Source organism: Quercus suber, unplaced genomic scaffold, assembly GCF_002906115.3.
Source record: "Quercus suber isolate HL8 unplaced genomic scaffold, Cork oak 2.0 scaffold_273, whole genome shotgun sequence".
Lineage (NCBI taxonomy): Eukaryota > Viridiplantae > Streptophyta > Magnoliopsida > Fagales > Fagaceae > Quercus > Quercus suber.
Window position 1 is genome coordinate 546,126 of NW_027069729.1, and position 72,089 is coordinate 618,214.

Here is a 72,089-nt window from a genome sequence, read left to right on the forward strand (position 1 = left end):
GGAAGCTATTTTGGCTGAAGTAAAAAAATGTGGGAAAGACTTGAGTTGGTGAAATAAAAATGTTTTTGGTAATGTGAGAAGGGATTTGGATCGATTGAAGAAGAATCTAGCCAAGGCCGAAATTGAAGCCATGACTAGTGGAAACAACTTTCGGATTAGGAAGATTAAGAAGGAGATTGAGTTGTTGTTGGAGAGAGAAACTATTATGTGGGCTCAACGGTCAAGAGTGCTTTGGGCAAGGCAATGAGATAAGAATACCAAAGATTTTTATAGTTGTGCTACAAGGAGATATACGAAAAATGTGATTGAGGGGATTAGAGATGAAGATGACATGTGGAGAGACCAACCGATTGATATATCTTCAGTTTTGGTAAATTGCTACAAGAGCCTATTTACCTCAACTGAGCATATTATGCCCTAAAATGTTTTTATCATGTGTGCCCTTTGTTATTGATGGTGAGATGAATGTCGCACTAAGCCAAGAGTTTAATGCAAAAGAAGTGGAGGATGCATTAACCAAATGGCACCACTCAAAGCTCCCAGACTAGATGGAATGCCTCCACTTTTCTACCAGCATTTCTGGGGCACAGTAAAGCAGGATGTCACCACTTCCATTTTGACATGGTTGAATTCAGGTACCTTACCTACCCTTCCAAATCACACTTTATCATTCTCATACCTAAAACAAATAAGCCCGAATATGCACACCAATTTCACCCAATTAGTCTTTGTAATGTGTTATACAAAATCTACTCCAAAGTTCAAGCCAACCGTTTGAAAAAATTACTACCCTCCATTATTACTGAACACCAATCAGCTTTTACAAAGGATAGATTAATTTCTGATAATGTCCTGGTAGCATTTGAGATCCTTCATAGTTTGCAAACTTATAAGTCTAAAACTCATGGTTTTATGGCAATAAAATTGGATATGAGTAAGGCTTATGATCGGGTAGATTGGGATTTCCCAGAAAAATTGATGAGACAAATGGGTTTTAATGAGAGATGGATCCATTTGATTATAGGGTGTGTAAAAACTCTCATATTTGGTACTAGTGAATGGAGAGCCTTGTGGTATAATTCAACCTACTCATGGGATTAGACAAGGTGACCCACTATCACCTTTTCTTTTCCTGCTTTGTACAGAAGGCTTAAATGGGTTAATCAAGAGAGTAGAAAATAATGGAGAAATACATGGTTTCTCACTTTGTAGGAAATGACCTAAACTAACCCCTCTGCTTTTTGCAGATGATAGTCTTCTCTTTTGCAGGGCAATCATAAAAGAATGTGGCAAGGTGTTGGAGATTTTGAATTTGTATGAGGAGGCATTAGGGCAAAAAGTCAATAGAAGCAAAACAACATTATTATTTAGCAAGTGCACTCCAATAGAAGCAAAGCATGCTATCAAGGTGGCTCTTGGCGTTCTGGAAATTATGCAATATGAGAGTTACTTGGGTCTCCCTTCTTTTGTTGGTAGGGGGAAAAAAGCGAGCTTCAATTATATCAAAGAGAAAATATGGAGGAAGTTACAAGGATGGGAACTTAAATTGCTTTCATAAGCAGGAAGGGAAGTGTCGTTGAAGTTAGTTATACAAGCTATCCCCACCTACTCTATGGGTTGTTTTAAATTACCCATTGGTTTGTGCAATGAAATTGAAGCCTTAATTAAAAAATTTTGGTGGGGACAATGAGGAGACTGAAGAAAGATTCATTGGGTTAAGTGGAAGAAATGACAAGGTCTAAAATGGTGGGTGGAATGGGTTTTAGAGACCTAGCAATGTTCAATGACTCTTTACTAGCAAAGCAAGCACGGCGACTTTTGCACAGCAAAACATCTCTATTTTATAAGGTGTTTAAGGTCGCCTTTTTCCCAAATACTACAATTTTGGAAGCTGCTGACTCAAGAATGGGATCCTATGCTTGGAAGAGTATTCTTAGAGGAAGGCATATTATTCAAAGAGGAGCAAGATGGAGGGTTGGGAATGGAGAGAAAATAAATATTTGGCAACACAAGTGGTTACCAAGGAAGCACCCACCACAATTCCCAATCTGCCACATAAATGACTATGCAAACTCCATGGTCTCTTGTTTAATTGATCAAACCACACGGCAATGGAGGGTAGATTTGGTGGATGGTTTATTTGTGGCTGAAGATGCAGAATTAATTAAGGCAATACCACTGAGTCAAGTAGAAGTAGAAGATGTTCTGTTTTGGCCTTACACAAACAATGGATTGTATAGCTACAAATCGGGCTACCGTTTCCTCAAAGAAGAAGCTGAAATGGAGGTCACAACTCGAGTTCCACCACTTAGAGATAAGCATGTTTGGAAAGCCATTTGGTCGATGCAAGTGCCACAGAAGGTAAAGAATTTTATATGGGGAGTGTCGGGGGAATAAGATTAAGTTTTCCTTCTGATAAATGAGATTTGTGTTGGGTTAAGGGCCTAAACCGAAACTCAACGATGGGCTCGAGGCACGGCCCAAAGGCTATCGGTGAAGATTTGAGGAATTCACTTTATTTTATTCCTTAGGCTTAGGTTAAGACCGAGAAGAATGGCCCATAAACAATTCCTACAGTAGACATGTCAGCATGATTAAAAAGCATACTATAAGAAATAGCCCAGCAATAAAATGTTTCTACAGTAAAATAGCCCAGTGGTAAAATGCCCCGAAGGTAAAGTAAGACAGAATAGAATGAACTTTTAGTTATTAGCTATTTCACAAATTAAGGAAAGTATCCACATTTTCAAACTCATCATCCATTGGCTTTGGAGAAAAGTCTTCTAATACAATAATGAGGGAAAAATTCTATAGTAATAGTTACATCATAACCTTCAATAGTAAATAAGTAAATAAATATCATGGGCTCAATTATTACAAATAATGAGGAAAACTTGGTGTGAGATGAAGGGAGAGATAGAGATTCCAGCTAGCGCAGCAAGATCATTATGGTGTCCAGGTATGCTCGTGGATATGGTATGAGTGGTGAGTAATAAGGGACATTTCAGGTAGTATGAGTAGTGAAAGAGAGTGTTTAGTAAAGCTACTGGAGCTTTCTACTGGGGATAGGTAAGTGTTTATGAGTAGAGTTGTGAGAAGTATTTGTGAGCTATTAGCTGAAGAGCTTATTTTATAAGTTTGAAACTAAGAACTCAGAGACTCAGAACTTTGCCAGAGCTTAGAGAAGGCTAAACAGAGAAGTTAAGGAAGAACTCTTTTTTATTAGTGTATCTTTTAGTGTGTATGGGTCCCCCCTTGAAGGATTAGTGGAGAATTCCTTTTATAGTTGAGTTTAAGGGGGTAATTAGCAAATAATCTTTGCTAAATCTTTCTCATTCTTCAGAAAATCCTTAGAGAATCGTTCCTAAGATTTTGGCCAAGAGTGGTAAGCTCAGCTTTTTGAATGTTCTTACTGTTTTGGGTAATAACAACTGGGATTCTGGCCTAGCATTAAATGCTGATTGGCCTTAGCTGATGGGATTAAAGCATGTATTAAGCTAATGATCTTGGTTTCTAGAATCAGAGCTCACTAGGGCAGATTGTATTACCCTAAGCTAGGTGTCAATCTTGGAGCTCTATGCTGGGAACTCTGCTGGAATCCCTTTGGTACCCTTCAAACCACATTTTCCTAAGTTTCTCCATTTGGGTTCATGTGCTTGTTCCATGAACCAAAAAGTACACATTTTTGGCATAATAATGAACTGATTTCAAGTTGTTCTAGAAGCTTTCATGGCCTGGTTATGGCTACCCTTGGTCCTTGATCGAATGGGTTAGAGAAGAAAGGAGATACAGCTGGATAAAGCTTCCCAAATTTTTGTCATGTCACCTCAACTTTATGTCATATGAGAAATGATGAAAATGAACTTGGCAAGGAAGGGTTTAACCCCTGCCGGACATGTGTCCCTCTTGTGATCTAATTGGACAAGTTGGAGTTGATGGTGATGGGCTCCAGATATCAGGTTATGCTGAGACTTGACTGGTTAGCTCACGTGAACATCAGCTGCTCGGATTTGTATATGAGCTGGGCTAGCCCAGCTAGGTTTTGTAGTTGAGCTTCTTTGGGCTTGGTCATCCCTACAAAATTGAATGGTTTTGCCATGGGTAATATACATGGGCTTTTGTAGTTAGTTGATTATGAGAAAATAGGCATAGTTCCTATAAATTTTGTAAAAGAAATATTTTTTGAGAGATGAGTAATTTATAATTCCCATGAGTTAGGGACTTTAGTATAAATTTTGCCAAGAAATAGTTTTGGGCTTTGAGCATAATGTAATTGTTTTTGCCAAAATAGTATTTTGGACTTTTATAAATAATTGCCAAAATAGATTTGGGTTTTGTAAAGCAGTGCCAAAATAGTACTTGGGTTTTGTGAAACAGGTGCCATAATAATATTCGGGCTTTATAAAATAGGTGTCAAATTAGTATTAAGGCTTTGTAAAATAGGTGCCAAATTAGTATTTGAGCTTTGTAAAATAGTGCCAAAATAATATTTGAGCTTTGTAAAATAGGTGCCAAATTAATATTTGGACTTTGTAAAATAGTGCAAAAATAATATTTGGGTCTTGTAAAATAAGTGCCAAATTAGTATTTGGGCTTATAAAATAGTGCCCAAATAATATTTGGACTTTGTAGGATTTTGTAAAAATATTGCTGTGTAGCAATGGATTTAGTCAGAATGCCATGTAGCAACGAGCTTAAAAAATGCCATGTAGGAACAAACTTTAGAGGTGCCATGTAGCAACTGGCTTTAGAGGTTTGTGTAACAATGAGCTTTATGAGAGAGTTTCGTTGGGCCTTTTGGATTTTTCTCACATGGTAAATGATTTTGGGCTTTTTATTAAAGATAGTATAATTGTGTGGCCCAATTTTGGTAACAATAAGATAAGTATTTTGTGAAAACCCATTTGGACAATATGTGGGTAATATGTGTGAGAGGGCCCAAGATAATTATGGGGCTTATATGTGGATATTTGTGGGAGTCCAATAACATGGATAATATTTGAGTAATATGTGGAGAATATTTGTGCGGGCTCAAAATAGCTTATGGGTTTGTATGAGTATTTTTTTTATGAGTGGACTAATGAAATTAGAGCCCAAAAATTTGTACCTCAACAGAGAGCATGTCAAAATGTCATGCCAACGAAGTACGCTTTGATGAAGAGAACCGTTATTGCGAACTCATTCTATGAACAATGCCGAGTTGAAGCTAAAGACCCACTCCATGCTCTGTGGTCATGCACTGAACTTAATATCATCTGGGCAGATCAGGCACTATGGAATTTCCGAAATGCCGCTGGTTTTGTGGACTTCAAAGACCTGGTCTCATGGATAGTATTAGAGGGCAAGCAACTAGATATATTTGCAGTCACGGCATGGACAGTTTGGAGTCAAAGTAACCAGGTTCGTCTACAAGCTCTTGCTATTGCTCTTTACCAAATCGCTACTGCATCAAAAACTAGCTTGAATGACTTCCACATGAAGAGGCAGAGGACAAAGACACAGGTGCGACGAATTGGGCGAATATCTCATAATCGCTGGCTGCCTCCTCCAGTGGACATGATGAAGATAAATTTCGATGGTGCTGTTTGTTCAAAAAATAAAAGAGCTGGTGTAGGCATGGTGGTCAGGGATACTAACAGCTTGGTCTTAGCTTCTTGCACAAAGCCAGTGCACCAACCATACAAGGCAGCGGAGGTTGAGCCATTGGCAGCAGCTATAGCCTTGTCCTTTGCAGTAGAGCTTGGTTTTCGACGTGTTGTTCTGAAGGGAGATTCAATGCAAGTGATACAGGCATTGAGGGAGAATGATCAATCCTTAACACCTACGGGTTTGCTACTTGAGGATGTAAGAATGTTATCCCAAAAGTTTAAACAATTGCTACATTCTCGTACCAAAAAAGATGGCAATACTGTAGTTCGTAGTCTGGTTAAATATGCATTAAGCATCCCAGATTTTTTAGTGTAGATGAAGGATGTTTCACCACACATACATTTTGTTTTACAAGCTTATCTAGCTTACTTACATTAATGAAGTTCAGTTTTTTCTGCAAAAAAAAAAAAAAAAAAAAAAAAAAAAAAAAAAAAAAAAAAAAAAAAAAAAAAAAAAAAAAAAAAAAAAAACCCCCCTAAAAAAATAAAAATACTAGAGCTATTGTTACAGTATTTTACCCTAAGCATCAAATGTTGGCTAAGTTGTACTTAATTTACAAAACTCACACTTTTGTGGGATTTAGGATAGATTATGGTAGGCAATCTTATGGATTTTACCCCCAAAATTTTTTTATTAAGATACTAAATCCTGCACTCAAACCTAAAATTTCCTGCTTTTTATGGAAGGCACTTGTCAAATGAATAATTTTTTCTTAACTATTAATAAGATATGATATAATTGGTGATAGATTCAAACAAAAGTATTTTTTTAAAATTACAATAAATCAGATTAACCATTATGAAAAATATTGTGTAACATTAATACATTACCCATTTTATCAGTTGCCAAAAATAAAATGTAGACTTTTGACTTTGATGATGGATGCCAATTACTGTGCGACTGTGTGAGGTAGTAAGCAATTTAACGTGAACAGGAGTCTTGTTAGTAGTCAACTCACCACCCTAACAATAGTGGAGCAAGGGTATATGTACAGTAAAAATGGATAACATTGAGAAATTTTCATTGGTTCTTATTTGAGTTATTATTAATATCCCTTTATTTTTTTATCTACCACTAAAATAATATAAACATTATAATAAAATAATATTTTATTCAACTACTAAAATACAACCACAATCAAAAGTAATGGTGGACAATGGGAGATACACGAAGAGGTCGTAAGTAGAGAGACAAAAGCAATGTGAACACAAAATAAAAATAAAAATTTATTTTTCAACTATAGTGCATAGTTAAAAGTAGTTGTGCACTGTAACTATAGAGCCAAAAAATATAACTTTGTCCTCTACTATTACATGGTACATTTTGATATTTAGTGGTGCTAAAAATAGCTATATAGCTATTTAGCAGTTAGCACCACTATTATTTAACACCACTATTATTAATAGCTATTTAGCACCACTATCTTATTTGAGTTATTATTAACATCACTTTAATTTTTTTTATCTGCTACTAAAATAATATAAACACTATAATAAAATAATATTTCATTCAACCACTAAGACACAACCACAATAAAAAGTAATGGTGGACATTGGGAGATACACAAAGAGGTAGTAAAGAGAGAGACAAAAGCAATGTGAAAACAAAATAAAAAACAAAATAAAAATTTACCTTTTAGCTACAGTTCACAGTTAAAAGTAGTTACACACTGTAACTATAGAACCAAAAAATATAGTTTTGCCTCCACTATTGTATGGTACATGTTGATATTTAGTGGTGCTAAAAATAGCGAATAGTTATTTAGCACTAATATTGTTAGTGCTCTAACAACCCATCGCAATAATCCAATATCAAATTCTTTTTACCAAATTTTTTTGTTTCTCTGAACTTTCTCACAATAATGCCTCGCTAGCCTGAAAGAACCAGTGCCAGTGCTTGTAAACTTGAGGAGATTGAGAACGAAGCAAGTGAAGTTCCAGACATAAAAGGCACAAGTGAAGAGTAAATAGAACGGTGCCGTTTTACCTTTAATGTTAATGTCTTAAGTCTGGCACGTATGCACGTGTGAGAAGCAGTTGAAGTTTAAGCCCAAATCTGTAACTAACTTTCCCTCTATTTACTGTGTATATATAGTGTAACCGTCTCTGTATTTGTGATGTTGAAGATCATATCAGTAAAATAGATTTTATAATTCAAGAATTCAGTTTTTCTTTTCTTTCTTTTCTCTCTGGTCTTTACTTTTCTTCAGCTATTCTCTGTAATCTTTCATAGCCCCTACCGAGTCACCGACAGTAAAGGGAGGAAGGCAACGCGGGCACACTAAATGCGATGGCACATTGGCAATGTTATGAAGCACATGCAATTGCAATGCACAGAGTCATTCATTCACCGACGCACAAAACGTCTTTTTCCTTTTCTCTCACTCAAAAAGTTGGTTTAAGGGTCAAATTGGGCAATCAAATAGGACGTGGTCACCGGACCCACATCAGCCAATTTGCATTTCTTTTTTTTTCTTTGGGTTGGCCAATTTGCATTTCTATTTTCTAGTAGAAGTGGTGGACTTGATACTCATGTATGGTAGATAATCATTCTCCGGTGACGATGATGACGATGTGAAAGAAGGCCTCAAATGAAATCTCAATGTTATTTTATGGCCAGGTAAGGTTAAAGACTACTTTACTATTTGTCGATGACATCTTTCTTTTTTTTTTTTTTTTTTGAGAAGAATTTGTCGATGACATCTGGAATCTAGATCTAGGCAACAAAGAATGATACAATTAATTACAACCTTAGATTCAAGGAATATTGTAGTATAGAACAACACAAAATAGTACAAGTAGAGTAACGTGATTGGTGCTCTTGAGAACGCCTAATTAATATGATGATTGTGATTCACTCAACGTGGATTTGACACATCAAAAAAAAAAACGTGGATTTGACCAATACAATTAGATTTTGAGTTATGCTAAATTAAAATACTAAAATCAATACATTTTTTAAAATTTTAATATAAAAAACTTATAAATTGGTGTGTTCAAAATATTATTAGTACCACTTTTTTTTTATTAGTACATATAAAATTTTATTAGTACCACTAATAATATTGCTCACAAAATATTATTAGTACCACTTAAATAATATATAATAAATGAATGTATATGTGGATTACTAGTCGTTAATCCATACTATGCATAAGAACTTATTATTTGTGAGGTGGACTAAAATAATTTTATAAAATTTTAAATTGATTAAAAAAAACTACATCATTGCATGATTTACTCTTGTATGACTTCAATTTGTGTTACAATTTGATGAAGAAGTCATTGCTTAAACGTGCAATGGCTTACAAAAAATTTGTCAGATGGTTTCAGATACTGCAAAAAAATAACTTAAAAATTCAAATATTAAAACTTTTGAAAGACCAAAAAATATTAAAAAATCAAATGATTCGCTGTTTAGAAATTATTGAAACAAAACAAAATATATTGACTAAATAATAGAGAAATATAAAAGAAAAATGGGTTACATTAAAAAAAAATAATCCATGGCTATTGTAAGGATGCGTTTGGATCCTTAGGCCCAAGGAATGATTGGATCCAAGCCCAATAAACCCAATACAATGAAATTGTAGATAATGGATTGGAAAATTAGGTTTTAATGAATGAGATAACAGTTAGAATGGATTTTAAAAGATAATCAAACAGAAAAGGACGGGAGTTATCTAAGTAAATCTATCCTCGGCACAATCCGAGGAGGTATTTTCTAGTATATATTGATTGAAAATGGTTACAAATATGGTTCAAGCTGCTACAATACTTTCTCTTACAAATTTCCGATCCTCTATTCTCCAGGGGTCCCTTACATTATATATCTCCCTTTTAATGATCTTGAACCTCCATGTGTTGATCATCCAGGCCACTACTTGAGTGCCTGACCCATCGGATACCCTCTTTGACCCTCTGTGAGTTAGAATAGTCAAGACAGCACTGTTCAGGGGTTTTCTCTACATAAATGCGGCTAGAAAGTTAGTTGCAAATCATTCAATGCGGTGGTAGCAGTTTTTCCTTAGATATTTCTGAGATTTCATCCCTCTTATACATTTATAATACACATCCCTATCAATAAAACCTCCTGGAAGGTCACTTTGAATGATATGATATACCTTGATCTGTGCTTTGTTCGTCCGAGGAGATACAACTCCTCGGACCACCTTCCCAGCTTTTCTGTTTACATCTTACGCATGGGATTCGGAGCTTAACCCCCTCACTACTGTTTATCCGTCCTCAAACCAATTAACATCATCGGCCAAGGCCCAAGACCCAATATACAATTTCTTGGGCCCTTATCCTTATAGCTATAACTATTGAAATGAATCAAAAGATTCAAAGTCTACAAATTATAGATGATATGTGTGTGTGTGTGTGTGTGTGTGTGTGTGTGTGTGTGTGTGTGTGACTACACAAATTCAAAGATATATAAATAAAGAATAAGTTATTGAAACAATTCAAAAAATATATGACCATTCAAAAGAGAAATATAAGAAAAAGAAAAAAGTACACAAACCTATAAAAAAATAAGTTTTAAATTTTAACGGGTCTAAACTTTAAACAAACCTTATCTGCATATGGCCCATGCTAAAAAATGTTGAGCAGGAGCCCACATTGAAATAATGAAAGCCACACCTCCTTTAATATATCGTATATAAGCTTTCTACTGAAGAAATTAACATACTTTCATCTCGTGAGGTGAAGTAAAGACATATGCAGTAGCAACAACCTTTAATTTCAATTATTGCAAACTTTTTTATCTTGTAAAAAACGACTAAAGAGTGTTTGGTGATTCATGTACGAAAATTACTTTTTTAAAAATACATGATTAACCATTATATATATATATATATATATATTAACAATCTAAAGGAGAAGAAAATAACAGAAGAAGAGCTCATATCTCTATTCGGCTTAAAAAAAAATTATTGGGGTTTTCACTGCTTTTATAGTGTTCATGATTAACCCCGCAAATTTGGAGATAAATTATCAACGTTTGAGTTTGAGTTTAAGTTAAACTTGTTTGAGAGATAGAGTTTCACTCCTTGTTAAGTTTAGACTAAATAAAAATAATTTTGTTTTAAAAAAAATGATAATGATGAATTTGAGTTTAAGTTGAACTTTTTTTTTTTTTTTCAAAGAAGATAAGTTAGACTTGTTAGAGAGATGGAGTTTCACTCATTGTTAAGTTTTTTTTTTTTTTTTTTCAAGAATGTTGTTAAGTTTAGACTAAACAAAATAATTTTATTTTAAAAAAAATGATAACGATGTGGCAAGCTTTGGAAAGGTCAATAAAAAGTCAAAAGCTTCGATTATATATATATATATATATTGTGGGGCTAGAAAATCAGGCAGCCTCGGCCCACCTCAAACCGGGCCCAGAGGCCCGCGCCGAGGATGCATGAGGGGTCCGAGGATGAAAGCGCGAGGTCCGGCCCCGAGGAACATATCCGAGGATGGCCCCGTCCTCGGGCATCCGAGACCTCGGAAGAACACGAGCACCACCCCACCAAAGAGGGGTCTTCTTGAATATCCGAGGAGGAGAGGTTCTAGTGCCACGTGTCAGCGACGGGAGCACGGCGAAGGAGCAAGTCTTAGGCGAGCTGTCACCTCTGCATTGAATGCCCTCAACTAACGTCCTAACCGCATTAATGAGGACATGACTCCTGAACAGTGCTGCCTTGGGTGCTGCAACCCACTGGAGGAATGGAGATGCGGCTGATGGGACAGGCTCTCAAGTGGTGGCCTGACTGATCAACAAATGGAGGGTTAGGATCAGTTTAGAGAGGTATATAACGTAAGGAGTCTCTCCTGAAAGGGGGACAGGAGATCGGCATTAAGAAATTCTGTAGTGACTTGTGTCCTCTGAACCTTTGTAATCAATCTTAAAAGAAATAATAAGAACGCCAAACTTCGGAGGACCAGTCCGAGGAGCATCATTGTGCATCCCAATTCATGTTTAAGTTGATAAATCCACATGCAACCATGCAGGGCAGTTGCACCCCTTACTAAGGCCTAGTTCTTGAGCCCACTCTCTATAAATTCATTGAAGGGCAAGCTAGATCTGGGCCTACTCTCTCAACTTGAAGAAGAGCCCAAATCTGGTCCCTACATATATATATATATATATATATTAGTACAATAGTACCACTTAAATATTAACTCAATTGATTAAAAAAAACCTTGTTTTCGAATAAAAATTTAAAATTTGAAATAAAAAAATAAATCATCATAAAACAAATATCATAAGTTTAAATTCTATCATATCTCTCTTTTATCCATCAAAGAAGTTATGTTTAAAGAAACTAAACAAACTTAACGTAGATAAATTATTTAGTCCCCCACTAGAGAGCCTTATCAGTAATGCCAAGTGATCATTCTATTCAATAATATAACGCCATGTGTTTAATTAAATTGAATAAATAATCTTTATCACAATTTTAATCACCATCCAAATAAATAATAAATTTGTAAAAAATAAAAATAAAACTTCACCATCAACTCCTCTTCCTATCTCCGATACCAATAGTCCTCTAAAAATCAAAAAAATCACAACAACATCAACATTTTACAAAATTGCCAATTTAAACTAATGAAGCAGCAATCAATAACTAATTTGATGAAATTAATAATTGACAACTTTCTTAACTTTAAAAAGGAGGTATGCAAGGTTTATCTCTACCTAAGGAGTTAGTGCTCTCTGTCTAATTTCCTTGACATTGTAGAAGTGGTGTCACTTCCGTGAAGGTGTGGATAGTTCCCTCGGAATAGTAAGACTATTCCTAGGCTTGTTGGGTTCTCTTTTAGGTGATTGGGAAACAGTTGAGGTGTAAGTACTATGGACAATTTGGCTCATTCTTGGAACCGGCTTACTCTCTCCGAGAGAGAAGGGCTGGGGTGTAGTCTTACACACAAGGAAAGTGTTACGGAGTTTTCAATTGTATCGGAATTTTTGACAAGAAGAGCTATCAATGTGGAGGTCATAGCTAGAACATTCACACCACTATGGAGAGCTAGAAATGGCGTCAAAATCAAGAAGTTTGGCGATCATAAAATTCTGTTCATGTTTGATAACAAGGGGGATGTGGATTGGATTCTCAGCAGTGAACGATGGAGCTTCGATAAGCACCTAGTAGTTATGCAGCGATACGAAGGCAATAAACCTCTACATGAAATCAGTTTTGAGAGGACGACCCTCTGGGTGCAAGTTCATGGACTTCCATTTAAGTATATGACTTTGGAGGCGAGAATCAAAATCTGTGAAGTCATAGGTAAAGTGATTAGGCCAATAGAGACAAGATTTTTTGATGCCGGTAACTTTATATGCATCCAAGTGTCCATTGATTTAGCCTTGCCATTGTGCCGTGGTTGCCTTATATCACTAAATGATGGGAAAGAAATATGGGTCCCTTTCAAATACAAAAGATTGCACAATATCTGTTATTGGTGTGGGAGGTTGACTCATGATGACAGAGATTGCGATCCTAGGATTGAGAGCAAAGGACTTTGAAAACTGAACAGAGGGAGTTTGACCCACATCTAAGAGCTCCACCATTTGTCCCACCTAAGAGGAGTGTTATCACCATTCGTGGGTATTATGCTGAGAGGAAGAAGTCAAGCCCTACCACCTCGGCAAACCAAAACTCAGACCAGCCACCACAGCAAGGTAGATAAACAAGGCTGGAGCAAACACATAGTGAAGATGAACATTATATGGACCAAGTTAATGCCCCATCAATGTGTAGCGGTATTTTAGGAATTAAGATTTCGGCTGAAACAGAAAGTAATCAATCATATCAAGCTCACCTTGTGATTGTAGTGGATTTTAAAAGTCATGATGGTGAAACAGTACTAAAAGATATTGGTGAAGAATTATGTAGGGGAAAGGAGTGTAATTCGGCAACAGAGGTGTTAAGGGACTCTTCCTCACGTGCAAACTCAAGTGATCCTAGTCTGCAACTTACAAAGTCACGTGCAGATCAGGATTTTCCTAAGGTTTCATCACCACATGAGAATGCACGCAGTCTCTCTAGCTAGACACGTAGAAACAAATTGAATTTTTCAAGTAGTTCAATTCAAATGCAGAAAATTTCGAGTCAGAAAAGAATTGCCGATGAATTTGAGTACCAACTTGAGTTTCCTTCCAAACATCTTCAAGGTTCTTATGTTGATGATCAGACAACTTTTTTATTAGTGGAGGCTAGAAGTCAACCCCACCAACAACAATGAGTTGCTTAGCAAGGAACTGTTATGGGCTTGGGAACTTACGTATAGGAAGAAAGCTTGTGGAATTGATATGGGCAAAAGATCCCGCTATAGTGTTCTTAGTTGAGACACTTACAAACAAAGCAAGGCTATAATTCATTCAGAATAGTATTAATTTTGATCATAGATGGGTGGTCCCTAAGGTGGGGCACAGTGGTGGTTTGGTTCTTTATTGGAAATCATCAACCAATTTGATTATAGAAGGGTCAAGCAAAAATTTCATTGATGCTGTTATTGACAAAGGATTAGAGAGTGAATGGCGTTTAATGGGTTTCAATGGCAAACCTAATACAGCAAGACGGAATGAAGCATGGGATAAACTCAGGAGTTTGATTTCGAGACCGGAGATGCCATGGCTATGCTGTGGTGACTTCAATGAAATTGTTAGACATGATGAGAAATTGGGAGGAGCAACTCGATCCCATAATCAGATGCAACAGTTTAGAAATGTGATTGATGAGTGTAGCTTTATGGATTTGGGCTTTGAAGGTCCAAAATATACTTGGAGTAGTCATTTCGAAAATGGTAATTCAATATGGGAACGACTTGATAGATGTTTGGCTACTAATAGTTAGTTTCTGAATTTTCCAAGAACGAAGGTGTATCACTTGAGGTGCAATTCTTCATATTATAATCCAATCCACATTGTTTTCTCGAGCATTGATCCCCTTACCCAAAAAAAATTGTTCCATTTTAAGGAGATGTGGTTGTCAAGTACAAGGTGTGAGGAAGTGGTTCAAGCAGCATGGACTAGTGGTGATGATTTCGGGTCTGAGGAAGCTATTTTAGCTGAAGTAAAAAAATGTGGGAAAGACTTGAGTTGGTGAAATAAAAATGTTTTTGGTAATGTGAGAAGGGATTTGGATCGATTGAAGAAGAATCTAGCCAAGGCCGAAATTGAAGCCATGACTAGTGGAAACAACTTTCGGATTAGGAAGATTAAGAAGGAGATTGAGGTGTTGTTGGAGAGAGAAAGTATTATGTGGGCTCAACGGTCAAGAGTGCTTTGGGCAAGGCAAGGAGATAGGAATACCAAATATTTTTATAGTTGTGCTACAAGGAGATATAGGAAAAATGTGATTGAGGGGATTAGAGATGAAGATGACACGTGGAGAGACCAACCGATTGATATATCTTCAGTTTTGGTAAATTGCTACAAGAGCCTATTTACCTCAACTGAGCATATTATGCCCCAAAATGTTTTTATCATGTGTGCCCTTTGTTATTGATGGTGAGATGAATGTCGCACTAAGCCAAGAGTTTAATGCAAAAGAAGTGGAGGATGCATTAACCAAATGGCACCACTCAAAGCTCCCAGACTAGATGGAATGCCTCAACTTTTCTACCAGCATTTCTAGGGCACAGTAAAGCAGGATGTCACCACTTCCATTTTGACATGGTTGAATTCAGGTACCTTACCTACCCTTCCAAATCACACTTTATCATTCTCATACCTAAAACAAATAAGCCCGAATATGCACACCAATTTCACCCAATTAGTCTTTGTAATATGCTATACAAAATCTACTCCAAAGTCCTAGCCAACCATTTGAAAAAATTACTACCCTCCATTATCACTGAACACCAATCAGCTTTTACAAAGGATAGATTAATTTCTGATAATGTCCTGGTAGCATTTGAGACCCTTCATAGTTTGCAAAATTATAAGTCTAAAACTCATGGTTTTATGGCAATAAAATTGGATATGAGTAAGGCTTATGATCGGGTAGATTGGGATTTCCCAGAAAAATTAATGAGACAAATGGGTTTTAATGAGAGATGGATCCATTTGATTATGGGGTGTGTAAAAACAGTCTCATATTTGGTACTAGTGAATGGAGAACCTTGTGGTATGATTCAACCTACTCGTGGGATTAGACAAGGTGACCCACTATCACCTTTTCTTTTCCTGCTTTGTACAGAAGGCTTAAATGGGTTAATCAAGAGAGTAGAAAATAATGGAGAAATACATGGTTTCTCACTTTGTAGGAGATGACCTAAACTAACCCCTCTACTTTTTGCAGATGATAGTCTTCTCTTTTGCAGGGCAATCATGGAAGAATGTGGCAAGGTGTTGGAGATTTTGAATTTGTATGAGAAGGTATCAGGGCAGAAAGTCAACAGAAGCAAAACAACATTATTATTTAGCAAGTGCACTCCAATAGAAGCAAAGCATGCTATCAAGGTGGCTCTTGGCGTTCTGGAAATTATGCAATATGAGAGGTACTTAGGTCTCCCTTCTTTTGTTGGTAGGGAGAAAAAAGCAAGCTTCAATTATATCAAAGAGAAAATATGGAGGAAGTTACAAGGATGGGAACTCAGATTGCTCTCATAAGCAGGAAGGGAAGTGTTGTTGAAGTTAGTTATACAAGCTATCCCCACCTACTCTATGGGTTGTTTTAAATTACCCATTGGTTTGTGCAATGAAATTGAAGCCTTAATTAAAAAATTTTGGTGGGGACAATGAGGAGACTGAAGAAAGATTCATTGGGTTAAGTAGGAAGAAATGACAAGGTCTAAAATGGTGGGTGGAATGGGTTTTAGAGACCTAGCAATGTTCAATGACTCTTTACTAGCAAAGCAAAATTGGCGACTTTTGCACAGCAAAACATCTCTATTTTATAAGGTGTTTAAGGCCTCCTTTTTCCCAAATACTACAATTTTGGAAGCTGCTGACTCAAGAATGGGATCCTATGCTTGGAAGAGTATTCTTAGAGGAAGGGATATTATTCAAAGAGGAGCAAGATGGAGGGTTGGGAATGGAGAGAAAATAAATATTTGGCAACACAAGTGGTTACCAAGGAAACACCCACCACAATTCCCAATCTGCCACATAAATGACTATGCAAACTCCATGGTCTCTTGTTTAATTGATCAAACCACACGGCAATGAAGGGTAGATTTGGTGGATGGTTTATTTGTGGCTGAAGATGCAGAATTAATTAAGGCAATACCACTGAGTCAAGTAGAAGCAGAAGATGTTCTGTTCTGGCCTTACACAAACAATGGATTGTATAGCTACAAATCGGGCTACCGTTTCCTCAAAGAAGAAGTTGAAATGGAGGTCACAAACCTAGTTCCACCACTTAGAGATAAGCATGTTTGGAAAGCCATTTGGTCGATGCAATTGCCACAGAAGGTAAAGAATTTTATATGGGGAGTGTCAGGGGAATAAGATTAAGTTTTCCTTCTGATAAATGAGATTTGTGTTGGGTTAGAGGCCTAAACCGAAACTCAACGATGGGCTCGAGGCACGGCCCAAAGGCTATTGGTGAAGATCTGAGGAATTCACTTTATTTTATTCCTTGGGCTTAGGTTAAGACTGAGAAGAATGGCTCATAAACAATTCCTACAGCAGACATGTCAGCATGATTAAAAACCATACTGTAAAATGTTTCTACATTAAAATAGCCCAGCGGTAAAATGCCCCAGAGGTAAAGTAAGACAGAATAGAATGAACTTTCAGTTATTAGCTACTTTACAAATTAAGGAAAGTATCCACATTTTCAAACTCATCATCCATTGGCTTTGGAGAAAAGTCTTCTAATACAATAATGAGAGAAAAATTCTATAGTAATAGTTACATCATAACCTTCAATAGTAAATGAGTAAATAAATATCATGGGCTCAATTATAACAAATAATGAGGAAAACTTGGTGTGAGATGAAGGGAGAGAGAGAGAGATTCCAGCTAGCGCAGCAAGATCATTATGGTGTCCAGGTATGCTCGTGGATATGGTATGAGTAGTGAGTAATAAGGGACATTTCAGGTAGTATGAGTAGTGAGAGAGAGTGTTTAGTAAAGCTACTGGAGCTTTCTACTGAGGATAGGTAAATGTTTATGAGTAAAGTTGTGAGGAGTATTTGTGAGCTATTAGCTGAAGAGCTTAGTTTATAAGTTTGAAACTAAGAACTCAGAGACTCAGAACTTTGCCAGAGCTTAGAGAAGGCTAAACAGAGAAGTTAAGAAAGAACTCTTTTCTATTAGTGTATCTTTTAGTGTGTATGGGTCCCCCCTTGAAGGATTAGTGGAGAATTCCCTTTATAGTTGAGTTTAAGGGGGTAATTAGCAAATAATCTTTGCTAAATCTTTCTCATTCTTCAGAAATTCCTTAGAGAATCATTTCTAAGATTTTGGCCAAGAGTGGTAAGCTCAGCTTTTTGAATGTTCTTACTGTTTTGGGTAATAACAACTAGGATTCTGGCCTAGCATTAAATGGTGATTGGCCTTAGCTGATGGGATTAAAGCATGTATTAAGCTAATGATCTTGGTTTCTAGAATCAGAGCTCACTAGGGCAGATTGTATCACCCTAAGCTAGGTGTCAATCTTGGAGCTCTATGCTGGGAACTCTGCTGGAATCCCTTTGGTACCCTTCAAACCACATTTCCCTAAGTTTCTCCATTTGGGTTCATGTGCTTGGTCCATGAACCAAAAAGTACACGTTTTTGGCATAATAATGAACTGATTTCAAGTTGTTCTAGAAGCTTTCATGGCCTGGTTATGACTACCCTTGGTCCTTGATCGAATGGGTTAGAGAAGAAAGGAGATACAGCTGGCTAAAGCTTCCCAAATTTTTGTCATGTCACCTCAACTTTATGTCATATGAGAAATGATGAAAATGAACTTGGCAAGGAAGGGTTGAACCCCTGCCTGACACGTGTCCCTCTTCTGATCTAATTGGACAAGTTGGAGTTGATGGTGATGGGCTCCAGCTATCAAGTTATGCTGAGACTTGATTGGTTAGCTCACGTGAACATCAGCTGCTCGGATTTGTATATGAGCTGGGCTAGCTCAGCTGGGTTTTGTAGTTGAGCTTCTTTGGGCTTGGTCATTCCTACAAAATTGAATGGTTTTGCCATGGGTAATATACATGGGCTTTTGTAGTTAGTTGATTATGAGAAAATAGGCATAGTTCCTATAAATTTTGTAAAAGAAATATTTTTTGAGAGATGAGTAATTTATAATTCCCATGAGTTAGGGACTTTAGTATATATTTTGCCAAGAAATAGTTTTGGGCTTTGAGCATAATGTAATTGTTTTTGCCAAAATAGTAAATAATTGCCAAAATAGATTTGGGTTTTGTAAAGTAGTGCCAAAATAGTACTTGGGTTTTGTGAAATAGGTGTCATAATAATATTTGGGCTTTATAAAATAGGTGTCAAATTAGTATTTGGGCTTTGTAAAATAGTACCAAAATAATATTTGAACTTTGTAAAATAGGTGCCAAATTAATATTTGGACTTTGTAAAATAGTGCAAAAATAATATTTGGGTTTTGTAAAATAAGTGCCAAATTAGTATTTTGGCTTATAAAATAGTGCCCAAATAATATTTGGACTTTGTAGGATTTTGTAAAAATATTGTCGTGTAGCAATGGATTTAGTAAGAATGCCATGTAGCAATGAGCTTAAAAGATGCCATGTAGCAACAGATTTTAGAGGTGTCATGTAGCAACGGGCTTTTAATAGATGCCTTGTAGCAATGGGCTTTAGAGGTGCTGTGTAATAACGGGCTTTTAAGAGGTGCCATGTAGCAACTGGCTTTAGAGGTTTGTGTAACAATGAGCTTTGTGTAACAATGAGCTTTATGAGAGAGTTTCGTTGGGCTTTTTGGATTTTTCTCACATGGTAAATGATTTTAGGCTTTTTTGTGGAGATAGTATAATTGTGTGGCCCAATTTTGGTAACAATAAGATAGGTATTTTGTGAAAACCCAAGTTAGATAATATGTGGGTAATATGTGTGAGAGGGCCCAAGATAATTATGGGGCTTATATATGGATATTTGTGAGAGCCCAATAACATGGAGAATATTTGAGTAATATGTGGGGAATATTTGTGCGGGCTCAAAATAGCTTATGGGCTTGTATGGGTATTTTTTTTGAGTGGACTAATGAAATTAGAGCCCAAAAATTTGTACCTCAATAGAGAGCATGTCGAAATGTCATGCCAACGAAGTACGCTTTGATGAAGAGAACCGTTATTGCGAACTCATTCTATGAACAATGCCGAGTTGAAGCTAAAGACCCACTCCATGCTCTGTGGTCATGCACTGAACTCAATATCATCTGGGCAGATCAAGCACTATGGAATTTCCGAAATGCCGCTGGTTTTGTGGACTTCAAAGACCTGGTCTCATGGATAGTATTAGAGGGCAAGCAACTAGATATTTTTGCAGTCACGGCATGGACAGTTTGGAGTCAAAGTAACCAGGTTCGTCTACAAGCTCTTGCTATTGCTCTTTACCAAATCGCTACTGCATCAAAAACTAGCTTGAATGACTTCCACATGAAGAGGCAGAGGACAAAGACACAGGTGCGACGAATTGGGCGAATATCTCACAATCGCTGGCTGCCTCCTCCAGTGGACATGATGAAGATAAATTTCGATGGTGCTGTTTGTTCAAAAAATAAAAGAGTTGGTGTAGGCATGGTGGTCAGGGATACTAACAGCTTGGTCTTAGCTTCTTGCACAAAGCCAGTGCACCAACCATACAAGGCAGCGGAGGTTGAGCCATTGGCAGCAGCTATAGCCTTGTCCTTTGCAGTAGAGCTTGGTTTTCGACGTGTTGTTCTGAAGGGAGATTCAATGCAAGTGATACAGGCATTGAGGGAGAATGATCAATCCTTAACACCTACGGGTTTCCTACTTGAGGATGTAAGAATGTTATCCCAAAAGTTTGAACAATTGCTATATTCTCGTACGAAAAGAGATGGCAATACTGTAGTTCGTAGTCTGGTTAAATATGCATTAAGCATCCCAGATTTTTTAGCGTAGATGAAGGATGTTCCACCACACATACATTTTGTTTTACAAGCTTATTTAGCTTACTTACATTAATGAAGTTCAGTTTTTTCTGCAAAAAAAAAAAAAAAAAAAAAAAAGCAGCAATCAATATTAAAAAAAAAAAAAAAAAAAACTGATTAAAGCTTTGCGTGCAATAATTTCAGTGTGGGAGTCATTGAAATGTCATTGCGCAGACTCAAAGAGGGAGCATACGATGCTACAACTTCCACCTCATCAGAAGCACAAGGAAATTGAACATTTTGAAAATGAAAAAATAATAATAATAATAATAATTAATGGGGAAAACAAAGTGCAAAGGGAGACCTTGAGAGCATCTCCAGCGTTTGGGCATTCGGCTCTAGTAGCTAAAATTTGAAGAATGAGGTGCACCGTAGATGCTCCAACAGCTTTGGCAAACATGAATTTTTTTAGGGCTAATGAACAGTAGCCCATCAAGTCTGATGGGCTACTGTTCATTCTTCAAATGTATATTTTCTATTATAATAATGATGTGTTGTATAAAAAAATGTTGGAAGATGTGTAGTTGTTAAAAAAATAATAAATAATGAATGAAAAAATAATATTTAAATCAGATAGAGAATAGGATAGAGAATCTGTTGGAAGTGTATTTGAAAAAATGGGTAGGCAAAAGTTAAATGTCACTGTTCATTAGCCAAACAGTTCAAAAATTTGACTACTCTGCTGGAGATGCTTTGAGAAGGAGAATTAAGGAAAAAGGCAGGCAAGAGAGTAACTTCAAGGATTTCAAAAATCTCCCACCGAGGTGATTTTGGGAATGTTGATGCTACAGTAATTTTTTATTTTAACAAGACTAGCGGTGTCGGAGATAGGAAGTGAGGGTTGATGGTGAAGATTTTTTTTTTATACTTTGTATAATTTATTTTTATTTGAACTATGATCAAGATTGTGACATAGATGATTACTCAATTAAATGCACACTTGGCATTATATTATTGAATAGGAAAATCATTAAGCATCACTAAAGTGGTCCTTTAGGAGGGTTAAATAATTTATCTCCAATGTGTGGAATTTAATTTAGGTATTTGCCTTAACCTACTTATGGATCCAATGGTTTCAAGTTGTAAGAAATAATAGTCCTTGAGTTGAACTAATATAATGTCATTGTTCACAAAGGTTTAAATTCAAAACCTATATCGTACACCAAAACACTAACTATTGGACCACACTCTAGATGGTTGAAGTTTATTGTGATTTGATTACATAATGTGTTTCTCTCTTTAATGTCTTTGATTATCATCCTTTATTTTTACTATATCTTTTTATTGGATGTAAATTTTAAAAATCTAATCATTAGATTGCATATTTTTATTATATCTACCATACTTGCAAAGTTTCACGAAGATAAAAAATCAATAATTATATTATCAATGGCATGTTGAAATTTTAAATTTTTGTGGTAAATAATTATGTATTAAAAAATAGGTTTATTGATCAAATAGTAAATTACATCCAATTTGAACGAAATTTTATATGCATGTTAAGAACATAAAAAAATATAATTTAATGGTTAGATTTTCAAAATTCACATTCATTAAAAAGATATAAAAAAAGTTTGAAAAGTTTCTCCTCAAACTAATTTGGAGAAAAAGATTTTCCTTTTAATAATTATCGAGTTTCATATTTAAACGAAAAAAATTATATTATATTTAACTTTTTCATACATAACACAGATTATGGACTAGTTTTAGTATAATGTTATTTATATATATATTTTTTGGATAGGAAGTATGATGTCAATTAGCAACAAAGAAACAGGGTATGGACTATGGATATGAGCCGATTAGACTATAGACCCAACAAAAGCCACGTAATCATCACATTATCCACAACTTATCAAAAATTGAAGCATTGGAATTGAATAACATTTAACAGTAAAGGAAATGCATAATAAATGAAATAAAATGCAAAGAACATGTTAGGGATCCTCCGATTGATGAGGTATGTTTCATTAGTTTTTCTTTTAAAACTGTGATTACAAAGCTCACTAAAAAACATGGTGCAAGGTTCAAGTGAGTTCAAAAATTACAGACTTTGATAGCCATTCAAGCTTCAAAGACTTGTAAAGTTTGAATCCGTTGAATCCGAGCGTGTAATGTAGTGGCTGTTTCTGGGATCCCGGGAACAAGTTCCTCTGTTTTCCCTTTGGTTTAACAGAGTATCTCTTATATCTTTTGAGACTTTAGGGAAAAATAGCTCTCAGTGTCCTAACGAATGATCTAAAGCCTCCCCAAAATTGCCCCCTCATCTCTTCCTTTCCCCCCCCTTTTATAGCACAGTGGCGGGCTCTTGGGGGTACTACCAATTTTCTTTTTTGCCCTTTGGAGTTGGTTCAGCGCCTGGTTGTTCCAGGGACATGTCGTTTTCTTTTTTTCTCATAGCTCTTCTCTTTTTGCTGCGACCGGATGAAAGTTTCCCAGCTTGCTTCCCATTTCCAGATTTCCCGTTGGTTGACTTGAGGGGCTTTGGCTTTTCTTGCTCCAGCTTTCCCAGTTCTTCTCAGTTGTACTTTCTTTGTCTTTTTTCTTCAAATGGTTGGGACCAAATCCCCTGCATCTTTATCTTCTGTCTTTCTTCAAATGAGAGTCTCCCAGCGTGCCTTTTTGTCTTTTTTTTTTCTTATCAAATCTGCTTTAATTTCTCCTCACGCGTCCGGGGATCCTCTGGCTCTGGTATTGCTTCTGGGCGTCCCGACCCAAGTCTTCCTTCTAGGCTTGCTTTGGCTTGCTGTTTGCTTTATCTGTTTTCTTGGGCCCTTTTTCTTCGTGGACCTCCGAATCAAGTCTTCTGGGCTCCTTTCTTCTTTTTTTCTTTCTTTTCTCCTTCCTTTCCTTTATCGTGAGAGCCCATCCTTCTCTTTCTTTTTTTTTGTGTGAAATGGGCCTAAGGTCTTTTTTCATCTCTTTTCTTTTTGGGCCTATTTGTGGCTATATTAATTATTTTTTTTTGTACCTCAACAAACTATGATCAGGATTGTGACATAGATGATTACTCAATTAAATGCACACTTGGCATTATATTATTGGATGGGAAAATCATTAAGCATCACTAAAGTGGTCCTTTAGAAGGGTTAAATAATTTATCTCCAATGTGTGGAATTTAATTTAGGTATTTGCCTTAACCTACTTATGGAGCCAATGGTTTCAAGTTGTAAGAAATAATAGTCCTTGAGTTGAACTAATATAATGTCATTGTTCACAAAGGTTTAAATTCAAAACCTATCGTACACCAAAACACTAACTATTGGACCACACTCTAGATGGTTGAAGTTTATTGTGATTTGATTACATAATGTGTCTCTCTCTTTAATGTCTTTGATTATCATCCTTTATTTTTACTATATCTTTTTATTGGATGTAAATTTTAAAAATCTAATCATTAGATTGCATATTTTTATTATATCTACCATATTTGCAAAGTTTCAAGAAGATAAAAAATCAATAATTATATCATCAATGACATGTTGAAATTTTAAATTTTTGTGGTAAATAATTATGTATTAAAAAATAGGTTTATTGATCAAATAGTAAATTACATCCAATTTGAATGAAATTTTACATGCATGTTAAGAACATAAAAAAAATATAATTTAATGGTTAGATTTTCAAAATTCACATTCATTAAAAAGATATAAGAAAAGTTTGAAAGGTTTCTCCTCAAACTAATTTGGAGAAAAACATTTTCCTTTTAATAATTATCAAGTTTCATATTTAAACGAAAAAAAGTATATTATATTTAACTTTTTCATACATAACACAGATTATGGACTAGTTTTAGTATAATGTTATTTATATATATATTTTTTGGATAGGAAGTATGATGTCAATTAGCAACAAAGAAACAGGGTATGGACTATGGATATGAGCCGATTAGACTATAGACCCAACAAAAGCCACGTAATCATCACATTATCCACAACTTATCAAAAATTGAAGCATTGGACATGACGTGTCAGAACATTTAGCTCCTCCACCGATCATCATTCTCCAAGCGTTCTTTCAATTTAAAATAAAGTAGAAAAAACAAATATGTGGATGGAACGCCTTTGACAAAGATTTTGGACTATGGTGGGGCATTCGAATCACAGTCCACAGACTCTCAACATGACCAAAGCTATGAACTCCAATTCCCCACATACCCATCAATTTCTCTTTCTCTGAGACTAACTTTGAGAGGAGAGACAATGTTGAGGTGTGAAAAATGAAGAGGAAGATTGTGTTATGCATCTTCCATGGCCTGCCATTATTGTGTTTACAATGCTTTCTCACCATCACCACAGTCACAGAGAGACTTCATCAACAAAACCATTTTAAAGCCATCAAGTAGATCCAAACCTGTTCTCATTTCTTCTATAAGCAATGCTAGAGCCTCCTACAATACTCTTGTCTTTGAGGTGCTACTCTTTTCTTCTCTCTATGTTAATATGTAATGTATATATAATGGCATTGTCATGTATAGAGATAGAGTTATAACTATGTTTCAGGAAAATACATTATGGTTGTTTTAGGTACGGCATTTTGATATTATTGTGCAGTTGTTGATTCTTATCAATTATTATAAACATTTTATCTTCCTTCAGCATGGTTAATAAGCTTCTTTCTCTGTTGTATTGAAAGAGTAAAATGCACAATCTCGTTTTTTGGTCAATTGTCTGAGTTTTGGTACTAGCTATAGTTGGTTTAACAATTAACTACCTGTGGCTGTGAAGCTACTTGGTATTGGAATTTCAAGGAGCATCAATGTAAATATTTCTAGGGGGTGTCTTAAATTCGCAATTTGAGACATGTTTGCATCAGTATTTATATATAGACCTGCAATTGTGAATTTGAAGGCATCACAGATTCACCTCAGTTAATGTTCCTAGTCAGTTTCTTTGTAAACTATGTCAAGATTTGAGTCTCTAACCAATACCCATGTGTTAAGAATGCGGTCCATGTTAAGCACAAAACTTACGTTAGTTAGTTACAGTTTCTTAGGTGTTGTATCTTAAATTTTTCAATTAAATTTAATCATACAAAGGTTAGGTTATTAGACAAACTCATATTTTGTTTGCATCAATTGTTCCGAACAATCATTGCTTATTTAAAGCAGCATCCACATTGGTTTGTTCATTGTGCTACAAATTATCATTGTTATTCTCAAAGGCATAACTGGGTGAGTTATATGTTCTTAATGCTAGGCTGTTAGGCTTTTGGGTCCTCCAGCAAGGTTTGAAGCTTCAAAGCTGAAAGTTGTTTTCTTAGGAGAAGAGTTAAACAAGTATTCAGGAATTCTTCCAAGAACCTACATCCTATCCCACTGTGACTTTACAGCTAACTTATCCTTGAACATCTCTAATGTCATAAATCTTGATCAGGTATGCATTCTTATTATTTACTAATTTGGCATTTAAGCTTTTCACCTGATGTCCAAACCTGCACAAAGGCAAACAATTGCACCTGTCCACGATATTTTGTTTCAAAATTGACCTTGTGGTAGTGAATAGGTGTCTAGAAATTTGTACATGTTGCTAAGTACAATCACTGTAGTATGAATATGTTTTTAGCGGGAGCAATATGTCATCTGCAATATTTGAAGCTTTAATTGGATTTCTGCATGATTTTACATGTCAATGGCAGTTAAGAGGCTGGTATAACAAAGATGATGTAGTTGCCGAATGGAAGAAAGTGAAAGACGATATGTGTCTACATGTCCACTGCTATGTGAGTGGTCCAAATCCCCTGCTAGACCTTGCTGCAGAGTTTCGGTACCACATATTCTCCAAGGAATTGCCTTTGGTAAGTTTCTTCTATAATATTGACTTAAATAACTCATTTTTGTGAAGGAAGGGATTCCAAATTAACTAGGAAACCATCTCTTAGGTTCTTAACATCAATGACATGCCACTATAGACAAGCATTCATGCATCGCTGTGGTGAAATTGATAAAAAGCCATGTATAGCTATCTTCTGTACAACTACTACACTTTATGTTGCAATTTCTTCATTCCATTCTCTAGAAAGAGAGATTGGCAAAGATGGGGTGTGTTGTTTGGGTCACAAGTGCCTTAGATGGTCAACTTGCATAGATTTGGTGCACTTGTTATGGTTAAAACTGTATTGGTTAAATAGACACCATCTATCATTTCTCATTTTCACCATATTATTCCTCACTTCATCATCATAGACATTGCAGAAAAAAATTTCTCCTGTTTCCTAGTCCAAGCTATAAAATTTGTTAAAATGTTTAATGGCCGATGAATTATAAATGGCTATATTTTCATATTGGTGCAAAGCCAGGTGCTTAAAGCTGTGTTACATGGGGATTCAGTACTTTTCCGAGACCATCCTGAGCTACTGGATGCTTTGGTTAGGGTATATTTCCATTCTAGTTCACAAAAGTACAATCGCACAGAATGTTGGGGTCCTCTCAAGAAAGCTGCAGAGGTAAAATCCCACATCACATGTTGCTTCTGTCAACTCAATTTCCTCATGTTAGTAGCCCTGGTTTTCCCAGCAAAGACTAATTATTAGTATTACCTTTTTAATAATACCCTTAAAAGTACTCTTGAAGATATAAATTAATTGTATCCACCGAATGGACACTTCCTTTGAAGTTTTGTAGAATTGCTTGAATCCAAAACCTCTAATATATCTCACCAAAACAATTTCTAATAGAAAATCAGAAAGAGGGTGGAATTTCCATATTTATTTATGTTAATTGATTTTTTCAGGGAAGACAAGGGGACCAGATCCAAGGTTTGATAAGTGCAAGTGAAGATAGTTTGAAGCAAAAGTGGGGAAAACCAAGATCCATTTTTCAAGCTCTTTTTGCTTTCCTTCTTTGAAGTGCACTTCAGAAGCACCTTAATCTCGAAGTGTTCTCTGTTCTTCATGCCACAAGGATTGTTATTTCAGGTGCCCGAGGCATAGCAGGGTCCATTCTTAGCAAAACCTTAACAAATGGGAAGAGACGAAAGGCCAACATCAAGTTGCATAAAAAATGTGGGGTCCTGATTCTTTTTCAATTAACACATTTGTTCAATTGGAAATATTGACTCACTATTATTGTGTGACTCAGACCTTTTTTCATCTGGTAAATCAGAAAATGGCTCATTTCTTTGTTTCAAACAATTCATGTGTATCTTAGTTGTATACTTATATATGTCATTCTGTGTGCGCCCACACACCCCCCCCCCCCCCCACCCCTTCTAATATGCCTCCCAAAAACAAAAAAAAAAAGAGAGAGAGAAGAAGACATAATAGAATTCTATTTTTTATCTCCAAGAACTTCAATGGGTATACAGCATGGAGTGTCTGTGCCTATCAGTTAGCTCAGGATCTGACAATAAGCCACGTTCAGGCTACTCAGTCCATTTATTGAATGAGCATACACAATTGTTTACGGAAAATGCTAAAACTACTGCTGATTTTACTAAAACTTATAGAGAGATGCAGCAATGTGATTTTCATTTTGAGCAAACAATGAATGTGATTAGGACAACATTAATAACATAGTATATAAATTTCAAATTTACATTCTTGTTTTGTATTTAAAAATGACATTAGTTCCCGAGTTCAACTAGTAAGTTTATAATGATTGAATAAACAATGAATGTGATTAGGACAACATTAATAACATAGTATATAAATTTCAAATTATGCTTTTGTTTTGTATTTAAAAATGACATTAGTTCCTGAGCTCAACTAGTAAAGTCTCTAATGATTGAATAAGATATTTTAAGTTAAATCCCCGCCTACACTAAGAATCAATTAATGTCTTGATCTAATGATAAAAACTATCATCAGGAACGAATACCATAAGTTAAAACTCTCTAAAAAAAATTTGACATTAGTTCTAATGTCTATGTAATAAAATTTATAGTATACTTTAACCAAAAAAAAAAAAATTATAGTATATTTAATATCACTCTTCTTTAATAGTTTTGCTTGTTTACAAGAATCACAACCCAAGATTGCTTTTAGACAAACACTTTGATGTAAAGCTCGAACGTATTCAAGGATTGCCTATAAGTTGAAACTCTCTTTAAAAAAAGGTGTTGAAATTTATTTCTTTTATTTTAGGGGAAAAAACACAAAGACTTGTTTCACCTCCTTTATAAGACATGTCCAATTGATTGAAGTGATATATTATGATTTGTGTATAATAAAACTATAAAAGTGGCATCAGTATGCGAAGATAATGTTTACAATTTGTTACCTTAACAAGTTGTGGAAAAAATTACATCCCCAACATCAATATTCATAAAATGGTTTAATTTCTATAACATATACAATAAATTCTATGGACTGACATCTACCCATGGATTGAGATCAAATGCAATTGCGCCTGATGTAGTAGCTATTAAGGATTAAGATTGAGATAGAGAGTTTACAAAAAAGTAACTTTTAATCTTAGTCCTTAAATAAATAAAAAAATGAAAAAAGAGTAAAAAAATTAGAGTTAAAAAGAGAAAATTGTAAAAATATTTGTGTGTGGGGAGGGTTGAATTGCACCTGGTGCAATACCTACCCATTCAAATCCTATACCCATTACCTGTGGTAAGACACATACACACACATACACACAAAAGAAAAAGAAAAAAAAAAGGAGTGCAAATATATAATAATAATAATAATAAATGAAAGGTGAAAGTACACTTTAGAGTTTAGATCCCTTTAGAGATTTTTAGATGAATTTAGCAAATTTAATCCTAAATCTCTACTATATAGTTTGGTACCTTAAAATAAATCGTGGAATGACACAAAATTTTAGTCAAATTTTCTGAAGTACCATGCATTTAATATATATATATATATATATTTGTGAATATTGCTTAGAATTCTATTATGTATGAATTTAAAATAAATTATATAATTAGTATTATTGTTCTAAAGAAATAACAGTTTCTTTTAAAAATATTAAACTAAAATTATAAAAAAATAAAAATAAAAAGAACATTGCATCCACGCCATTTTCACACCAGAGAGACAGTTAAGCTCTGGGAATACTAGCTTGCTATAGATCTAGAAGGTCAAAAATAAAAGAAATAAAAACTTGTCTATTAACATGTGCTGGTGGAACCAGTCAAATTAAAAAGAAACCTCATCCTGCTCAAAGCCGATGAAAACTACAATAGAGAATCAAATGAGGCAACTACGAACGGGAATCAACGAAGCTACGGAGAAAAAAACATGTCGTTATTTTTGAGAGAGAGAGAGAGACAATAGCTTGGGCATTTTGGGGTTTTTATTTTTTAAAGTTGTTAGGTAAGTTAAGAAATAACAATTATAGTCTTTTTATAAGAAGCAATTATTTTTCATTTTAAAGAATAACAATTCTTAAGGAATGATTATTCTTTCCAATAAAATCCCAACTAAACTTTTGAATATTTATTCCTGTGTAATACCTATGCCATTACAAGATATATTAAACTGTACTCTAAGTTAACCAATTATGATATTCATTGATTTTTGGTTAAAAAGCCACTACAGACAAATTAGCACACAAAATAATGCATAGTAAGGTAAATAATACTAGAGTGATTTGTTGACAAAGTGAAAACCAATAGACGAATCTAGGACGAAATGGGTAAATAGCCATAAAATTCAAATTATGTAGTTAGTTGTCATTAGTTTCAAACTATATTTTTTACTAGCATCTCGAGTCTAAGAGGCTCGATTTAGGGGCTATAAATCGAGTGTTTGAGGGTCGATTTTCATATTTTGATCGGGTCTGAGTTGGCACTTTTTTTACGTGGCGTCCACATGGAAATCGAGTCTCTTATACTCGATTTATAAGCCCATATATAAAAGAAAAGAACAGCAGCATAGCAAAAAAGAAATCAGAGCAGAAGAACAAAAAAAAAAAAAAAACCCGAAGAAGAAGGAAAGAACCCAGGCCGGCGCACCCAGGCCAGGCGAGCCCAGGCCGCGCGACCCTGGGCTTGCACGGCCTGGGTTCGCGTGAGCTCTTTCTCTCTCTCTATGATCTAACTCTTTCTCTCTCTCTGATCTCTGATCTCTGATCTGGTCTTTCTCTCTCTCTCTGATCTGATCTGATCCGGTCAGGCCTCGCGAGCCAGGCCGCTGTTTCTGGATTTTTTTTTTTCTTCACTGATGAACATATTTGAGCTTGATCTTTTTCTAGATTCTTTCCCTCTCTCTGATTGTATTTTTTTTTTTTTTTTTTGGGTATTTTGGCTTGTACACGAGAGACTTGGAGACTGGAAATTTTTTCAAATTTTTTTGAATTGTAAATCGAGTCTTTGAGACTCGATTTATAGGACAAAATCGAGTCTTTTAGACTCGAAATGCTAGTAAGTAATATAGTTTAAAAACCGGAACAACTAACTAGATAGTTAGAAAAAAAAAATTAGTTAACTATTTTTCCCGTCAAATCTAAAAGGAAAAAGACACCAAGGGTTACCACAAACCCTATTAGAATTGACGTGTTTTACATCTAAAATAGATCAAACTCGGCAGCACCATATGCATCATTCTCCTCAAGTAACTTATGCTTCTTATCAGTAATATGTGAAGTAGAAGCCTTAATCCTAGAAGACTTGCTCTGAATGTCAATGAAGGCGAGGCCGAGGGTGAGTTGACCAATTGCTAATATAAGCTTCAAATTTTACACACAATACAAATAGTAGGACAAACTACCTTTGTATTCCCTCAATTGCCCAACAAAAAGCCTTTGAAATAGCCAACTAAACCCCAATAAAATGCGTGAACATGAAACCCTGGTATTTGTGCATACAATGCATGAATTAGACATGAAATTCAAGAAAATAATGAGGATTTGAGCTTACCTTGTGATTGGAATAAAAAAAATTATGAAATTTGGCACGAGGATTTTTGGCTCTTGGGTGTTCTTGGTGTTGAGAGATAGATGATAAAAAAAAAAACTTGATCAAATAATTGGAAAAGGGTCTAGGGTCTTCAAAATTCTGAGTCCTAATTGATTGAGAGTTGATCGAGAAATTGAAACCCTAACTTTATACATCCATTGTACGGAGAAAATGGGCAAATGCCCCTTTCAAAAAAAAAAAAAAATCCAGCATTTTGCCTCATTTTCCAAACTAATTAAGAAAATACCCCTCTTTTGAAACTCGATTTTCTCAAAATCAAGTTATAAAAAAAAAAAAAAAAAAAAATCTGGAGCCCTATAGTAGCGTTTTAAGGAGTTATAGTGACGTTTTAAGAACCTATAGTGACGTTTTGTAACTTGATTTCGATGAAGTCGAGTTACATGCAATTTTTTTTTTTTTTTACCTATAACTCGATTTCATGGAATCGAGTTACAAAACGCCACTATAGGTCCTTAAAACGTCACTATATGCTCTTTAAAAATGCTACTATAGGGCTTAACTCGATTTTGAGAAAATCGATTTTCAAAAGAGGGGCATTTCCCTAATTAGTTTGAGAAAGATGGAAAAATGCTGGATTGTTTTTTTAAAAAGGGCAAAGGCCAATTTTTTCCTCCATTGTAGTTCTATTTTTTTTTTTAAAATTTTATTTATTTATTAATAATTTGAAGTATAACAAAAGTAGATGGTTTTCTAATGAGGCTACTGTTAGAATTTTCAATAAAGATAGAGTTTCTAGTTTTAGGTCCTATTATAATCTATAAGAATAGAGCAGCAATATGTGTATGAATAGAATGTGACTAAGGCAACTGCTGTCTCCTTGAGTTCGGTCAAGGCTTCCTAACCTGAGTTTAGGCTCGAGGTTTATTCTTCCTCTGTTGCCATCTGCTTTCATCATCTCTTAGTAGTTTCTCTTCATCCTTTTTATATCTTATCCCAAAATCCCCTTGGTGTTTTTCCACCTCCTACGTTGACCATCAAAGTTCCCTCGGTGATAATTCCTTTTTGAATATCTTCTGACCATAGTTATTTCCTTTACCTAATCGGCAAAACCCTTATCCATCCCTAAATTTATTTCCTTTTTTCTAGCTTAGAGACAATTGTGCTTGTGGGCAAGGGGCTCCACCCCTGAACCACTTTATTATTTCTATGGAAAACCAATCAATGCTGGTGGAAGCTTTAACATATAAAAAAAAAAAAAGAAACTCAGATGCACGGGTAAAACGGTGAAGTTAAAAGCTAGTGAAAAGGCTGTTGAAGAACTATTCAATATAGATCTGGTAGGAAAACTCCTAGCAGACAGAAACATCAACAAAAATGCAGTGAAGGCTATTATTCTAAAAGTATGGAGGACCTCCAAGGGTGTGTAGATTGTAGATCTAAAAGAAAATATTTTTCTGTTCAAGTTTGCATGTGAAGGTGATAAAAGGAGGATCCTAGAGCTGGGGCCGTGGAATATTGAAGGTTTTCCTCTTATCCTTAAATATTGGCACCAAAATATGTCAGTTGATGATTTGGATTTTTCAAATATTCCTTTATGGGTTCAAATACACAGTCTCCCCATTGAATATATGTCGAAGGAAAATGCAGAGGAAGTTGGTACTCTAGTGGGAGAAGTGTTAAACGTGGATTTTGCTAGTAGTGGGGGTGTCTGTATGAGCAAAATTTTAAGAGTGAAGGTTGAGCTAAAGGTGGAGGATCCTCTGATGAGTGGTTTTTTTCTGGATAGAAACGCACGACCAAATTTGTGGATTCGGTTTAAATATGAGAGAATTGCAGAATTTTGTTTCAAATGTGGAAGGTTGGGTCATTTAAAAGCAAGATGCCTTTGGGCAGATGCAGAGGTGCAATCAAATTCCAAGGAACCGTTTGGATTTGGGCCATGGCTAAAGGCAGAAGCAGCTAGTAATAGAACTTCACGGTGGGTGGAATTCATAGCTGGTAGTAATCAAGCTTGTGATGAGGAAGATATGGGTCGAAAGGAGTCAGTTTCCCAGGAGCAAGAAGAGAGTAGGGTTCATGCGCTATAGGATGTGGGAACCAAGGAAACTCAGGCTGTGAGGTTGAGGTACAATCTGACAGGATTTGAACATGGGGCTCATTATGTCACTTCAAAACACATCTCTCTATGTGAAGTTCCTAAATCTCCCACCCCATCCCAACCAGATACTCAACCAGATAGCTCTGAACCTACAAATCTAATTTCACTTATCCCCATGGAAACAAATTGTTTAGTTACAACAAAACCAGTCCTATCAACTCAATCAGAGTCCAGTACAAGCACGGAAGGTTCTAGAGTACAACAAGAATCATCCCCATCCAAAGAATACCAACCTTTATTGGCTGATTCAGGTCTTAGTGATCCTTCTTTGCTTATTGGGCTTTCTAAGGCCCAAAATAATGTACTATCATGGACAGCATATTACAATGAAGGTGAGCAATCAGTTCTTGAGTCATCCAAGGCCCAAAGTAACATGGAGTTAAATCAAATAGAGGTATGTAATCATGGGAAAAGGAAATTGGGGGAAGTGGAGAGCCCAGTTAATTTGAGAGCTCTTAAACTGGCCAAAGTGGGCTCCGGCCTTCTCAAATTAGAGTCACAGTCCAAGGCTCTGAATCAAATAAGCCAAAATAAAACCATGGGGAGGGCCAAAGTTCACAGAAAGAAGAAGATTAAGGAACTTGCTAGAGAACATGCTGCTCTTGTGCCCTGTAATTCTTCCCAAAAGGTAAATTCTGTTGATCCTGTTTCTATGATTGATGATGAATCCCTTAAATCCAAAATGGCTGAGGAGGCGGGCCTACACATGCCCCCAAAGCAACCATGATTACTCTATCCTGGAATTGTCGTGGCTTGGCTCGGGCCACGGCAAAAAGGACTTTCCGAGCCTTAATAAGGGATATAGGGCCTGATGTGATTTTTCTATCTGAAACAAAAATTCCCATTAGTAAGTGCAGTATTTTTTTGTTGTCTTTGGGTTACTATAATATAGATTCTGTTGATCCTAGAGGAAGGAAAGGTGGGCTTGTGGTGGGTTGGAAAAATGGTGTTGATATAGAAATTACTTACAAATGTTGCAATATGATTAATGGTTTGGTTTTCTCAGACCCTTTGAATGAGCCATGGCTTATTTCTTTTGTGTATGGCCCTCCAAATTCGAATAATAGAGGTTCCTTTTGGGAAGCAGTAGAAAAGGTTGGTGGGGCTTTTGGTGGAGGTTGGTTACGTATTGGAGATTTCAATCATGTCTTCTCCCAAGCTGATAAAAAAGGGGGCAAACCGGTGGCTAGCTCTTCTAGTGGTGGCCCAAATGAGGTAATTGAAAGGAATGGGCTCATTGATATCAATTTCTCGGGCAATCCTTATACCTGGTCTAATGGGAGAGAGGGATGTGCAAATATTAAAGAAGATTGGATAGAGCATTTGCAAATGATAAATGGAGGTTGATTTTTCCAAGAGCTGCTGTTCTTAATTTACCTTTCTCAACTTCTGATCATTCCCCTATAATCTTATTTACAAAAGGAGAGCAGCGATCGGTTAAACGGCCTTTTAAATTTGAAGAGGTGTGGACCAGGGATGAGTCTAGTTGGTTTGTAGTTGAGAAAGCTTGGAATGTTATTTTTCAAGGTTCCCCGTTGTTCAAAGTTTGCCAAAAGCTCAAAGAGGCGAAAAAAGAATTCAGAATTTGGAATAGGGAGTGGTTTGGGAATATCCATCAAAACATAAAGAAATGCTGGGAGAATCTGAGATGTATTCAAGGTGAAGATCCAACTCAAGAAAATTTAAGTAAAGAAGCAGGTATCAATATGGAGCTTCAAGAATGGCTCCAAAGGGAGGAAACTTTGTGGAGGCAAAAGGCTAGAATAAAGTAGCTGTCTGTAGCTGATTTGATTACCAAATTCTTTCATCTCACCACCATAATCAGAAGGCGCAAGAATTCAATTGATTTTATAAAAAACCAGCAAGGTTCTTGGGTCTCGGGGAGAGAAGAGATTGGAAGTTGCTTTGAAAGCTTTTTTAGTAATCTGTTTGAAATGTCTAACCCTTCAATCCCTGATAATATGGAAAATTTGATAAGTCCAAGCTTGTCTGAGGAGGAAATTCAAATGCTTACAAAAATACCGACTCCTGAGGAGATTAAAGATGTTGTTTTCAGCATGAATTCTACTAAGGCACCAGGCCCTAATGGAATGTCAGCCCACTTCTATAAGTTTTACTGGAATATAATTGGAGGTGAAGTTATTGAAGCTATTTCTACCTTTTTTCAAAGGGGGTACATGTTGAGAGAAATAAACCATTCCTTCATTGTTCTCATCCCTAAAGGGAATAATGCTGCAATGGTTTCCCAATTTAGGCCAATAAGTTTATGTAATGTTTTGTATAAGATCATATCTAAGTTGCTGGCCAACAGATTAAAGCTGGTTCTCCCTAAGCTAATTTCTCCTTGGCAAACAGCCTTTATTCTAGGAAGGAAAATTCAAGAGAATACTTTTTTGGCTCAAGAAATTATCCATGACATGAAGAAGAAAAGGGGGAAAAAAGGTTGGATGGGATTAAAAATTGATATGGAGAAAGCGTATGATCGATTGGAGTGGTGTTTCCTTGAGAAAGCTCTTTATGGTTTTGGGTTTCCAAGTATTTGGATTTAGTGGGTGATGCAGTGTGTTACTACAGCATCATTTTCAATTCTGCTTAATGGCAGCCCTTTTAGCTTCTTCAAGCCCAAGAGAGGGTTGAGACAAGGTGATCCTCTCTCTCCCTTTTTATTTATTCTTGCAGCTGAAGTTCTTGCTAAACTTATTGAGAGAGAAGCAGTAAATAACAAAATTATTGGATATAAATTAGCTCCTGATCTGATGCCAATTTCCCAATTTGTAGATGATTTGTTTATCTTTGCTCAAGCAGATGTGGAGAACATAGGGAGTATTAAAGCATGTCTAAACACTTATTCTGGGTGGTTTGGTCAAAAGGTGAATTTCATGAAGTCAAAGATAATTTTTAGCAAAAATGTGAACCAAGGAGTAAGATATCAGTTGGCAAACTATATTGGAATTTAGTGGTCCAATAGAAAAGAAAAATACTTGTGCATTCCTATGGCTTCAGGTAGAGATAAGAGAGTTGCTTTTGAGGAGATTATTGATAAAGTAAGGCAAAGGTTGCAGGGCTGGAAGATGAAGACTCTTTCTCAGGCAGGTAGAACTACTCTAATTTCTTCTGTGGTTTCTTCTATTCCATCCTATCAAGCTTCATCTCTACTCCTTCCAAAACAAGCTTGTCAGAAATTGGATGCCATGAACAGAAATTTCTAGTGGGGTTATAAAGAAGAAAATAAAAAAGGCTGCTGTCTCAAGAGTTGGGATTCCATTTGTACCCCAAAAGGTGTTGGGGGGCTTGGCATCAAGAAGACAGAAGATGTGAACAAAGCCTTAGTAGCTAAAATGACTTGGGATGTTGCAAGTAATGCTGATAAAATGTGGATCAGAGTGTTCAATAAGAAATATGTGAGAAGCAAAAAGTTTATGAGAATGTCTGTGCCAAAAGCAGCGTCATGGTCTTGTCAAAGTATTTTTGGTGGTAAAGAAGTGATTAAAAAAGGATTATGCCACAGGATAGGTAATGGTTTGAACACTTGGATATGGGAAGACCCATGGATTCCAAATGAGCCTAGCTTAATCCCTTAAGTTAGAAGTGGAGCTACCCGGGAAGCTTATTTAGTGGCTGATTTGATTGTTTAGGACTCAAGACAATGGGATAGGGGTTTACTTTCAAATCTATTTGAGCCAACAATAGTCAATAGAATCCTTAGCACTCATCTCTCTCAACAATCAGCCAATGACCAAGTTTTTTGGTGCTTGAATTCCTCAGGTGAATTTTCTATGAAATCGGCCTATAATGCTATTAGAACTCCCTCCTCTATCTCCCATCCTGTGATGCAAAGTATGGACTGGAAGGTATTGTGGAAGATGAAAATTCATGCTAGACTTAAAAACTTGTTGTGGAAATTGGCTTGGGAAATCCTCCCTACAGCTTCAATTCTAAATAGAAGGTTTACCCTCCCATCAAATGAGTGCCACTTGTGTGGAAAGTCTCCAGAAACTTTGGAGCATTTGTTTTTGCATTGTGACTGGGCAGCCCAAGTTTGGCTCCTAAGCCCATGGCCATTGAGGCTGAATACTTTGGATTCTACATCCATAGTAGATTGGGTAAAGTTGATTATTAACCCAAAATCTTTTCTGGCTCTAGATGATAAAGATTCTAAAGAGTTCCAATTATTTGCAGCCATTATGTGTGATCATGTCTAGATGTGCAGGAATAAAGCCCGGGTGGAAGGACTCAAAATGACCCCAGTTGATCTTGCAAGGCAGGTGTGTAAATCCTTTAAGGAACACAAGCAAGCTTGGAAGTTGGAGTGTAAAAATTCCTCTAAGGAGTATACTTGGTCTTTGCCTCCTCCTAGTTGGATAAAATTGAATTTTGATGCTGCAATTAGAGAAGGAAAAACTTCAATGGTAGTAGCTAGAGATCAGGAAGGTATTTGTATTGCTGCATGGGCAGAGCAGAAGATTCCAGGCAGCCCGATTTTTGGTGAGGCTAGTGCAGCCTTGTTGGCTATTAAAAGAGCAGTTGATGCAGGTTTTAAGAATGTTGTGTTAGAAGGTGATGCTTGAAATGTTATTGAGCCCCTACGAAATCAAGTGGCAGCGCCTCATTGGAGCATTAAGTCTGTGGTGGAGGATATTTTGTATTTAGCTAAAGGTTTTGATAATGTAAAATTTTCTTTCGTTTGTAGGGAAGGTAATGTAGCAGCTCATCTTTTAGCTGGATGGGCTGTCCTTTTGAATTGGAATGGGCCAGTTCCCATCTCTAATCTGTCTCCTTTGATTAGTCAAGTTATGGATCGAGATGGTCATAGGCCCATTCTGGATTGTATCTCAGTTTTTTGCCAGAAATAAAGTATTTATTCAGCCAAAAAAAGAATAGAATGTGACTTTGGAGATTGATTATATTTTCAAATTTATTAATTTTTTATTTTAACCATGTTGTTCGATAGTTGATCCACCAGTTAAACTAACGAGTAATGACCTGAATAGTAAAGAAAACATGAAGACCAGTTCTGTTGTAGACAAAGATTTTACGTGTTTTTCGATTAGATCGATGTCTATGTTTTAGGCAAGGCCAGCTGTCAACGGAGGTTTGAGTGATGCGCGTGCTAGAATTCAAAGTTCGAAGTCATTATCATTGTCTCGACTGAATCCAAATCAAATGCATCACTCTATGGAAAATTTTTTACTTATATTAATATTATTTACGCAATATGTATAGAACGTGCCTTAACTTGGAGTTTGAGATCTAATATTAATATTATATATGCAATATGTATAGAATATGCCTGAACTTGGAGTTTGAGATATGTTTTCCTAGAATTTTAAGACATATAATATAATAGGATTTTATTTAGCAAAGACTTTTTTTTGAGAGGATATTTAGGAAAGACTTAATTACAAATTCTATGACATGTTTTTATTTTATACTTTCTAGTATTGTTATGTAAAACTTTGAGTTTGAATTATATTAGATGGCTAATTTTTTAGACCTAATTTTAATTTAATCAGTAATTTAGGTAAGCCTATCTTTTCAATTTACATTTTTATTTTTTATTTCTCAAACTAATTTTCACATTTATTAAATTTTTATTTTTTATTTAATCTTGCAGTTCAACTGATGACTCACTAATTGAACAATATAACCCGGTTACTAGACCAGATTAATGTTTGGTTGAGGTTTATTAAGTCTACCCTTGCAACAAAAATAAGGCATTCCTTTTATTATTATTGTTGTTGTTGTTTTGAAGCTAAGGCATTCCCTTTAAGTTAGCAAGTCAATCTATATATGATTGACTTTATATGTATGTGTTTTAGTGTTATCTCAAATAGTATGTATAGATATTGCAAGGACACAAAAATCTGGCGGCCCAAACTCACTTAGAATAGTGAAATTTGTGCTATTTAGTTAGGCCTAAACCAATAGATATTTGTAAAGAGAGTAGGGTAAAGCAAGTTGGGTTTAGTCCGAGGATTCAGACAGAGAAGGAATGAACGAAAGCCAAAGATTTAGTATATAAATGGTTCTTTGCAATCTCGCCTGAGGACGATGTTCTTGCACAAGGATGTACACTCTTCTCTCTCTCAGAGAGAGAGAGAGAGAGAGAGAGAGAGAGAGAGAGAGAGAGACTCTCTCTCTCTCTCTCTCTCTCTCTCTCTTTTTGTTCTAATCTCTTGTTTATTTTTATTTTTTGGGGGGATCCCTTCATCTGGAAGTCCTTTTTCTTTATATACTCCTCATCTTATTGCATCCTAGCCCTCCATCTACAATTCTCCAGACTCTTCTTAGGACACTTGTCCCTTTAAACTTCTGTTGAAAGTGGTAAAAGGAGATGTTTAGTTGTAAATTTTACTGTTTAAGTCACTTCCTCATCAATGCAGCTAATAAAGCTGTTGCCAGTCATTTAATGTGGAAGCAGTAAGTGAGCTTTCACTAAAAATTTCCTTCACCTACCTTGACTTTTATTGAACACCATCCTCTCCATTTGGCCTTCCAAAAAGTATTTTGTCCCCTCTCCTATCCTCAGGTGAATCCCCTTCTTGGGCTTAAAATGCTTTTATAATGATAGTCACAATTTGTTGTACCCTTCCTCAGTCCTTGAGTCCCCACAAATATAAATGTAATGAATCCCTTCTTCAATATATATATATATATATATAGACACACACAAATAGAATGGATCTTCAAATTGAAAGGCTAGAAGTACATTCTATAAACAAATTCCTATGATTTTGGGTAGGATTGTCCAACCAAACCGTGAAATCAACCCAGTTTCCCTAATTGACTTCATTTGACCCGAAATCGGCCGACACAAAGCCTGTGATAGTAGGTGGCAGGTCTTCGCCATAAGAAACCATTCCTAGTAGGTCGTTGCGTGAAACCCGATTCCAACTGACCCAACCGATCTCCACCCCACTAGGGTCGTCGTTCTCTATTGGTATGAGCCTTCTTTAGTCATATTTCGCCATATCCACTTTGATCTTGCCGAATCCAGTGGAATTTCATTCCGGCAAGTACTTTCAATCAAATCTGCTCTTTCCCTAACTTCAATCGACAACTGACAAATACCTGAAAAGACCCGACTTGACAAAATCGGCTCTTCTTTTTAGTCGCCGGCAATTTCCATTCCTAAGAACTCAAAGTGATTGTATCAAGTTTGAGTTGGGCACAAACTTAATCCGTGGACTAGGCCATGAAAAGCTAGGGAATGTGGAAGGGACCAACTTTTAATGATAAGGAGCACATGAAATGTATAAAAGGACCAACTTAGTTATAAATGCATTAAAACAAATAAACAAAACAGAAGAAGAGAACAAAAATGTAAAGAAAACAAGAAAACCACTGGAAAAATTTAAGTTGTAGCCTTGTAGGCAAAGATTTTCCATGTTTTGCGATGATGTCTATGTTATAGGCAAGGGTTATCTGTCCATGGAGGTTGACTTCAAATTTCTAAGTCATTATCCTTGTCTTCGACTGAGTGCAAATGAAGTGCATCATTCTATTTTACTTCTGCCATCAAATATGTATGGCTTTCATATTTTAATCTTCTCCTGCCGGCCGAAATGAACAAAAAAGTTCTAAGCAATTTTCGTACTTTAAATTAAGACCTGCTAATAGTGTCTTTGACTGGACACTTAGGATATACGTGGCAAGTAAACGCGTTAGTGAAATGCCTAAAAAAATTTAAAATTTTTGTCTCAATTGTTGCCAGATAATTGGAGTGATCATCTTCATTTTTAATACAGAGAAATTGCGCAGATGATGGGAAATTTTTTATATCATTCCGTCACTTACAGTATGTGTCACCTATCAAAATTCAAAAGTCATATGCTTTGTCAATCACGAATTTGAGGCAAGGATAACTTAAGATTCTTGAGAACATGACCGTATCATCTTAATTGACTCACTCAACCCCCACCCTCTACAAGCATGGTCTACCAATATGCTACTTGTAATGTGCATATTCTGTAAACTCAGGTCAGCGAATGTTCTATCCCGTGTTCACACGGAAGGGATGATTTTGGTTTCCAATTTTTTATAATTTTTTTTATGGATCCCGTGGACAAGTGCTTGAAGATAGTGATTAAGGTTGAGTTATTTACTATAATTCATTAGGTTTTTTTTTTTTAGTGTAATTGCATATCAACCAATCAAAGATAAATATTTTTTAGCTCTGTTTGCTTAAATAAAAATATTATTTGAAGATAGTTTTCCACATTTTCCTATGGACAAGTGCTTGAAGACAGTGATTAAGGTTGAGTTATTTACTATAATTCATTAGGTTTTTTTTTTTAGTGTAATTGCATATCAACCAATCAAAGATAAATATTTTTTAGCTCTGTTTGCTTAAATAAAAATATTATTTGAAGATAGTTTTCCACATTTTCCTATGTTCAGTAGTATAAAAAAATAGTTTAAAAGAAAACTATTTCTTAACTTCCCTTATTTAACTCGACATAAGATAAAGTTTTTTTTTTGCTAAAATTGTTTAGAAAACGACTCCATCTCATGTGAAGTTAAATGAGGAAAACAATTCTATCTTAAGCAAAGCTAAAAAGTAAAGACAAGAGATGATTTTTCAATTCATTTTAAAGTCGCTACCATACATAAGAAAATGAGTTAGGTTTCTAAAAAATGTTAATGTCGGGAAAAAAAAAAAGTGTGTTAAACAAGAGTCTTTTTATATTAGTATTTTGATTAGAATAAAGTAAGAATAATCTGGGAATAATTAGAAATAACTATCGTAATTACATCATAAGGACCTTCCACTACATATAGTTTAACAAAGGTATTTATGTACAAAAACATATTTACTCTCTTCCTATATATGCTGCTTCCTTTCTTTCTATATACAGAAACAGAGTTTCACTCAAACTCCAAAACTTTAGTTTTCTTATCACCCTCCCTGTAAATTCCAGCTAAACCTGAAGATGGAGAAGAAAATGATAGAGTGCAAAGGGTTTGGATCAAAAGCGCAGGATGTGAAGCACAACAAATGCATGGCTGCTCCCGCTAGAGGAAGCATAAAGCGTAAGATTTTCAATGGAATCTTCGATCGGCTTAAGATCACAGCCCAAAGGATTGCTCGAATGCTTGTCTTCAACCATGAAGAGCCCTAACTTTCGCCACAGCAATCAGCTGATTGCTACAAATACTGTTTGTATATATCTCAATCCATTGTAATATAGTCATCCCCGGTGAGGGGTGGTTCTGTAAACATGATCAGGCATGTGTGTCCTTTTTTTATTTTGTATAATTAAAGTCTAAAGTATAGTCATACCATCTTGCAAATGGTTAGCCTTTTTTTATTATTGGAAATGGTTAACTATTGATATTATGGAATGTCATGACTATAAAGTATATTCTTCCTTATAAAAAGGAACAATTTTCTTTGTATTAATTAGAACCAAATTAATTTTAAATTTTAATTGTAAATTACTCTATATAGAGTGTAATATAATCATCCCCTGTAAGAGATGGGTGTGAAAACATGAAAATGTGTCCGTTTTTGCTTTTGTTTAATTAAAGTCTGAACTAGGCATATATACAATTTACATGCGGATGGATATTCACAGAATAAGCAAACGGTTAGTTATTGATACTATAGAATGTTATCACTACAAACTTCCATACAGAAGGAAACAAAGTTTCTGGAGTCAACTTTGCCAAGCCTAGGAAATTTAATTAGACACCACAAATACCAATTAACCAATTATATTATTACCAAGTGATTACTTATATTAATTATGGATAGTCTTTGGTCAAAGAGAAAACCATCGGAACAATTTTTCCAAAGTAAAAACCACTTGGAGAGAACCTTCCCTAAAGAAACAAATTAACTATGATAAGAGAGGTTTTACAATTAAAGAAAAATATTTTCCTAAAATCTACCAACTCATAGACACAAAGAAAGCCTTTCACTGCACAAACATGTCTAGACTCTGAAATCATATATATGAACTGCTTCCACAAATGATGCACCCATGTTCACAACTAGAACCTCCAACTAACTCTAAGAACTGCTTCAAGAAAAAAAAAAAAGTGTGTTAAACAAGAGTCTTTTTATATTAGTATTTTGATTAGAATAAAGTAAGAATAATCTGGGAATAATTAGAAATAACTATCGTAATTACATCATAAGGACCTTCCACTCCATATAGTTTAACAAAGGTATTTACGTACAAAAACATATTTACTCTCTTCCTATATATGCTGCTTCCTTTCTTTCTATATATAGAAACAAAGTTTCACTCAAACTCCAAAACTTTAGTTTTCTTATCACCCTCCCTGTAAATTCCAGCTAAACCTGAAGATGGAGAAGAAAATGATAGAGTGCAAAGGGTTTGGATCAAAAGCGCAGGATGTGAAGCACAACAAATGCATGGCTGCTCCTGCTAGAGGAAGCATAAAGCGTAAGATTTTCAATGGAATCTTCGATCGGCTTAAAATCACAGCCCAAAGGATTGCTCGTATGCTTGTCTTCAACCATGAAGAGCCCTAACTTTCGCCACAGCAATCAGCTGATTGCTACAAATACTGTTTGTATATATCTTAATCCATTGTAATATAGTCATCCCCGGTGAGGGGTGGTTGTGTAAACATGATCAGGCATGTGTGTCCTTTTTCTATTTTGTTTAATTAAAGTCTAAAGTATAGTCATACCATCTTACAAATGGTTAGCCTTTTTTTATTATTGGAAAATGGTTAGCTATTGATATTATGGAATGTCATGACTATAAAGTATATTCTTCCTTATAAAAAGGAACAATTTTCTTTGTATTAATTAGAACCAAATTAATTTTATATTTTAATTGTAAATTACTCTATATAGATTGTAATATAATCATCCCCTGTAAGAGATGGGTGTGAAAACATGAAAATGTGTCCGTTTTTGCTTTTGTTTAATTAAAGTCTGAACTAGGCATATATACAATTTACATGCGGATGGATATTCACAGAATAAGCAAACGATTAGCTATTGATGCTATGGAATGTTATCACTACAAACTTCCATACAGAAGGAAACAAAGTTTCTGGAGTCAACTTTGCCAAGCCTAGGAAATTTAATTAGACACCACAAATACCAATTAACCAATTATATTATTACCAAGTGATTACTTATATTAATTATGAATAGTCTTTGGTCAAAGAGAAAACCATCGGAACAATTTTTCCAAAGTAAAAACCACTTGGAGAGAACCTTCCCTAAAGAAACAAATTAACTATGATAAGAGAGGTTTTACAATTAAAGAAAAATATTTTCCTAAACTCTACCAACTCATAGACACAAAGAAAGCCTTTCACTGCACAAACATGTCTAGACTCTGAAATCATATATATGAACTGCTTCCACAAATGATGCACCCATGTTCACAACTAGAACCTCCAACTAACTCTAAGAACTGCTTCAAGTTTTCTCCACCGCAATAAGTATGTGGTAAGTACCATAGCTTTAGCTTCTTCACCAACTGGTCTTCAAATGTATAAGTTAAGGACTTGACAATTATATTAATCCAATTCTAGTGTGGTGAAAGGATAAATATATAAAATTGTAAGTAAAGTGACCTTGTATATAATTCTTTAATATTCAAGGGTCAATTTGTAATGTTTTGATGGACATTATTGCAATTTGTAACAGTCCAAAATATTCTTTTGATATAATTGAGAAATTTAAAGAATAATATTTGAAAGAGTTTCAAGTCAATTAAATAGTCTTTTAAAGGTATTGACGAATCCTACAATTAAAGATTAAAATCCCTAAGGATCCTACATCCAATTTCTCTCTAGTGTTTACTAAAGTCTTATAAATAATAAATATCATGTTGGTGGTTGGTCTTTAGAACTATTGTGTGATACTCAACAAAACCCTAAAACAAAAGAGGGAGGGACATGAATACCTTGAGATCGAGGCAACACACTTGGGTTGGTTTGGTAAGAGTGGTACACATTTTTATTTTATTTAGAATCCATAGTTCTACGGTATAATGATTGTTGAATCAAATAAATATTTTTATTTGATAGTGTTTCCGCGTGTTTCTAAAAGATCCGCGAAAAAGTAATTTTTATTAGATAGCCATGAATTAAACAAAACCCAATGTTTAAATGCGCACCATTTGTTATATATATTTATATATATAACCCATTTATGAAGTGTTTTAGATTTATTGTTTTCAAATAAAGTAAATACAGTTAACATCCTTGAGGTTTGGACTAATAACAATCAAGTTTAAAATTTTTCAAAATTGACAAATTTAATTCCTAAACCCAATTTGGACACTAAACTGTTAGTCATATTCTTATCTCTCTCACAGCGTGATTAAAGAGTGAGTTTTGGTTAATTATAAAAAATTTTAGACCTAACTTGCATTAGTCAAAACTATAAGATGTTATGCAAAGTATAGGAATATCTATAAAATTATCAATAAAAGAGTCCTATTTTTTTTTTCCTACGTAATAAAATAATAGTGTCCTATTCTTTTTTTGAGAAACAGTGTGTCCTATTCTAATGCCAGATGCATGTGAAATTCAGTGACCATTACATATGGAGCTGTAGTGAGAGATTGACTACATATTCCGGTTTGAGAATCACATAAGATAATGGTCTCTTGCATAAACCCTCACCTCCTCCACAAGAAGGTACGGAATTGCTTGCTCGGACATGGACATTGACGTAAAAAGTTGGCATCTTTGGCACCATTGTCAACTACTTACTTGTAGCAAAGTGCATGAAGGTGGCACGAAGGTTCCTCCTCTCTTCCCTCAACAATAATACCCATATAGCAAATAGAGATATATATCTTTCATATATATATATATATATATATATCCAGTTAACCACTACTTCTCATGCAACTCTCTCTCTCTCTCTCTCTCCCTTTCTAATGGACAGGAAGACAATAATGGAGGCTAAAAAGTTGGACTTGGTTCGACGAAGGGCTATGGCAAGAAGCAACAAGAAGAGGTGCCTGGTGGTTCTTCCTGTTAGAGGAAGAATCAAGCGCAAGATTTTCGCCCTCTTGTATAAGAAACTGAAGCTCACAAGCCTACATGCCGTTCGTTACCTGCTGAGCAACAACAACCCCAACTACAGTTAACTATCCTAGCTCCTCTTGTCATCTACAGAAATACATACTTTAGGTTGTAATTAGCCACTAAATGTTATTATGAAGCACCATCTTTTTCTGCATTTACATATTAATTAATACTCATTCATGCGCTTCATCTTTCTTTCTTTTTTTCTTTTAATTTTTTATTTCATGAAAGAATATCCTAACCTAGATTGGCCACATTAGATCATGTACAAAATGAAATGATTTAGGAATGACTTAGAAGATTTGTTCTCAAAGGGAAGGTCGTAGTCTTCATTTCCTTCTCAAAGCTTGAGGCCCATACTTTTTTTTAATACCTTTATAAGATAATTAGCTTGCATATATTCTTGATAAATAGTAAATAACCAAGTTTTGATAACGAAATATTTTTTAGTATTTTATTTTTAAATTTCTTAATTTATGTCTCTCTCTTTTTCATTGAATATTCAGACTTTTCTTAATTTAAAGGTAATTTATAAAGAAAAATATATAGTTGTTAGATGGGTAATTCTTACATGTTCCGAGAACAATGTTTCCTCTTCTCACATGAGGGGTGGGCCCTATGGTGGGATCCACGCGTGGGGCCACCCCTTATGTGAGAGAAAGGAACATTGCTCCAGAGCATCTAAATTTTTTCCTAGTTAGATGAGATCATGGGAAGAAGCAAAATATATATAAAAATATATCATATATGATTAAGCCACGACCATGAACACTGGCTTCCATTTATTTTATTTTCATGGTTATCTTTATATAAGTTAAGTATATATATGGTCATTTGCTGGTCTAAGTTATATCTTTTGCCTCAGGGGTAACGTTCTAGTTATCAGTATCATGCCTTATCAGCAGATTAACGAGAAGAAGTACTGGACCAAATCTTGAAGAAAGAGCATCAATAATTGGGAAGAACACAAATCTTACTGGCAGTGATATATCTCTATATATATATATATAGCCTATGAACAATAATGTAAGAACACTAATAAAGAAGAGATCTTATACTTCTCCCATCTTTAGGTGCTTCTTTTTCTTTTTACTTCAATAAAATTTGAACTATTGACCTACATACCCAACCCCATATCATCCTTAAAGCTTGTAGCAGCAATGCTCAAGCTAAGTCTTCTTCTTTTCGTTTCTTGGTTCAATATTTATTGCAAAAATAATTGATATACAGATGTTATTGCCTATCTTCTAACTCATAAGATATTTAATCTAAAATCGCACAATAATCTAGGGTTCTTTAATTTTCTGATGGCACACAAGAATTGTAGGAAATTAATTCTTTTTAATTCTATAGAATGGGCTAGCTATATTGGCAACTTGTGTATGTACAATTCTCCCCAAAGGGTGAAGGAATAAAAAACATAAAAACAAAAAACAAAAAAAAATTAAACATAATAGCAAATGAATATATATAACCTAAAAAAAATGAATAACCTAAAAGAGAAAATAATTAAACAAGCAGATAATATATATTTATTATCCTTGTCTCGACTCGGTGAAAATGAGATTCTTCCCTATTTGGTTGAAGGAGAAAACTCTAGTCGCAGTCCACGTTCATGTATACTGCATGGGCGCATAAGGTAAAAACTGTACATTGATTACATGCAATACAACCAAAAAAAAAATAGGGGTTGAAAAACACACGGCAGCTATTACAACAAAACAAGATGCCAGTTTATCAAATATATATCAATTCAACAAATATATGATTGATTCATACATGAGGCATGCATTAATGGCCCACGTGAATGATTCGAAGCTAGCAAGCAGTACAATCTCCAGGATAAAAATGGGAGCAAGTGCAACATATACATATACTTCCTCCAAAAACTCTTCCAATTTTCCAAATATACCATGCATACACCTCTCTCTAAAACAAAAACCATTAAAATTAAAACTTCTCTGAGGCTTTTTATGGGATTCAGTGGTTGAATGAATTTGAATACGTTTATCCTAATCAATTTGATCCCCCTGATATAGCAGAATTCTAAATACAGGGAACTTGTTATGTTCGTCTTCTGTTATTGTCAGAATCTAGATTCTAAATCTCCATTCAATAATTTGAAATAACTCGGGAACTTAATTAAGGAGTTTACATAGAATGGGAGTAAAACTAAATTCAACAAAATATAAGTATAACTAGTATTATGCCGGTGTGATGCATGGCTTAGTCAAGAATCATATGTAAACTAAAGAAAATAAGATAACATTTTCTAATTTAAGTAAAATTAAATAATAAAATAGATAGAACAATTTATCACCAACTTATATCAAGACATGCTTAATAATAAGCTAAAAATAAGATTGTTCTCTAAATCAAAATTGAGGGATGGAAGCAATATATCACCATTGGAACTCATGTCATAAACGTGTAATTCATATATGATAGAAAAAATAATATAAAATCATGTCTAACCATATTAACCATAAATGTGTAACAACATATCACTATTGGAACCCATGTCATAAATGTTTAATTCATATACCATATACAAAATAAATAAAAAAAATAATGTCTAAGCATATTTAATTATTGATTCTCAAGCCATAATAAAAATAATAATAATAATAATAATAATAATAAATCATATCTAAGCATATTTAATGATTGATTCTTAAACCATAACCATATGTGGGTTCTTATTTTGGACAGTACCCAGGCCTAAGTGGAATCATGGATCCTAGGGCCCAAAAGAGTTTTGTACTTGTTGTTTGGTGGATTGGGCCTAGTTCACCGCAACCATATTGGACCGATTATAAACCAAATTGTGCACAAAACATGAATCCTACAACACATACATATTTATACATACAAATATATACGTATTGTAAAGTAAATGGCTGAGGAACAATAAAGAGATAAAGAAAAAGCGAGTAAAAACGTCAGGGATCCTCAAAAAATAGAGTGATATTTCATTATATTGAGTTTTAGTACATTGGATCCTTCCTTCCACTAGGATGTGTCACATGATTCAAATAAGTTCAAAAGTCACAGACTTAGATAATTCTTTATAGGCTTCTAAGACTTGTGAAGTTTGAATCCCCTTGAATCTATCCCCTTGAATTCAAATGTATCCTCTAGTGCCTGTCTCAGGATCCGTCATAGTATTTTTCCCTTTTTCTATTTTTCTGAGATTTAAAGGATTTTTTTCAGATGGTCTTTGTGCTTTGATTCCTTATTGCTAAATAAATTTTGCTGATGGCTTGATCCCCCTTTATAGTACCTTCTTATGTTTTTTTTGGTGTTTCATTGATTCCCTCTATTTGTTACCCTAGGTACTAGAACCAATGTAGTGTTCGCAACATTGGTAGTTAGTCATTTCCTTATTTTCTCATTACATCCTACTTTTGAGGTTCTTCCCCCAGAAAATCCCCAACTGACCTTCCTCTTTTGGGGGGTCCTAAGAGCTGACTTTCAATTTTCTCTTCCCAAAACTTCTAGATGGACCTTTTTTTAGACCCTACCTTTTTGCTGCTTCATCTTTTGTATTTTCCTCTAAATGGATAGATTCCCCCCTTCAAGCTAAAAGATCCTCAACCACCTTCCTTCATGGTTCACTTTCTTGGATTCCTTGAGGTACCAGGTTTCTTTTTATCAAATGCTAATTCCTAAGTCATCAACTTTTTTCTAAGTCATGGGCGACTGATGGGACATGCCTACCTTTGTTCCTTGTGTTCATAGGCATGCTTTCCTTGAGCTGTCCAAATCCCAACTGGCTCTTTCCTACATTTTCTGAGGATCTCCCTGGTACTAGCAGTCCCAATGTATCTTGGTCCAGTCCCTTTTTGGGCTCCCTAGGGGACTTTCCTCACAAAGGCTGGGCTGAGCTTTCTTTTTCCTTTTTCCATTTTTTTTTTCTAAGGCCCAAAGCTTGCCCATTCATGGGTTTGGGCTTCCTCTTACTCATTTTAAGTGGGCCTTGGTTGGCGGATTGGGCCTTGCCTATCTTCGAGGGCCCCTTTAGTCTTAGACTTCAACACTTGTGATATTTTAGACCTCAACACCATATAAATTGAATAAAACTTAATAAAATTAGGTTAAACAAAAGACAAAACAATACACAAAACAATACATACCTGTAAGGTGTAGAAGAAGAGAAGAATAAAGGGGAAAAAAAAAAGAAAAAAAAAACCATATTGTGGGCATTTATTATGAATTATTTAATAAATATACACTCCACATTGAAAAAGAAAATGGTCTAATGACTAATGTGAGTCTAATTTATGGAGGTGTGAATTATAGGAGAAAAATATAAGAATAATATACTATATTTATTTTTTTGAAAGTCTAAAAAATATGAACTAACATTGTTGTTTTTGACGTTAATATAATTTATGTTTTTTTTTTTTTTTTTGAAAATCTAAAAATACTAACAGCGTTGCTTTTTTTGATGTGTAGTTATAAAATTTATTTAAAAATATTCGTTTGTTAGATACCAAGATGAAATTTTGTCTATCCATAATCCAACCAATGATCGTTTTTGTCAAAAAAAAAAAAAAAAAACCAATAACTCATTAAAACTTCAACAAATTAAGAAGTTAATTATATCCTTATTAAAAAAAATTTATTTAAAATTTATTTCACCCTAGACTCCAGCGTCCTTATTTAACTATTCTTTCACTTTAACTACTCTTTCATACGCTATAAAATTTTTAGAAATTATAGATAAATTAATAATAAAAGGATTATATGAAGAATTTAGATTGTAATCAAATTAAAAAATTTATCTACTTAGAAATTATAGGAGAAGAAGATAAGGACAAATATATATATATATATATATATATATATATATATCTTTTTTTTTTTAATTTACAAAATTTCTGCAATTTAGTGAAGCTACTTGCGCAACCACAGCCAGCCCAACCCTTATTATATAGTGTATGATGTGTGGCCAAGTTGATAACATTATTTAAAATATATTATTTTCTTGTATATAACAAAAATATTTATATTAAGTTAGTTGAACTCAAAATATTTTTTTTATCAAACTAATTAGTTTGAAAAATTATACTATTTTTTAAGTCATACTTATCACGATTCTTAATTTTTTTTTTTTAAAAGTCATATAGATCACATTTTAAATTATTTAGATATTTTTTTTAGATGAATATTTAATAAAATATTTAATATAATATATAGTATTAAAATTATAACATAAAATATTTAATAAATTTTTTAAATAACAAATGTCCCTTTAAGTGCCTAAACATATATAAGTCAATATATAAAAAAGATACAATAATAAAAACTAAAGATAAACCTTTTTAAAATTATTTTTTTATATATACATGAACAATGGAATAAGTATTTTTAACTCCTAACAATGAAATTTTCAATTCATTTCTTTTACAAATAATAAAAATAAATCATAGTTTCAGTATGTCTATTTTTTAAATACATTTAAAAAAAATTGCTTTCAAAAATTGAATACTTTTTTTATTAATGAGATTTACTTCTCTATTTCTAAAAACATATATCTTGATTCCTTTTTTTTTTTAATAGAAAAAGTATCACATTTTAGTCAATTAAGCTCAAAGTTCTGTTTTTACAGTAATTGTGTAAATTTACACTATCAGTATTTATTTTGCATTTTGTTTTTTATTCTTTCTTTATGTATATGAGAATAAAGAAAAAAACTGAATAGTAATTGTTGTATATGAAGGACTAAACAGAATTAAAAAAATTTATATTTTAATCAAATGTAATGTAAAATAGATAATTTAATATATTCATTATTCAAGACCATGCCAGGACCTTCAAAGTTTAGCTTTCTGCTTGGCAAGCAAACTGTAATACTTGCTTTTGATTCATACGTTCCCACTCAAAGATTCTCTATATGTTTCCACTCAAAAATAAAATAAATAAAGGGGAAGAAAAGGGGAACGACTGCGCATCCCAAGTAGTAAATTTGAGGCCACACATGTTAAAAAGGGAAAGAAGACAGACTTACAAAATGAGGTACTAACGAATAAAGAACAAAATATGGTACATCAGTATACTCAGTCAGAATATATATTATATATGCAGTAGTATGCTGTCCACCTCAAAATAAACCAGCTGAACAGAATAGACAAACCAAAAGAAATTACAAAGCTCCTAACAACAATTATTTAACAAGGAGTAATCTCATGATATGATGCAAAACCTGATAAACTAACAACATTCATAAGCTGTACCATCATGTGTAGTCCAATGCTCAATCAATCAAAATGACCGATTGGGTTTGGAAGAAGATGAAGAAGAAGAAGAAGATAATGAAGATTTGGATTTAGCAAAATCAACCAGATCTTTGAACAGGGCATCTTCTGGTTTTGCTTCTTTGGGTGGGGTAGATGTATTAATATTGAGATTCTGAGTCTGTCCCACTAAGCTGTCGTAAGAGGAACTGGAACCAGATCCGCTACTTGAATAAGATGCACCACCTGAATAAACTTGTTGCTCGAAAAATTGTTGTCTCTGATTATGCTTGGAAGGTGGGGGTGGAAGGTTAACAGATTGAGTATCCCAAGGAGCTGGAGGCATCTGATCTGCAGATTTGCTTATGCGAGCTTGTTCATCATACACAGGCTGTTCAGTGAACATAGGCATAGATGCAGTGGGATTAATGTCTTCAGGAGGGGCAGAGGAAGCGCGTGTTGGAGTCAATGGTTGGGTGGAATTCCTGTCAGAATGAATTGGAACTGCATATGATGTTGGTTTTGATGTTTCAAAGGATCCTTCAGACTTGTAGACATCACCACTGAGATAATCAATCGTGCCTGAATCTGTGGCAACTGGTTTCTTTGATGAGGGTGGAGGAGGAAGAACTGGACTGACGCGCACCGGTTCAGTCTTTGTGTAGGCAGGTTTCCTGCATAGTGAATTTAAAAGTTACTTGCATAAAGTGAGAATAGCCCTAGTTATGCCCCAGGTAAGTATGAGCTCAATGAAAGAAGAGAAAGTATGTGGATAAATTAAAAGAGATCCTTCACCTATGAGCTAGCTGGGCGAAATCATCCTCTGATTCATCATCCTCATGGTTCACACTCACAAGAGACACAACTGGTGTCTCAGTTTCTCTTACTCCTACCGTAAGGGTTCCATTTGCAATGTCATCATGTCGGCGAAGCACACGCTGCAAATTATCATTCAATGCCAATCCCTGACAAAGAAGGTCCTCATCACTGTGAAGGAAAACACTGCTTGTCAATTAAGCAGTTCAAAATGAAAAGGAAATACAAATTTTTTATCAAATTCTTACACAGTATGATTCACAAGAAGCCTGACACGCTTTTGGTAAGAACGGCACTGGTCAGCAAGGTCAACAATCACTTCTTGCTTCACACCCTGCCCATATTATGCAGAATCATGAGATCTCAAAGATTATTCACAAATCAGCATGCATCATGTATTTTCAGTGCCAACAACAATTAAGATGTTTGAAATATTTATTAGTCTGTATTATGAAGGAAATAAAAATACATCTTTCTCTCTCTCACACACTCACACTCATTTTTTTGGAAAATCACCCAAAAACAGAGTAAATTGCTTTCTTGTTAACTTTTTATTTGAACAAAATTTCTTTCCTGCCAAATAGCTCTCACAGTAAATTTTTTTTTTTTTTGGTGGAGCAAAAGTGTATAAATGTAATGCATGAAGGGAACCACTGCTGTGGAAAACATATCTTTTCAACTGATTTATAAACAAGCAACTGATTAATTATTCCAAAGAGAAATGACTAGAGAAGAATCACTTATAAGCCTGTAGCAAAGTTTAAAAAAAATAATAATAATATATTACCTCAGGATTATGAGGATCCAAGGCACCCAGCATATCATTTAATACATCAGATATTCCCCGAGCATTTTGAATCTCTGACAAGCTGGTGATAAACATAGTTCAGATTGATCATAATCTAGCAAGGATTAACAAATATTTAACTGGGCTAGTGTGTCCCATAAATACCCCAAAAAGTAAAATGCATCTGTTATACAAATTACATATCACTTGCTTGAATAATGTAAGGGGAGAACGTTGACAAAGATACAAATATATGCTGAGAACTATTTTCGGACAGCAGATAGGCTCATAATTAGCATATATAAAGATAAAAATTGATGACTTATTATATTCTTATAAGATAAAGGACAAGCTCATTATCAACAGTTTTATATTTACATTTTGTCCTGATTATTTTGCCTTTTCAAACCAGTACCTCTACTTGCACAATTTAGGTCATTCAATCATGATTAGACAATATAAAGGACACATGGATAAAGAAACCAGTTTCTACCTGATTTGTATCAATTCACTCCAGAATTGATCCAAAAGCATTTTTGTCAAACATAACAATGCCTTCTGAGTCAAGTTAAAATAATTTTTGATAAGTTTTGTCCTAAGGGGAGGGGGAAGCGGAGATTCAAACTAGTGACCATTAATTTCTTTCAGGTTAGCAACCTGTAACCTGTGAATGGCTTATATGCAAAAATTTTAGAACATCAATCTATAAGAGACAATGGAATAACATATGACCCTCATATACACATATAAAGTAATTCAAAGCAGCAGCAAGGGCAAAGTTGTTAACAATATTTATAGGCACTCATAATTCATAAACAACAGCATCTCAAGGCTTGATTATGTAGAGGAATTCGCATAGCAGTAGTAAGTTTGATTGATAAGAATCACTATTTTTTTAATAGATACAAAAATTACTTAATATCAAAAACATATGAAAAAGATAAGAACTTATCCTATCCTATAATCAGTGAACTAGGAATGTTCTTCAACTCTTTCATTTGTTGGGAATGCCTGTCAGAGATCATAGGTATACTTGACACAACCCCACCCCAAAAAAAAAAAAAAAAAAAAAAAAAAAAAAAAAAAAACCAAAGTTCAATTTAAGTATCAAGAATATTTATGAACAATGAATAAACAAAGAAGCTAAAAATATGGGACGCGGATATTTTTCAAACAATACCTGAGGTCAGAAGCATCAGACTGCAGAGAGGCCTGTATAGCAGCATCATCATATGCTAACTCAGGAGGAACTACAGGCTGGGTCTGGGTGGAGTAAATAAGGAACACTGTTCACATCTGTGGTGGAAAGTCAATTCCAGCAGACTGCCAATTACCAGATTGAAGTAAATTAAGAAGGAATACAAATTAAAGGGTATGCAGAAAAGATTGAAAAACTGGTTTACTAATATCAAAGAAGCAACCCTGAAAGTATGTTACAATAAGAAAGATAAATTAAAAAAAATAGCAAATAGCCAAAACTCATGGTATTTGTCAACCACAACTTAGAACCTCACTTCCATAACCGGAGGAAGGCCAAAACTCATGGAGCAAGTCACAACCTTAGCCTCTATACTAGACTAAATATATTCTGGTTTAATGCTCAGGAACACACTTTTAAAAAAAAAAAAAAGATCAGAAATACAATTTCATTCAATTCAATTTCTTTTTTCTTTTATTGGCCAGTTAAACACATCCACCTAGTAGGTCTTGAACCCATGACCTCCACCCTCTATCCCATTCTTATAGGGAGGCTGGGTGCCTTTTCGACTAGATCATAGAATACACAATTTATTGTCACTTGGATATGTAAGCCATACATCTGGATTCTGGAGTCTGCAACATTTCTTTAAAGAAATTTTGCAAGCTCAGCAAGGCCAATTGATAAAGTGCCCGTTTTGTAGCAATGCGTCTGTTTGGCTTAAAAGTAGCCAGTTCTAAATGTTATAATTCAGAAAAACAAACGGAAAAATACTTAGCTTTTTCACTGCTATTTTTCTTTTTTACTTATAAGGAACAAATAGAACCTGATCCTACAAATTAATATTTAGTTTTTGTACACTTTGTGTATTATATTGTCACATTTTAGTAATAAAATCTCTATAATTCAAAACAACACATCATTTTCATCATCCAATAATAATAATAATAATATGTATCATTTCACCATCCAATCATCCTAATAAGTCAAGGGGCACCAGCAGACGCATTGGATAAAGCCAGTAATGATTCTAAGAAAGGTTTCTGGCACCAGCCACAAGCAAGTGCAATCAATCACTAAATTACAACAGGAAACAATCAGTAATGCTAGTTGGATACCATGATACAGCATGCCACTTCCATAAGTAGAACAACAAAATTGGACATTCTAGAAGAGCAGTCAAGGAGAGAGTATTTATAGTTACACAAGGCAAAACTAAATTAGTGAGTACCAATGCCTAATAACTTCTAAACTATTCACCAAGCAAAATGATCCAACATACATAAATATTTATCAGATTTAACGGAAGTTTGAGTTCCATAGTGAAAGGCCAACATTAGGTTAAATAAAATAGATACCAATTCAATAAGTCTAGATAAAAAAAAAATTGACAACTTTTCCACAACTGCTAAGGGGCAGGTTTTATTAGTGTACAATAAAAGTGATGTTAATGGTGGTCTCATGTGAAAGAGTTGTTCACTATTCACAATCTGCCACCTCAAATGTTGTGAAAAAGTTGTGTTTGTAGCACTGTTGATTGATGATTAGCAAAAGCTGCAGTGGCTACTAACGTTATGTGCAGACAGTGCACCTCATGATTGCATTAAGCCACTAAGTTCTCTGTCTTGCAAATGGATTAAACTAAAGTTAACCAAAACCTTAACCAGAAATAACAAAGTAGAGTGCAAATGGGGATACATTAGGACGCTCCAAAAACATTCAGCAGAATAACATTACATAGCACATTAATTCTGCCTTTTTCAGTGCTTAGTGTAGTATATTTTGCTCACAACCAATCCCAAGTCCAAAGAAAGGGGACGTTGCAGTACGTTGATAGCCAACATAAATTTTAGTCTCTTTATAATAAATTTACTTTTAAAAAAATTGAACAAAAAACAACAAAAATAACAAACAAACATTTGGGCTTTCCAAGATCTAATGATGAATATGTATTCCCTTGATTATAGGTACACACGACCAGCAAGTTCACATCTGTCTATATTAATCTAATAATCATGATGGATATAAATAACATGATACCAGCCTTTTGAACAGATAACAACACATACTCAATGCATGTGTTAATTTGAGCACAAATCATGAAGTTGAACAAATTCAGACGGAGACACATTCTCATTCACAGACAACTTAAATGTATCAATTTTCAGAACAGATGAAGCTTGACATATACCGCACAAGCTTAATGAAAAATAAATAAAGATACAAGCAATTACCAATATTTCATTATATGCTGCATGGTACTGGGGATACTTTATCCTTGGTAAAGCTTCTTGCCATGCATTTATCAAAAGAAGTATCTTTTCCCTCACGTTTAATTCTGGCTGCAAAATTGAATTAGAAATACAGTTAACAAGAAAAATCATAGACAGAGGGGGCAAGGGTCTTGGGCAACAAGCCAGCAGCAGATTGGAATAATAGGAACAAGATATGTATTAGCAAACAAAGGAATCATCATGCACCTTCTTCTTTACTATCTTAACCATTTCATGTAAGATATCACGGTCACTGATCTGCTGAAATATATTCTCTCCACAGTTTTTGCTGACAGTCTCCAATGCCTAGATCAAAACATCCCAACACAAAACATCGAAGTAAGGTGATTGCTGATTTGTTGTTTCATTGCCCATAACAACAAAGCATAGTACACATTTAATGCAAACTTATTTTCCCCAGCTTATTTAGGTACAGTTTATTAAAACCTCACCTGTTAAAAGACCCCACTTTTAAAAATAAGTTATCCAAAATAAGCTATCACATACAGACACAAAAGTACTAACACCACCAAGTAACAATTTTGTAATTTGCAAATTTTATCTTAAATAAACATGCACAAATATGTGTCCAAAACGTCTGAAGGAAAGGAAAATACTAACAAAGAGAGCCAGAAGTTGTATTTTAGGATTTTTACTGCCTAAGCGCTTCTTGAGTATCTTCAAGGCATCCTTCGTTTGCCTGCAAATTTTCAATCAAATTCAAAAGAAATATTAAAGATGCAATTTTTTCTTTAAGATCTGGAAAAAAAAAAGAGTATAGCAAAAAAATAAATTTTGAAAAGGACTAAAGGTCATTCGTAATTGAGATTAAAATTTGAAGACAACAAAATATTTGGTCCACCACAAAGGCAAAAAGTATAACATTCAAACGTTTGACAGAACCAGTACTAATTGATGCCTAAGAGCTTGAGCGAAAAAATATAAAAAGCCTTCTCCTAAGTTATCAATTTGCATTGCATCAGAATAAATAAACAACTGAATACTGCCTTTTTTTAATTGGTAAGTTATACACACTTCCAATGGATTTTGAACCATAACCTCGCCCTCCTTCCCATTATAATGAGAGGAGGAAGTGTCATTTGAGCCAGAGTTTATTGATGACTATTGCCTAGTCATCAAATTTTTTATAATTAAATATATATATATATATATATATCTATTGCCTAGTCATGAAAAGGGCATCATGCATACTCATCAAAAGTAGTGACAAAGAAAATCACTGGCTAGGGGCATTTCAGCTTTGTTTTCCTTTTGGTTGTTAAATGTTAACTCTTTTTGCAAATTCGGGGTAACATAAATTTCTAGAAAGCATGAATTATGTTATTGTAATTTGAGTGTTTGTTTGAAATGAATGGCTTACTTGACAATGCTATAATTTCATAGAGACTAGAGGTAGATAGATTGATTTTGTACCATAGGCAAAACAATTTTGATAAAGTTTTAGATGATGGAATAATATTTGGTATAGAAATTAACCAAATATCATTTGTCAAAACAGACATCTCTCTCTAATCATTTATTTCAGTGTCCTCTTCTTTTCCATAATACTGTATAGAACCATAGATTCTTGTGTTAAGTCCTGTGAAACCCATGCAAATAAAACTACGCTGAGATGCCTTTTCTTTAGCATATGCTTCCTAAGTTAATAGAAACTCAGTGCAGTGTGCAAACGAGTTGGATTGTTATACAGTACATTAGTCAATAGAACACTTATCTTGTATATCAATGCATTTCTATTAGAAGATGCAAATTAACAAATCTAAACATGAGCATACAAATATTTACATCTGTGTGGCTTTTCCTTACTTTTCCTTGCAGAAGACGTAGGAAATTTATATATATATATATATATATATATATAAAAAAATAAAAAAATAAATCCTTCCATGAAAAGTAATACACCAGGTCAAAACTCGCCCTAGCTGGCCTATTTAAGAAACTAGTGTTTGCATGGTTGAAATGCCCCTAGCCAGTGATTTTCTNCAAGTCCAACATCTCAAGCCCACACAACAAATAAAAAGCTCAATAAAACCAAACCACTTCTCCTAATCTCTCTCTCTCTTTCTCTCTTTCTCTCTCTGTCTTCTAGACCCATTCTGCATATATACATAACATCACAAACCTTTTCTATTCTATTTGTGGGCTTTGACAGGTAAGCTTTTTAGGATCCCAAAACGAAAGTCTTTCAGATATAGTTTCTGATTTTTTTTTTTGTTTGTCTTTCGATTATTTTGTCAACTGTGGTGGGGTTTTTTTGTTTGAGGATTTGAATTTGAAATCTGGGTAACCAGATAATTGTACTTTTGTTTCTGGATTCAAATTCTTGTAATTGTTGATGATCTGAGTTTTTTGGGCTCTAATCTATGCGGGTTTTTTTTTTTTTTTTTTATATATTATTTTTTTTAATCATGATGTTGTTGGGCTTTTGTTATTCTGGGACAAAATATATCATCTGGGTGATTCATAATTCACTTTTTTTCATGGTCAAATTGTGTGCTTTGTTGATGTTTTAGAATCAAAATTTGATCTTTTTGAGTTTTTGTTATTTTGGATTTATGGTAAATTGACTTTCGGAGGATTAGAGTGATGACTGAGGAAAGTTCTGATTAGTAATAATCATCTAATTAGTAGTTGTTGACTGAATTAAATTGGTTGAACTACTTAATTCTATGTTTTGGTTTGAATTATCTGATTGAACTTGTGGAGGGTTTGTGTTGTTAGGAATTTGGTGGATAAAGGACTTGTCTAGACATGGCGACTGGTAATGCTGCAGCCTGGGCTAAAAACAAGTGATTGCTGATTGGTCCGGACTGGGCAATAAACATCGAATTGTGTGATATTATTAACACGGATCCTGGGTATAATTTTTTTTTTTTTTTTTTGCTTTCTAGTTTTCCTTTTGGTTGTTAAATGTTAACTCTTTTTGCAAATTCGGGGTAATAGGTGTTGGTGGTAAATATATTTCTTCGAGTCGGCTTCTACAACTTTTGTTTTTTTGTTTTTAAACAATTAGCATTCTTTTATATAGAAAATTTAGAACCATCTTGGACTTTCCTACTTCAGACCATGTTATTACTTTTTTATTAGAAGAAATTTAAAAAAAAAAAAATATATATATATATATACTATCCATCTAGAAAATTATTATATTATTATATATAAATATAAATATAAATATAAAGAAATGGAATGGGAAGGAAAGCACAAAGCTTCCAAGACAGCTAGGAATTGTGATTTGTTAATAATGATAAAATTTTTTTTATTAAGAGTCTATTTAGAATCTGTTTATTTTGTTGAAATTGAAAATTTTTTGCTGGAAATACGGTAGATAAAGGTAAATGTTAATTGAAATAGTACAATGTGACTCATGAAAAGTAATAAAAAGTGTAGTGAGACCCATAAATAGTAGCAAAAATAAGCTGAATAGTAAAATAAGTTAGCAAAAATTAAACTAGCCAAATAGACACTAAGTCTGATGATTGAGGTGTGGACTGTTGCTTTTAGATTATTAGTTTTTGTGGATAAGTTTAAAGTTGTCATCCTATTGCTAAATATTTTTGTTTTTATTTTTAGCTTATTTTTATGTTTATTTATAGTATATAGCTTAATTATAGCATTTTTTTTTAGATGTAATTAATATCATTGTGTTCAGAATTCAAATTCTCTCTCCAATTATTTTTTTTTTTAAAAAGTTCTAAACAATTGTCTAAGTCTATCTAGTAAGTTTAACTTATTCTTGATAGTAATCGAGGGATTAGGCTAGACAAAATTGAACTCAAATCCATTAATCCGACCCAACTGAATGAAAATTGCCCAAATTGCAAGAAAAACAAGTAAACTTAGTACAACTTGTACCCAACCCAATCCAACATGTTATTTAAAAAAGGGATATTTAAAAAATTTTCTTTATTTTTTTTTTTTATTTGAAGGTAATATGCAATTTGGGTATTCTCTCTTGGTAAAACAATAATTACAACTTTTTTAAAATTCTCTTTAATGGCATGCAATCTGTTAAACATTATAATAATTACAATTGCTCAAAAATAGTATTTAAAAAAAAAAAAAACATTGGTACACAACCTGATAAAAAAATTAAAAAAATAAAACAATGGTAGACAACATTTAGCTTCTATGGTGATGATATTATACTTAAAGCATATTTCTCAAAAAAAAAACAAAAACAAAACAAATTTAACATTGGTCCACGGCATTTTATGGTGGTGATAAAAAAAAAATTATGATTCACCACATTTAATATTTCTATTTGTTTATAGCGATGATATCATTATTTAAATTTTATTTTTAAAGTATTTTGCTATTTGTTTTTTTATATTTTTTTAGAATCATACGTTCTCTTATTTGTATTGCAATGAAAACAAAGACAATGTGACTATATTATTATTATTATTTATTTATTTCTACATGTGAAAAAGTATAAATCAACTCGTAATTCGACTAATCAAAACCATAACTTGATTAACCTAACCCGCTCACAACTCATTTAAAATGTCCCGTCTTTGACTCCAAACTCGATTTAACTTGCAATCCAATTAACTTGACTTGAATCCTACCCATTTGCTTGTAATGCATCATATTATAAATTTATGAAGCATTTAGTTAAATTAGTAGAATAAAAATAATAATAGTATTTATTTTGATGATATTTTTTTAAAAAGTATATATATATATATATATATTTTTAAAGTAGTACTATTATTTTACAAAATAAATAAATAAATACAAGAAAACCCATCCAAATAGTATTTTGCAAAAAGAAAAAAAAAATAAATAGAAGAAAATCCCCATCCAACAACCCAAATTTTGTTGAAACAAAGAAGGTAACCTCTGTGCTTGTGAACCGAAAGCTTTACTTGTTTTTTCCTCCAAAAAAATTAGCTTACGTGTGTTTCCCATTTTGACTTTTCTTGATGGGCGGGGAAATAATCAGAGCCGGAAGCGTGTTTCCTTTTACTAATGCCGACCGGGGCCCACTAGTAAGGTGTGTGTATGGGAACGCGGATTAGCTTTTCCGCTGAATTCTGAGTTCTGACTTCTCAGCTCAGGCTTCAGAAAGTCAATGAACCCAAACCTGGACCGGAATTTTCAGCCGGGTTGACCTGGACCGAACCGGAACAATAACATAGAAAGTAGAAACACATTGTCCAAGTCCCCCGTGACCCAAGTCAGGCTCTGGTCCAAAACCATTGCAAGTTGTATAATCAAGACTTTTTTTAATAATAGTTCTTGTGGAAACTGAGGAACACCAGTGGCCAATATGAATGGCCTACTTTTACGTTTGAAATTAAGGTTTCGTAGAATGATAACAAGAATTGTGAAATTTTCTTTGGATAGAAATATGAGAATGACAGAAAATGAACATTATCTCAAGAAATTTGGCCAAGTAGTATTCACGGATGGTTTTATGTCAAATTTTTTTATATAGGCCAATTAATTTGTCCAAACTAAAAAATTGTCAAACTTTTGACCATAATGAAACACTAATAAATACATGATAATGATTTTGTGAAAAAACAAAACAAAACAAAGTACATGATAATGATTTTTTGATAAACAATTAACAAGAAACCTATATTATCACTAATATTTATATGAATGTGACTTGGGCCTTAAGTCGCCATTGTTTCTATCCAGTTCCCACCATATATGCAATTTAGAAGAGCTTTGTCTTTGATTGTCCCAAACATATTCACTATGAATTCCAAATCATGCAGATGGCAATAATTTAAGGCCTCCCTAGACTTCATCTTCTGTCTCTCATCCCTTAAAACTAGGTACCCTACTTCTCAGATAATGATATCAACTCATTGAAATTCAATGTTACATTCCACTCAACTCAAGGGCGGCTCTAGGTACAGTCCAATGGGTTCAAATAAACCCCCAAGCTAGTACCAAAATAAAAAGAATTATATATAATTTTTTTATTTGACCCTCTTAAAATAAAATTTTAAACTTCTTGAACCTAAATTGTTTTAAGCCCAGCTGAAATAAACTTGAATATGATCATCTTGACAATATTTTGGTCTTTAAATAATTTTTTTTTTAAAAAAAACCCAATAACAAACCAATTTGATCTAAAATATGGAGGAAAAAAAAATAGTAAGCCTAACAACAAAAGTACAAATTCATTCATCTTTAAATTTTTTTTTTTAAAAAAACATTTAGATTTTCACAAATTTAAAATAAACTAATACATAACAATTTATTGTATTTAAATTTGGCTTGAAGTTCACTTAACAACAATGATTAATATGTTTATTGTATTTAAAAATAATAGATGATTTCCAAGATTTAATTTTAGCAACAATAATTAGTATATTTGTATTAAGAAACAATATACAATGAACTTATAGTTTATCTTATATGAGAAACGCTATGTTCATAGCACTTTCACAACAAATTTTAAATGGTAAATTATTACTAGTTGTTACAAATGGGAAAAAAGTAATTTCAACAGTGAGTTTAAATTAGAACTAATAATAACTTATTACCTAAGATTTGTTGAGAAAATATTTTTAAAAAGTTGTAGACATATCACTTCTCATCTTTTATTCTCTTACTAATACGTACTATGGACAAATTTGTAATAAGAAAATCACGTAAACCACAAGATTCATTTTTTACTCAAAATACATCTTATTGACTCCTTAAAAATATATCCTAGAGCTACCATTTCGACTATGAGTAAAGCAATCATAGCAAGTCTCATGTTTTTTGCCTTTCTTGTTTTCTTAGGATGACCATATATTCATGTAAACGTCCACATACTCTCATCTAGGGACCCACGTTGAAGCCAGAGTGATCATAGGACCACACTGATCTAGAAAAAAAAAATTATTATTTACAAATTTTTAAATTTTTTTTTTACTTTAAAAAAATTTGTGACCATCCTTAATTTTTTGAGGTCTAACATAATAAACTTTGGACAAAATTGGTAGCAAATTTGATTATAGACTAGCTACAACTCTAGTTAATATTTTTTTTATGTGAATTTTGACAATTCACTATTGGGTTACATTTTCTTCTTATAACATATGCTTGCAAATTCAATAAGATCAATAGTTATGCTATCAATTAAATGTTTAAATTTGAGTTTTCATGTCTGAAATTATACATAAAAAATAATTTATGGTTGAATAGTAAATAACATCCAATTAGCATAAAATTCGAACATGTTTTAAAAACATAAAGAACATATAATAAAAGATTAGAATTTCAAAATATATAGTTATGTTAATTTTTTACTGAGTTGTAGCCAAATTTTGTCTTTAAACTTTGGCCCCTTAACAATATTAGGCCTTTACAAACAAAAAGAAAAAGTAAGACTTATGTACAGCTATCATAATTAGAGAATTGTATATGTATTCGTTTTTTAATATGAGTCTTTTAGATTTGAAATATTTTTTTTTGAATTTGTATGCATAATGCATCTTGAAAAATTGGACCTCCATGCTTCATTCTCACGATAAAAGAATATGGAAAGTTTGTTATGGTGTTATTTAATGATAATTGCACAGGAATAGTTACTTACATCATAAAGAACGAATTAGAGTAAGACTTAGTACAGTACTTAGTGTTATTCTTAACTGTTAAGATTCTGTCATGTAATTTTTTTCAAGATGAAGTGTATTTTTGTTAGTAATCACATGGTTGAATCTTAATAGGAAACCAAGAAACAATACTAAAGTAGTGTACTTAAGTTTGTCCTTAGAATTATGTAGAAAAAATGTGTCTAAGCAAGGGTTGACTATTCTTAACAACTACTGATTGTTTGAATAGACTTTTTAAGAGTTGCATCTCTTTAATAGTGATCTTTCAATGTCGACTTTTATTGTTATCCTCGCATCTATATAAAATCAAGACATTTAACTTTTGGTTGACATGTTAAAATTTTGTCACATAAATTTTTTGGCCTTACATCTCATACGTTAATAAGTATTTTACCATTGATTTTAAATTCTATTTTTTTAAGAGAGTATTTTAAGTTCTATTTTATATTTAATCATTCTATTAAATTCTTGTCATATCATATATATATTTTAAATCGTAAAAATAGACAAACTCAACACTTGCAGGCCTAAGCTGCGGGGAGTGATGGAGTTATAACTTATAGGGATTGGACTGGGGACTAGATCAATGGCTTTTCCATGGGTCAATTGGCCCATCAAAGAGTCTTATAGTTATAGCAAAACCATGGGCCTTAAGAGACGGAATAGCCCAATGCAAAGATCTAAATATCCAAGCTGTGGAGATAGAGCTTGATGCTTCTCTAGGGGTTAATCTTATGACAAGTGATAACAACCCCCTAACGGTGACCTGTCGATCTTTGATTGATGATTCCAGGGAGTTGCTGAGGTTCAAACCCCAGTGGAAAAATATATAGCGCTGCCATAGAGAACCTAGTCGCTGTGCGCCGTGCCTGCTGTTCTTTCTTAATATAATCTACGCCTTCATTTTCCTTAAAAAAAAAAAAAAAATACAAAAAAAAAAAAAGATAAGAAATCATATTAAATGTCAATTAATAATTACTATAATTATCAAATTTTCTATTAAGACAAAAAATAAAAGAAAAAAAACTAATATTTGATTAAATTTGCTACATTCTATTATATTAAATTTAAAATATATTTTATACATTAACCTTCCATTAGAATAATAGTGCGTCATGTTTTATTTAAATAGTAGAAAATATAACTACATAAACAAATACAATCATAATAAATATTTAATTCTAAAATATATAGTTATATATATATATATATATACACATATATTTAATCATAATAAAAGTTTACTAATAATAATTATAATTATCAAATCTCATATTTAGACAGAAAAAAGTTAGATAAAAATCATATTATATAAAATTTGACTAATGGTTTATAAATAATTTTTTTTCTTCTAATAAAAAACATGTTTATATTCAGGATTTTACAATTATAAAGAAAAAATCATAGAATATTGCATACATTTAAAATTGAAAATAATAGAATTCTATAATTGCTATCTATAGAATTTATGTTTTTTTTTTTTAATAGAAAGTTTCAACCTATGACGTCCGATCCTGATGATAGTTCTTTATTATCAGACCAAGACACCATTCAATTTTTAATATAAGCGGGAATTGAACCACATATTTCTTGTTCAACCATTAGCAACTTTACCAGTTGAGTTAACTAGAACCCATTACAGAATTTATGTTTAATTGTATCTTAGAGGCACTTCTTGTAACCCTTTAGCAAATTCTTTGAGTTGGAGAAAATATCAAGTAACAGGAAATAAAAGAAAATGAAAAAAGAAAAAGAAAAAAGAGATTCATCATGCCTTTTAAGTTTTCTCTGGTTCTTCTTTTTCCATTGTCCCCCCTAATTTTCCTAAATAATACTCACTCAAAAACTAAAAATCCCAATACACTAAAAGATCTTCCACACAAATAACCAAAAACTAGAGAAAATCTATTCTTTATGCTACTCTTAAGTCACACAACATGGTTTTAGATACTGTTGCAACTTGAAAGTACTCTCACTCCAACCAAATTCTTATTTTCTAGAAACTATATATATGTGGGGGAAAAGGGCCCAAAATTTCATATATTGGGCCTTGGGCCTTATTCGAAGGCACTATTACGTCCGAGGAGAGACAACTGGAGTGGAGAAATTCTAATTTAAAATCTGACGTGTAAGAAATAAATAAAGGGTGGTCCAAGTAGAAACCTATCCTCAGCAATGGGTGACATGCCTCAAGTCTGAGTTCCAACTGTAAGAATGATCTCCATAGAATCTCTAGTAGTGGAGATATACCTCTAAGACACGCAAGAGTGAAGGACGCTAAGAAATATCTAAAGAAAAGCTGCTGACATCACATTAAATGCCTTGCAGCTGCTTTTTTGGCCGCATTTATATGGAGAAGACCCCTGAACAATGTTTCCTTGGTCACTGCAACTCACAAAGGGGCCAGAGGAGGTGTCTGATGGGACATGCATTCAAGTAAGGGCTTAGATGACCAACAAGTGTATGATCAAGATGAACTGATAGGAACTATATAATGTAACGAACCTTGCATGAGAGAGGGATAGGAAAAAATAGGAAGAGATTACTATAGCATGCAGAACAGAGTTGCTAACCATCTACATCGATTTATATCATTATCTACCTTCTCGGATGACAATTTCAATCATTTTTATATATCTTATTTGCGTTTTCTTCTTTAAAATCCACATGAACCGTTATTAACCTTCACTAAAGCCTAGTTCTTCATCCCACTCTCTAAAAATTTATTTTATTGGGCTCATTAGACCATCGACCAATTCTTCTAGGCTTGGGCCGAAAATCGTGACCCTACAATATATATATATATATATGTATATCTTGTTCAACCATAAGAAATTTTACCAGTTGAGCTAACTAGAACCCACTACAGAATTTATATTTAATTGTATCTTAGAGGCAATTCTTGTAACCCTTTAGTAAATTCTTTGAGTTTAAGAAAATATCACGTGACAGACAAAAAAAAGAGATTCATCATGCCTCTTAAGTCTTCTCTGATTCTTCTTTTTCCTTTGTTCTCCCTAATTTTCCTAAATAATACTTACTCAAAAACTAAAAATACTAATAAACCAAAAGATCTTCCACACAAATAACTAAAAACTAGAGAAAATCTATTCTTTTAGCTACTCTTAAGTCACACAACACAGTTTTAGATACCATTGCAACTTGAAAGTACTCTCACTTAAACCAAATTCTAATTTTCTAGAAACTATATATATATATATACACACACACACACTACGAAAAACTGGGGCTATAGTAGCATTTTTAAACCACAGCTATAGCCCCAAAAACTGTTGGTATAAACCCAAATGGGATATCCTGGTAGTTTTTTTTCCTAGCGCTTGAAAGTTCAAAATGTGTGTAAAACACCCTTGAACGTTTAGACCCCAAATAACAAAAAATCAGTTCAAGCTTATAATCAAACAATTAATGTGCAGAACATAAACATAAGCCAAACACAGAATTGATAAACAATCTAAGCCAAATATAATCACATCCACAACAAAAAATAATTTGCAAAGATAAAGTAAGAAAGATGCAAACACAAGGACAATACACGATGTGTTATCGAAAAGGAAACCGAAGTCCTCGGCATAAAATCTCTCCCCCGCCCTCCAAGCGGTAAATAATCCACTAAAAAATGTAGTTGGAATACATGAACAATAAAAGACCCTCCAAGCCTAATCTACTCAGTGTACCTAAGCTCTCCAAGTTTCTTGCTCCAACGAGGTTGCGTCGAACCTATTTCTTCTTTAACTTACCGGATTTTGCTATACACCATAGCATTAACCAATAGTCATTGGTCTCTTCCAAACTGCTTCCCTTAGCACTAAATGTACCTTCTCATAGATGTGGGTGTGATGAGAAAAAGATTTGGTCAATAGCCTTTCAAGGATGTATCAATAGAGAGGAAGAGAGTAGAGGAATTTGTAGAGTCTCTTAGTGAATATTAGGGATGAGGCAATCTTGTTTTTCTCTAGGGTTTTTCTTACAAAATTCTCTCTAGAAGCTCTCTTGATTTTGTGGGTATAAGGGTCTATATATAGTGGTGTATGTTTGGAATACGAAGAGTCAGTTTTTGCCAAATAGGGTTGGTTGGCGGCTTGTCCAAGTCGCGAGTTCAAGTCGCGAGGTAACGGCCTGACCAGCCTGGGACTTTTGTCCTGTAGTGCGACGGCTGACGTGATCCTTCACCTTCTCGCATGCTTCTCATGTGCATAGCATTTGGCGGCTGCAAGCTGCGAGTCAGTCGCGAGTCCTAGCTACGAGTCTCTGCTTCTCTGCACAAGAATGAGCAATTCTTCACACTCTCTTCACACACTACCCTTACATGAATTCCACCTAAATACAGAGTTATTAAGTGCTAAATTACAAGTAAATTGATACAGAATAAAGCCAACAAGATGATTGATAAATTTCAACCTTACAATTTTCCCTTTTGGCTATTCCGTGACAAAATCTTAAAACAAACTCTAGACTTAACGCATGAGTTGGGAACAGTTGAAAAACTCACTCACACCTAACTCTAGAATCTGTGAAGCTTTTGAACTATAAGAATAAGAACTCCTGAAACACAACAACACAATAAGTTTATTGTATGCAGAAAACTTGTAAAGCATATGGAGTAAGCAAAATGCGATCAAGCACAAAGGAATAAAGCAATAAATCAAGGTAAGACCAAAACAGGCAATCACTATAACTAAGTGATCATAATGCCCATTCACACTTGGAATGAACATCCAGACATTCAAGTTAACAAACACAAGGCACATCACTTGAATGACCAACACTTAATCAATGCACAGTACAAGAAGTATATGCATCTAGGAAAAATCCTATAAGGGCACAAGAGTGACAGTACTTAAAAGAAATGCATAACATTTAGTTAGAAATACTAATTTAACAAAGTACAAAAGCTACATAAAGCATGGTACAAACCACAAAGGCCTACAAAGTGCATAGAAACAAACCCTAAAAGTTTACAAAAGCAACAAGGGCACAAAGCATAAACAGAACTTTAAAAACTTACAAAGGTACCAGGTACAAACCATAAACTCCAAAAGTAAATGCTGAATAAACAACATATAATATACTGAATAACTTCTGAAATAAAACTATCCAAGAGTTAAGAGTTTTAGCCAAACAAAAAAAAAATTTGAAACCCCAGAGTAACAAACCTATACTAACAGTAGTTAACCAAAAACACAATATCAAAGCTATAGACATAACATCATTAAAAAATATGAAAGCTCCCCCTCAAACAAGAGCTCTCTCTCAAGAACTGCCCCAAAAAGTCTCCCCCTTTTTAACCAGAATGGCCAAAGAGTCACTACTCATGGGTTGGTGTGAAAGCTGTCAATCTTAGCTGAAAGAACACCAATCTGATCCTACATTGCTGTCATCCTCTCAGTATACTGATTTTGAACCTCTCTAAGTGTATCAAGCCTCTCTAGGATGATCTGAAATGCATTAGGAGGACAACTGATGAAGTTGAGGCTCTACTCCTTTTTCTTCTGCTCCTGGGTGTGACTGATTGTTCTGCAGCTTCTGCTTTAGTCTCCATTGGATCCCCTTCTTCTTGGACGTCCTCCACTTTTTCACCTGGTAGACGACTTTGTATCCTTGTAAGAGTAAATTTATTTATGGCTGATAGAGGAGGCAAATGACTGATATCCTGAGGGATTGCAACACTCTTTGCTCTGAAGATCCTCATGAGAAGACTAGGAAATATCAGCTTGGGTCTTGAGGTGGTTCTTGTCTCATCCACTATAGTGTCAAATATGTGAGAGCTGATGTCAATGAAGGTTTTCTCCTTAAGTTCCATGAAAAAGATGGGTCTGGCATTTGTCAGTGTAGTCATCTTCCTTATAGGGTACAGATTGTACATCACTATGGTAGTCAGACACCTCATATCTTTAGGAAAATCAGAAGTGTTGAGACATTTGTTTTCTTTAACCCCACCAATTCTAGTCTAGACAATGTCTAGAGAAAGCATTCTGTCCTTATAGTTAGTGAATTCATAATCCTCAAAACCTTCAAGCTCTAGAAATTTATCAATGTCATGAGCATCTAAGGTAAATTCCTTTCTTCTTACCTAACAACTCAACTCCTCCTCCTTTATCATAGCATTTGCATAAAATTCTCTGATTAAAGGTTCACAAACAGGTGGAAAGTCACTCAACAATTTTTCCCAACCTCTACCCTTAAAACAATCTGGAATGAAAGTGTCCTTCAAATCCCTGAAATCAACAAATCTTTCCTGAATGATAGTTCCTTTTGCGAAAGAATCCCTATATCTCTCAAAGTGTTGAATAGACCTAAATAAGTTAGGGTCCATTTTCATTCTTTTGTCAGATTTCTTAGTGTTGGGATTAGTGCCCTAGAATCCTATTGTATGATGTTATGTATGATATTATGTATGACATGATGTATGACATGATGTATGACTTAATATTG

The 72,089-nt window shown here is 34.1% G+C and overlaps 4 protein-coding genes and 1 long non-coding RNA gene across 5 annotated transcripts; 4 read left to right on the forward strand and 1 right to left on the reverse strand.

Annotated features, from left to right (window-relative positions):
* The first annotated feature begins 520 nt into the window (after window positions 1-520).
* Window positions 521-1,558, forward strand: LOC112030800 (uncharacterized). The gene is made up of 2 exons (XM_024063466.1): window positions 521-635; window positions 1,248-1,558. Exons 1-2 carry the CDS (start codon window positions 521-523, stop codon window positions 1,556-1,558), a joined length of 426 nt encoding a protein of 141 aa, XP_023919234.1.
* Window positions 1,559-12,495: 10,937 nt separating this feature from the next.
* Window positions 12,496-13,167, forward strand: LOC112000829 (uncharacterized protein At4g02000-like). The gene has a single exon (XM_024032998.1). The coding sequence runs from the start codon at window positions 12,496-12,498 to the stop codon at window positions 13,165-13,167; it is 672 nt and encodes a 223-aa protein (XP_023888766.1).
* An 11,682-nt stretch (window positions 13,168-24,849) lies between these two features.
* On the forward strand, window positions 24,850-27,852 carry LOC112030813 (magnesium dechelatase SGRL, chloroplastic). Its single transcript, XM_024063478.2, has 5 exons — window positions 24,850-25,139; window positions 25,926-26,102; window positions 26,365-26,523; window positions 27,025-27,171; window positions 27,459-27,852. The coding sequence occupies exons 1-5, from the start codon at window positions 24,978-24,980 to the stop codon at window positions 27,570-27,572; spliced, it is 759 nt and encodes a 252-aa protein (XP_023919246.1). The 5' UTR covers window positions 24,850-24,977; the 3' UTR covers window positions 27,573-27,852.
* An 18,688-nt stretch (window positions 27,853-46,540) lies between these two features.
* LOC136070951 (uncharacterized) lies at window positions 46,541-47,853 on the forward strand. The gene is made up of 2 exons (XR_010632237.1): window positions 46,541-46,788; window positions 47,597-47,853. It is a non-coding gene; the product is annotated as an uncharacterized LOC136070951 (long non-coding RNA).
* A 4,887-nt stretch (window positions 47,854-52,740) lies between these two features.
* On the reverse strand, window positions 52,741-58,774 carry LOC112000834 (TOM1-like protein 3). The gene is made up of 8 exons (XM_065781630.1): window positions 58,666-58,774; window positions 58,252-58,350; window positions 58,006-58,113; window positions 55,754-55,896; window positions 54,574-54,655; window positions 54,035-54,120; window positions 53,766-53,957; window positions 52,741-53,644 (listed from the first exon to the last, which is right to left on the reverse strand). The coding sequence occupies exons 5-8, from the start codon at window positions 54,604-54,606 to the stop codon at window positions 52,999-53,001; spliced, it is 957 nt and encodes a 318-aa protein (XP_065637702.1). The 5' UTR covers window positions 54,607-54,655; window positions 55,754-55,896; window positions 58,006-58,113; window positions 58,252-58,350; window positions 58,666-58,774; the 3' UTR covers window positions 52,741-52,998.
* Window positions 58,775-72,089: the final 13,315 nt, after the last annotated feature.

Bases quoted from the DNA above. Each gene is read 5' to 3' on its own strand.
- LOC112030813 (XM_024063478.2), top strand. From the start codon at position 24,978: ATGGCCTGCCATTATTGTGTTTACAATGCTTTCTCACCATCACCACAG. The intron at 25,140-25,925 runs GTGCTACTCTTT...TCTTAATGCTAG, and splicing joins ACAATACTCTTGTCTTTGAG to GCTGTTAGGCTTTTGGGTCC. The intron at 26,103-26,364 runs GTATGCATTCTT...TGTCAATGGCAG, and splicing joins ATGTCATAAATCTTGATCAG to TTAAGAGGCTGGTATAACAA.
- LOC112000829 (XM_024032998.1), top strand. From the start codon at position 12,496: ATGGACAATTTGGCTCATTCTTGGAACCGGCTTACTCTCTCCGAGAGA.
- LOC112000834 (XM_065781630.1), bottom strand. From the start codon at position 54,606: ATGCTGGGTGCCTTGGATCCTCATAATCCTGAG. The intron at 54,121-54,573 runs GTAATATATTAT...TAATATGGGCAG, and splicing joins TGGATCCTCATAATCCTGAG to GGTGTGAAGCAAGAAGTGAT. The intron at 53,645-53,765 runs GTGAAGGATCTC...TTCACTATGCAG, and splicing joins TTCGCCCAGCTAGCTCATAG to GAAACCTGCCTACACAAAGA.
- LOC112030800 (XM_024063466.1), top strand. From the start codon at position 521: ATGGCACCACTCAAAGCTCCCAGACTAGATGGAATGCCTCCACTTTTC. The intron at 636-1,247 runs GTACCTTACCTA...TGCTTTTTGCAG, and splicing joins TTTGACATGGTTGAATTCAG to ATGATAGTCTTCTCTTTTGC.